Here is a 72,089-nt window from a genome sequence, read left to right as displayed (position 1 = left end):
CCCTTTTCAAACATTTAATGAGAGTAATCCATTTTCAACCACTTTCTTAATACTGCCTAAATGAGAATAATTCATATCATATCGTTCCTTCTGACCAAGTTACAAAGTGAAAGTCAATTTTCATACTCACATTCATGTCAAAACATTCCATCAAGTACAACAATAATGATGGCTAATCTCCAATAGAATGTTCAATCATATTTATTAGTACTTGGAGATAATCTGCTTTAGTGTACACTTCGAAGATGCCAACACCATCTTTTTGCCTTAGAATTTTCAATGCAAATCTGATGGATAGGTATGCTGACTCACCTGCATCCATCCACAAACATAGCAAGTTAGAACATGCACACTATGAATTGTGGGACTACATGCTTCAATGCCGGCACACAGTTGTTATCCGTGTCACTCGATCTAGATTAGCATAATCAAATCGTGGCATTTTATTATTCAATAGTAATCAGAGGTGGGCAATTAAAGATATGAATAAATGCATATAAAATGTTAGTGAAATCCAAGTGATAAATGGGAATCTCAAGTAAACCATAAATTTGGGTATTCCAACCAAGTCCAAGGGAATTCCCAACCTGGTCCAAAAAATCCAAATATAACCTCAATATACTTATACCTTTCCTCGATCTCCTATTGGCACTTTCCAATTATCAGTATCACAATTAAATTTATACACACATCAAAGTGTGATAAGTTCCTTGAGAATGTCAAAATTGAAGGGCAGACTCCATGCTACATGGCCTTTTCACCATGTCACACTTAAAATCATGCTAAATTCTTAACTTCTATTAATAATTACACCATGAATGTTTCTTATTTCAGTAGATAGGAAATCTCTCCATAATATCACAATTAAATTTATACACACATCAAAGTGTGATAAGTTCCTTGAGAATGTCAAAATTGAAGGGCAGACTCCATGCTACATGACCTTTTCACCATGTCACACTTAAAATCATGCTAAATTCTTAACTTCTATTAATAATTACACCATGAATGTTTCTTATTTCAGTAGATAGGAAATCTCTCCATAATATAACTAATAAGATAAAAGAATACTCTGATGGTAATTCTCTCCCCAAACACATTAGGAGAAGTTCTCAAGAAATGCAACACAATGTAAAAAACAACTAGCAAGTTACCGACTCATGACAAATGATGGCCTTTTCCATTTATCAAAGTATAAATTGTAAGTGCAACATATCAAAGTATAAAGTGTAAAATGTAACCCAATACCATCCTAAGGGTAAAATATTGCCCAATTGTGCCAGACCCTACTACTATGATGAAATTCAAGTCACCAATAAACCAAGCCTTAGGGATCTTCAAATAGACCAAGGTTTAATCTAATCCAATGATCATAGAATAATTTCAAACAGTAAATAGCAAAAAACTCCCTACATAGTCCTTGAAAAGGAAGTCTAGGAAAAACCCCTTATTATAGGCAGTCTAGGAACCATAATAGGCCTGGAACACAAACCCAAATTGATGCATAGAAACCATCGTATAGAACCAAAGGGTAAAACATATCTTCATTCCTATCCCATCCAAGACAATCCTATGCTTCACTTAAATAATCTTCAAAGTATCCCCAGTATTAAACAATCATTAATGTCTCATTAAGTGCTAGTAATGGATCTACTCTCACAACTCTCCAATTGTCAAAATGTCATATGCCCAAATGGAATAGGGGAACCCCAGATTTAGAGGGTCCTAGTCTAGGACTGTTACTTGTTTCTTCCATGGCCATATAAGTACCACACCTTGTCCATAAATCATTAATGGCTCCTAACTAAGTCTCTCCAAAGGAAAGGAAGCTAGGCGGGAGAAGGCTGAAGGTAGCAACGTGGAGGATACTAGTTTTTCATGAGATAAGTGAGCAACTAAGTATAGTTCTCCGAGTGGAGACACTTCACAAGACAAGGGCTTTCTTCTTGCTACAAGTTGTCATCAATAGTGCCATGAAAATATCGATCGTTGAATATTTTCTGAGTAGAGACGCTATTGATTGTGGGAAAATAGTTATTGAGTGGGAAAACATGGAATGAGCAACAAGAAAGCCCTTCATGTGAGCGGCTATCAATCTCACGATACGCAAACGATCAATGAAGGGACTCACTTGTATGATCTCCTTGCTAATGGATTCATAGCCTGTAGATTTCATAGAGCATTCGGGCCTTGAGCATTGTAAGACTGGCCCTTCCAGCAATGTACGCCTCCTTAGTGTATACAAGACTGATGTAAAATGGAAGTATTGCTTGTGAGTGGACACAAGGGGCTCCCATGGTCTAAAGCGAACTAGTAAGGTGTTGGGAAGAAGGTTTCATCTCCTCTCTCAGAAGGTTGCTTGAGACTCCAGCTATCATTAAATTTCTTGGCTTTATCTATGTGGTGTCATAATGCACTATGCCTTATAGACTGTCCTCCATTACTCATTTCGCTTTCCAAATCCTCCTCTAAGTCACATGCAAAATGTGGCCTAAGGTCTTCAATGCAGGCCTCCATCATCTTCCATTGATGGATACAATTTGTAATGGAAATGTGGTCCCTGTACCACACTTTTAATGGGCAAGGAAGGCATTCATATACCCAAGTACTATATATCCTTGGACATTATTAATGATCTACAAGGAAATTATTAATGATCTATCCTTACACATAGGATTTTCTTCCGAAAATCATGTATTCCTCATGAATTTAAAAGCTAGGAGATTCTAACTCCATTGGTGAATTAGAGGCATAATAAAAATTTCCTAACCCACCACATGCTCAATGTTTAATATCACCATTATTGGATCCCAATTCAAACTTGGGAAAAATTAGTTGCGATGCTCCATCCAAAAACATCAGTATGCCCTCCATATTCTCTAATGTCATAGATGGATGCCAGTATATGGGCAATTAGTATGTTGACAAACCTATTGTATACAAGGGTCCCCAAGGTTACCAATTATCATAGTAATACTCAAAGTAATGAAAGGCTGACCACACTCTTTTCCATGTTTTTCTTTCTCTGATTTCCTACTTTCATGATCCAAAATGATTTCCTACTATCATGGTCCATCAGTATGTTGACAAGCCTGAACCACACAAGGGTCCTTGAAGGGATGTGTGTGTGTGTGTGTGTGTGTGTGTGTGTGTGTCTCTCTCTCTCTCTCTCTCTCTCTCTCTCTCTCTCTCTCTCTCTCTCCTCTCTCTCTCTCTCTCTCTCTCTCTCTCTCTCTCTCTCTCTCATTGCCCTCATCCCCCCTCTCCATGTCTCAGCCCTCAAGCATCCCTCATTCCCCCCTTGCTACCTCTCAACCTTCTTCGTGCCCTACTCACGAGCTCTTTCATCTGCCCTCCATCGTGCCATTATCTATCCCTTCATCCTCTTCTTCATCTACTCCTCATCTGCCTTAACCTACACGTCCACTATCCATTATGCTTGCGATCTAATTGTCCCCCCACATGCTACTCATCTCGCCCTTCTCTACCTTTCCTGGACCTGTGCCATCTCCCTACCTACTCGTAAGATCTTCTACCCAAAATGCTACCCCATTGGAAACCCTTGCATTGATATTGGTCCCCCCACCTTATAGTCCAAGGTGCAAGGCAAACCCCATACTGAAGGGGGACACACACCTCCCCTCCTCTTTGGGTTATTTTCACACACTCACACGAAGCTATTACCCCCCCTGCTCTAATTCCTCTCATCCAGGACCCTAGGAGGGGTCACCCCTAGGCTTATGTGCCTTCCTACAAGCACACAAACAACCAATAAACTAGATTTACAATGTAGATGGGGAAAGGAGAGAAAAAGAATGTCAATTAGAGGCACAAGAGAGAATAAAAATCAAAATCAAAATCAAAACCAAAGGTATTTAAATCTGAAAATTTCAATAAACGCTCAACCATAGAGGCCTAGAGTGGAGAGAATAGCATTAAACAAGGGCTCTACATTAGTGGAGTGAATATTGCATCTACATCTACATCAAGGGCCTCAACTTCGACCTTGCCTCAACTTCAACCTTCCCTCCTGCTAGTATGGACTCAACTCCAATCTGATCAACCATGTCACCATCATCAGGGATGATATACACAAGTTGTAGTAATCTTCATCCTTTGTCTCAATCCTCCCTCTTAGCTAGACACCCTTCTAGCCCTCAATTGGAATTACCTCACCACTAGTTCGGACATCTCCACACTCTATCCAACTTACATAGTAAACTCCTACTATTCGTCCACATCCACCTACATTTGTGCTAGGTCCTTTCTAGTTTTGAATCCCATGGGGACTAGACTTCCCACAAGCTATTTTGCCTTATGTAGGAGGTTGGTGGATCCCTTGTCTAGCCAGTCATATTCTGATTCGTTATCTTGTGTAGTAGTCAAATATAATAGTTGGCAAGCCACTACTTTCGATTTTGTCCCAACAATGATGTTGTTTGGGCCGACTATTATTATTAGACTTTTGTAATGTTGCTTGCCTAGTTCAAGAAGGATGTTCTTGTGGTTTCCCAAACAGAGAATGAATGAGAAGTTTTGTGTGCAGTAGTTGTTGTAGCTTTTGGCTCTCAAAATATGTGTACAATTGATCTTCCATTCTCATTTCTCTTTCTCATTCTGTTCCATTTGTACATTCCATTCTCAAGTTCCTATTGATTTTTGTGCATGATATTATTGCATACCAAGAACAGTAATAAAATCATCATACTCACAAAACAAATCATGCATATTTTCTTAGTGATATACATGGGAAATGATTCATGATGTATGTATGCATATGGAAGTGCTCTTAATTATATAGAAACAAAAAAATTATCATCATTTCCACCTTAAGATAACAATTCAACACATGGCTTACCATAAGGAAAGAGTCCATAAATGGAATCAAATTGCAACATAGAAGACAAATAATGTAACATATGCAACAAGATAAATGTTCATGGTGCAAAATATGGGGCCCAAATGAGGAGACTACACCTGAAGGGACTTTATTTACTTACCAAGAAGTGCTTTTAATTACAAAGAAACCAAAAAATTATCATCATTTCCACATTAAGATAACAATTTAACACGTCTTACCATGTTCATAAGGAAAGAGTTCGTATGGAATCAAATTGCAATATAGAAGGAAATAAATGCAACAAGATAAATGTTCATGGTGCATGATATGGGGCTCAAATGAGGAGACTACACCTGAAGGGACTTTATTCACTTACCAAGGATGCATCCACTTAAAGCCATTGATCAACCATCAAGGCGCCATTGAGTCTTTCATTTTTAGCAACATATCCCATGAATCCCTCATGATCTTGCAGGATTTCTTATTGCATCATCCATGTCTCATGCTTTCTACAATCCAAGGAAGAAGTACACCATGGGAGGCTATTTGCATGAAAACATAAGGAAAGACCTTTATCCTTTATTAAAGGTCTCATCTTAATCTGCCTAAAAGAGAGTAAAAGAGCCTCAACACAAAGAAATCACAAGGGAATTCATTCTTCAGCAAGCTCTTCATCACAAAATAACTTACAACACATAATATAGAGTATAAATGCAAGAAAGCATATGACAAACCATCGTATCTTGATGAATATGCCATCCAAGAGTAATGCTCATGCATTTTTAATGCTCAAGGCATGGAAATAATATATTAAGAAGAGGTTTAAATTTGAGGAAGGTGCTTTCCTTGACTTCATCACTTTCTAAGCTGCAAAATCATCATCATCATCATCCTGTTTTATAGTGAAAGAAGGGTTGCCCATAAGAGGTTGTGGAGAGCATAGGGGCTTATGTCACTTCATGGAAATGTTCTAGGAAGGGGAATCCACAAGTAAGGAATAGGAGAAAAGTTATAGGTTCCCTTTTTGGTGGCATATGGATGCAATAGCATGGGTGGCATGTCTGCCAATTCAATGGCAATGCCTTCTTTTATAGGTGAACGGTTGGAAACTAGCTTGGCTCCTTGGAGCCCACAAAATTTGGTGACATGGTTTAACTAACCATTCTTTGAGAACATGGGCTTTTAAAACCATGGTTTTTGGATAGCCAAATCGACATAGTTACATATTAACTAGTAGTTAGCCTTATCTAGTTACATACCAATTAGTAGTTAGTCTTATCAAAGTGGATGATTCATAAGTTGTGGCACACCAATTCATCCAATGAGTTAGTTCATCTTATCTACTTAGCTATAATTTAATTGCCCATACATTGTTGGTCAAAACCATTTCCTCCTATGGTTTGGTGGGAAAAGTCATAGTTTTGGCTGATGGTTTGATGAAGCCATGACGGTTTTGGTTCACGGTCTTGGTATGCCATGGTTTGGGTAAAAAGATTTGTCAATCCATGGTTTTTGAAGTAATTGAATCGGATGGACTTAGTTCCAATGTACCCAAATTAAATGAACATAGTCCATGTAACCGAAATTGATAAAGTTAGTACCAATCCAACAAAACTAGGTGAACTAGGTCTAGTTTTCCCCAATTTAAGGATTTTCATTCAAGTACAACTTTCCTTGGATTATCCACTTACATGTAATTATTTGAATTATCAATGGTTCCCATTTCTCATAAGTGTGTGAACTAGCGAGCTAGGCTAGTGGTGTCTCCCAAAGCCTTGGCACATTCAATGTAGCATTAAAAACCTTTCCTTCTAGCCTTCGGCTAGCATTTGGATTAATAGCCTTCATGAGCATATAGCTCTTTAATATCAATTATTTGCCCTTACTAGGGCATTATCTAGCCTTGCTTGAGACATGGTCATTGCATGTCCTAACATGGATCATGCCTTACTTATGCAATAAATTAATTAAATCTTGTTGATATTTGGACATGACAGGCATTATCTAGTGGATCTATGTACTGAGGGTGCCCCTATCCTTAGCCACCTAGACACTTCTAAAAGCCTCATCCCCAAAAGGGTGGATTCGAGGTGTTGAGGTCTTCTACCACCAAGGCTTTATATGCCTTGACATTGGGCTACCTATTCTATATGTGGGATTAAGCCCTTGTACATGTGCCACATGCCATTCCAAGGTGAGGTTCCATTTAGCCCTCTCTATATTAGCACTTGCACTTCATGCACTTATGATTGTGCACATTCCAATAGCCCCCTCAATCATGAGTCAGTTTCCACCTGCCATTGAATTCCTGGCGTGCTTCCTTTGCAATCTATGGGCTCTAATTTCTCATCAGCTTCATGCTACAATTTGTCATCTTCATGCTGCATGGCTCTTGCCTTTCACATGGTCTATGTTCTAAGGCATGTGACCTTTCATAGCTTTCAATCAATGTGTGTGAATCTTCCTTGATTGCATGTGTATTAATGGGCATTAGATTCTTGGAGATTTCACGATTCATTTTCTTGTGTGTGTTCACCTCAAGAAGGGGCCTTTAAAAGGGCCACATTTGCCTTCCCTTGAAGCTCTATCCATCCATACCTTTTTACCATGTGTTCTTGCATGGTTGTTGTGAGCTTTGTCTTATTGTCCATGTAAACTACTTGGGTCTATCAGTCTATGCCAATCTAGTCTACTGTTAAGCATCAACTTTTGTATTAATTGGCATTATCTTCTTGGAGATTTCAAGATTCATTTTCTTGTGTGTGTTCACCTCAAGAAGAGGCCTTCAAAAGGGCCACATTTGCCTTCCCTTGAAACTTTGTCCATCCATACCTTTTTACCACGTGTTCTTGCGTGGTTGTTCTGAGCTTTGTCGTATTGTCCATGTAAACTACTTGGGTCTATCAATCTATGCCAATCTAGTCTACTATCAAGCATCAACTTTTTGCTATGTTGAGCCAGTCTTCTTTTTTCTCTGTTGCATTCTTTGCCAAAGCTTTATGCTAGCTTTTTTCATCTCTATCAATTTTCTCACTTCAAGAAATCTACTCCTCCCTTGCATTTTTCCTATTGCATCTAATTCTTTGCAAGTTTGTTGGTTTTCTTCTGGCTGCACAACAGTCCAATGCATCAACCTAGTTATTGTGCTTGCATGGCTTTTATTGTCCATGTATTATTGTAGGTAGCGTTCTTCTAGATTTTGCTTTCCAATTCTACACTTGTGTCTACATGCAAGAATGCTCTACTTCTCCTTGGCTTCTTGCTTTGTTTGTTGGTATGTGCTTGTCACAGCAGTCCTTGACAGAGTTAATTATTCCACCACGTGTCGCGTCTGGTCATTAGAGCAATCTGTAGATTTGCTGGTCCATTTGCCAACGCTTGGATGCTGCTTGTGTGTGCTAGGTCCATCTTGTCTATTGCAATCAGCTAACTTGGTTAGTCATGCCTTTATGCTAGAACTCTTTGTTGCATCAGGCACTTGTAATGAGAGCTTTTTACTATAGCTTGTTTATTGTTGTGCCACATTGCACTATGCCATTGATTTGTGCCTCAGATGTACTTGTGAATGTTTCTTCAAGTACCATTTTCTTGCATTGCTAGAGAAGAAATACCTTAGGGACAAAGAGAAATGTACCTTCGAGCAAGGAGGTCCAAAAAGGCTAGGGAAAGGATTGCTAAAATGCAAAGTGGCAGCCATGGATGATTTTTTCAAGTTACTTTCATTAAGAAGCTAAACTTTTATATTGGCATCGAAGGTTTGTATGTCCTAATAAAAATAAATGTTTGAAACATTCGCCATGATTTGAAACTTTTATGCAAAAAAATTTAAACTTTCGCTAGGATTCGCATTTTTTCCTTCAAAATTCAAAAGAAAATATATAAACAAGTACTACATTATTCTACTAATATTGTGAAACTAAAAATTTTATCTTGAAAACTTTCGCCAAGATTTTATATTAATATATAAGCATAGCTTCGATAAAAACATCCCTGGTGGCAGCATAGAGGACTTGGTAGTTGGTATGATGGTCATTGTGCTAGCAAGAGATGATCCTAGTAGATTTCCTTTCTGGATTGCTAAAGTTGTAAAAATACTAAAGGGAGAATCAAAGACACACACATGTACACACACACACACGTGTGTGTGTGTGTGTGTGTGTGCGTGTGTGTGTGTGTGTGTACGTATATACATGGATGCATCCATTCCTACATATGCATGCATGCATGTGTAAATTTGTATGTACATAAAAACTCACGGGCCAAATAACTCCAAGATGGTGGTAACAACATAAAAAGGGAAGAAGGGGAGATAGTAACTATCCGAGGCTTTAGACATTGGAGCTAGATGCGGTAGATAATTTGGTACATGCATTTTAGTTAATACAAGTGGGGCAATTGCTACAAGGGTCACAAGACATAATTTGCCAAAGGATTCCAATAAATTTATTAGATACATTGAACAACCTATCAAGCTAAGACACATCATATACGAAAGGGGTGGTAGCTTATCTTGCTTGGTTTGACTCAGAGACTATTCTAGTGGATAGCTTGGAGGAGGAAGACTCTATACCTTCTACCCATAAAGCCTTGGCTCTAGTGCATTTGAAGGTGTTGGATGGCAGGATGAGTACTGGTCTTTGTAGAATCTCTAGCATGTATAATTATTGAAGCTTTCACTCTAATGCATTTAAAGGTGCATTTGAATAAAAGGATAGATAATTGGAAATAAAGAGAGACAAAAAGTCAGAGAGAACAAGAGACTCTCAAGAGAGAAGTGTTGTGTGTGTGTGTGTGTGTGTGTGTGGTTGCCCTATGGTCTCTCTAACTTCTGTCTCACCTGGAATGGCATGGTCGACAGTCTCTGATGGGTGACTCTTTACGGGTTGAAAGCATTTACTGATCAAAAGTTTCTCAGCCTCCACTTACTTTACAGGTACCTCGCCGTTCTTACTTTATTTCTTTTAAAGGGATCTATACTGTTGCTGATGTTATTCATAATGATGGCTCTATGCTTCCCTTTTCTCTTGCAGCGACACAGGATGGTTTGGGTTCTCATTATAGTACTTTATGGTAGCAAATCACTTGTATGCTTTCCCCTTTGATTCTGATTCCCCCTTTGGAACTCCAGGATCGATTAGAGGATTGGACATTGACTTCCCTTGGGTCCTCCTCTCGTCCTTTGAGGCTATCTCAGATTACTATGCCTGCATTATACAAAATCCTTTTGCCTCAACCCTGGGTTTCAGAAATAGGTAATTCTATTTGGCGAATGCATCGGCCAATTAAGTGGTGGAGAAAAAGACAACGGCAACTTTAGGCATATAAGGTTCCACTTCGACAACAGGTTTTTCTATGGCGAGTGCTTCTGGGAATTTTTCCATCTGGACAGTTGCTGGCCCGTAGGCACATTGCTCCTTCTTTATGTCATCGGTGTCTGATTTCTCAGGAGAATGTGTCTCATTTATTCCGACATTGCCTGTCTTCTCGACAGTTTCTAGATTCTCTTCGATAGAGGCTATGAGCGAGATTCCTGACTCTTCTCTTTGGGAATTTTTCCTAGCTCTTTGGTTTTCATCCACAGCGACCGAAGTTTCATCTTTTCTTTGTTTGGGCTCGTTTTTGGGCACTTGGGACTTTATGGACAGACCGCAATTGAAAAGTCTTTAGTGATCCCAATTTTCCTTTATTTTCTTTCTTTAAGCGTTCTCTGTAGCAATCTTTCTTTGATTGCTTACAGACATGCCAGATGGATTAGGATGTATATTTGGCTTATACTAAGATCTTCAGTTGATGTATTTTCTAGCGCCTCTTTTTTGGGGTGACTATTCTTGTAATATAATCAATCAAAGCTTTCACTATTAAGAAAAAAGTGTGTATGTATGTATGTATGTGTGTGTGTGTGTGTGTGTGTGTGTGTGTGTGTGTGTGTAGGATACTAAAAAACAAGAAATAAAAATAGATGATCAAAAAAGAAAGTTAAAACTATAACTACGAATGAGAGAAGAGAGAGAGAGAGAGACTAAAAAACAATAGATAAAAATAGATGATCAAAAAAGAAACCGAAAAGAGAGAAGAAGAAGAAGAAGAAAATATTATCGTCCTCTGAAGACCAAAACCGGCCTATGGGACCTGAGCAATACAATATCACAAGTACATGAAAGCTCCTCCCGAAGATGGGAGGGTGGAAAGAGAAACCACCTTCTAGGATTCAGGTGGATTCCTATGCTTGAAGAGCTTATACACAAATGTTCCTAAAGCTGAAGGTGACCCTTTATGCAGCAAATCAGCCAGTTTGTTATGCCCCTCAAGGAGGTGATTGAACTCTTCCCTAATGTGTGCATAGTGAGGGCATATCATTACCATGTGTTCTTCTGTTTCAACCATACCTTGATCACATAGTTGGCATATTCTACATGATGGAAGAATTGAGGCAGCAACAATTCGGAGGTCTACATCAAACTTTGGTCCATTGAATAAAGAGATAGGAAGGTCCGGCGATTTCAAATATTCAATTTCTATCCACTAGCCAATATTATACTCAATTTTATTCACCTTATCCTTCCCATGTCACCAAACCAAGGGCTCTCTTACAGGCCCCCTTTTTTAGTTCAAAATTTGTGCAATAAAACCGAGGAAACTCAAGATTATCTTAAGCAGGGGAGCCACTGGCATTGAAATCACGTCTTGCGGTGTCAAATGCATTATTGTTTTTGATGGAAGGTGCATGATGACGCTTGGAGAGGAGAACTGGAGAACACAGACTATCCCATCTGACTCCACCTCCATCTCCTCCTCCATAAGCATCAAATTTGATGCTCAATAATTATCATAATACATCTAAGCACATTTCCATGTGTGTAGTGATCAAGTCATACCAAGTCAATAAGTCTGATAGCTACGTTGTTATAGACTTTACACTTTAACTCTCCTTTCACTTCTACTCTCATAGGAAGCAAATGTTTGCTACGTGTCTCTATCATACAATGTAACTAATGACCAATTTGAGCAAGGTTTGACAGATTCATTCAGAAAAGAGTGCAGGTACTTGGCCCAAAAAAATATAAGAAAGAGACCTGCATTTTGTCATTCCGAGTTGCAATTGTGTGTATCTCTAAAAACATTGCCCTTTGTGCACGGGTAAACCCACTACGAGGAAACATAATAAGACTGGCAGAAATTACATCTGCAATGTGATTAATTAACGAACCTACCTCCATAGCTCCTATGAGTACGTTCCTGAATAATACTTTTGTCGGTATCAGAATATCATAACCATCACATAAAGAAAATGTGTATTATGTGTTACCATAACAAAGCACCGTACCATTGGAAATAATTATCAAGAGATCATGTCATTAATTCCTCTTGCAATAACTGGATTTTTATTAAATAATTATCAACATCCATCAAACACTCTGAAGCTGTCTTCAAAGAGCAAAAAATTTTGGGGACAGCTCCTCCATACCCAAATTCCCACCAAGGTACTGCAGGTAACAGAGTAACCTTGAGGTAGAGACCACAATAGCTTCTTGCTTCATAATACTAAGGATGCAGATTTTCTCCGGACACGAAGATAATTTCTTGCCTCATCATGATCTTGCTAAATTACACAAGAATGAAAAGAATTGTGATTTGAGGTGATGCATCTCTTAAAGGATATAGATGGGCAACTCAATCAATTACTCGCTCTCCAGTGGCAAAGAAGTTCCAAAAGAATGAGCTGATAACATACAAGATTGCTGTCAGGGCCAGAAAAGCTTGGAAAGATCCTAAGCATTGTATGAAGAACCCTGTTCCAATAGTACTCATGATAGCTGCCACAGTCCCTGCAGTGTTTGCAATTCCTGTGCACAAACAAAGCTACAATTTAAAAAAAGAACTTTTGTCTGCACAATGTTTAAAATTTTCTTTAATACCTCCTTCAATAGATCCCTTTACCAAATGATAGTACAAAAAGGTAAGTGAGCTTTGTTTCATAATATTTTGATGAAGAGTTGATCCTGATACTTGAAATGGCCACAAAGCAAGACTTGTGTTGAACAGTGCTTACCATGAAGTACTCCGGCATATCTTGGTGCTACTTCCTGTGATTTGCCACATGCAAACTCAATTATGAGTGTACATCACATAAACAGAGCAACCACTTAGTTAAGAAGGAAACATTTAAATAATCTGAGCAAATTTTGAAGAATTGAGAGTAGGAAAAAACCTGAAAATTTACAAGAAAGCCTGCTTGGCTGAAGGCACTTAGGCCCACAGCAGCAGTGAGCCATGCAGTAGCTATGCCTGCGCTTGGTGCAGCACACACTCCAAGAAGCGCAAATGCTGGTCCGAGGAAACCAATTGACTGCGATAATTGATATTAAAGTTCATCAAGAAAAGTTCTTTGATGCTTCACAAATGCACAATCAGTATAGCTAACCCACACCCTCTCCTTGTCACTTCAAAAATTAACCCGAGAGTTTTAGATGGGTAAATTTATGTTGATTCAAGACTTCTGAGTTGTATTGCTTGGCTGTAAGTATTGATAAATAGTATGCAGCTATGCAAATATTGTGTTAAGCCATACCAAAAGTGCATTAAAACTACAATTTAATTACTGAGTGTGGAGAGTAAAATAAGGCCAAATAACATATATTTATTGGGCTTTAATGGTTATGCCTGCTTAGGTGAATCCAATAACAAGCTCCACCTCATTATGCATGAGCAAAACAAACCATGAATCTCATAATTGTCTCAACTACCATGTATGGTAAGACCTAACTGCTACAAGACCACATCTGCAACAGTCAACCATAGTGTCTCCTTGCATAAACATACGGTCTCACTCATGCATGCATATTCACCAGCTCACTTACATCCACATTGGGTTACATTTATATAAAGAACCTTGTACTGAGATTCAGAATATAGACTTGACTTTCGCCATTTCAAATTATCTATTTCATGTTATTTCTTGACTTCCATAACTTGATGTGTCTTGCTGATGGTATCAAAGCATGGTCTTACGCTTTTTGGGAGAGAGAACGGATTTCGAGGTTTCCAATTTGGTTATTTTGAAAGATTGAACAAGATCCAAATTTGAATCTTGGTCGCATGATGAAATTACTTAAAAAAAAGTCAAAAGGTGTCAAGGCTTCGTAGTCACAAAATGAGATACTGAATCAAACAAATGGAAGACTACGAGCCACCACTGAAAAACATAGCTCATTTTCAGGGATGCAACAGTCCTACTGTGGATAATCCAGCAAACATCAAAGTTTACGGGACCAACCCCTTGTGGATGAATACTGACGTGAACACAGCAATAGTATTGTCATCTTATGGTTGTTATATTATTTTGCTGCAGAATTGTGTTATGCCTACTTTACCTCTCTATTTTTTCTCATTTATTAAATATTTGTGCACATGCTTACTGATCGCACATGTGACTGTTTTGTGCGAATTGATGTTTCCAGACTTCACACACCCCTTGTCGTGGTGGCTACTTTTATGAGGGTAGCCATAGCTAACACTTCTTACTGGGAGGGAAGCGAATGGAGGCTGCGGGTGCGCCCCAATCAGATGTGGAACAGCGAGAGCTGGTCTACCGCTTGGCGCGGGGCGCTGGTCAGCACGGGCCGGTGCGATGGGACAAGAGCGGGCTTTTGATGGCCTGCCTATGCCGTCGTGCCAGCTGAGGCACGAAGCGCACGCCACTCGTGGTGGGCTTTACACGCCTGCGCGCTCGAGGCGTTCGCATTCTGGGCTTTCCATCTGACCCGTCTTGAAACACAGACCAAGGAGTCTAACATGTATGCGAGCCGGTGGGTGGCAAACCCATGGAGGCGCAAGGAACCTAAGAGGTGGGATCCCCCCCGCGGGGTGCACCATCGACCATGATCTTCTGTGAAAGGTTTGAGTGGAGTGTACCTGCTGGGACCCAAAAGATGGTGAACTATGCTTGAGCAGAGCAAAGCCAGAGGAAACTCTGGTGGAGATGATGTGATATGATTATATTAAAGTCTCTTGAGGCCCTTCAAGATCTATAGGATTGGTGCTCACTATCAACAAATAGTGATCTTTTACATTAGGTGAAAGAAAATATTGTAGACTTGGTATGTAGATAGTACTTGTTGAGCTAGTTTGCTCAATGCTTTATAGGGAATCATTTGTCTGAGTTTTGGACTCTGGGACAGTCAATCACACAGGGATGCCCTCTCAGTGCTTTGCTCTATGCTATTGCTTCTCATCCTTTGCTTCTTTATATGGATCATTTGGTTGATACTGGACAGCTTGTGGGGCTACAGATTCCTAGCTCACGGCCTTTTATTGCACAGGCTTATGCAAATGATTCTTTCTTCATGCCAAAGAATTGTCCTCTGGAGCTTCGCTTATTGATGGATACCCTTTCTGATTTTGGGTTGGCAGCTGGTCTAAATATTAATTTTCAGAAATCAAAACTCTTGCCTCTCAAGATTTGTGACTGGCATGCTCTTCTTTGGCCAGGTCAAATTATTCATCCTGAGCACATAGTAAGGCATTTGGGTTATCCAATTGGCTGGAAAATCAGCAATAAGCAGCAAATGTCTTGGGTATTCAACAAAATTCAAGACAAATTAGAATATTGGAAGATCTCCACTTGGCCTTTGCATGTTTGGCTTCGAATTTTCCAGTCCATTGTTTTGGCTTATGTCTAGTTTTAATTGCCTTTACTACATTCATCATCTCGAGATCTCTCTTCTTTTATGTCTCAAGACATGGAGATTTTTTGGAAAACTAAACTTCATAAAAAAGCTTTGAGGTTGCTCAAAATGGACCTGCTTTGTTCTACAAAGATGCCTGGAGGTTTGAATATTCTAAACATCAAATTTCATGTGTTGGCAAGAAAGGTCACTATGCTCAGGACTTTTTTTCAGCAAGAGCAGCCATGGTCTATTATGTTGGCAATTTTGTGTGGCCATATGCGCACAAATGCTTACGGGCATTGGCTCACTGATCCATGGGAAGTAGTACTTAGCAAGTTTCAAGGCAAAATACCTGGCTGTCCATTTTCTACTGCCTTGATTCAGGATTGGAAGCAGGTGCTCTCTCACATCAAATGGTCTCCCCATCCTTCGTCTATAGCTTCATCTCTTCGACTGAAAAGCCTTCATTGGAGTGCTGTTTTTTACTCTCCTCTTGCTGTACAACAACCAATCAGAGCTTACAATCTCATGAAGTTGGGCATTCGGTTCATTGATGATGTAGTAGATATTTAGGGGCATATTCTCTCTTTTCCAGCAGCTTGTCAACAATACAATCTTGGGATGCATCATAGACCCATATGGAAAGTTATTGTAGATCTCTTACTCCCTTTTTTCCCAATTCCACCATTGGCAGTAAGAGACAGGCTTCAAGATAGGCATCTTCAATCTTCAAGTCCAAGCTTATCCTCTCAACCTTTGCATTTACTGACTTCCATACAGGCTTATAGATTGATTTTACCTCCTCCATGGATTGCTCATCATGCCAATTCTCTTTGGCATCTGAATAAGTCTTTATCTTGGTGGAAAGAAAACTTGAAATTAATATGGAAGCTGAAAATGCCATTAAAGCAGAGACTCTTTTTTTTGGAGATGCATTGTTGGTATTTTTCCAGTGGGAGTGAAATTGGCTCAAAGAAGGATTGCCTCTCCTCTTTGTCCAAGATGTCACCATGCTCCTGAGAGTATTTAGCACTTATTGTGGTTTTGTTCATATTCCAGAGACCTTCTGGACAAAATCACCTATCTTTTATCTCTTAGATTTCCGACACACAAGTTTTCGAGGTTTTTCTGGATGTTTGGCAGATTACCAGCTCCTTTGTCCCAATACAATACCCTCTTTTCTTCCATTGGATCAGATATTGGGCATTGTGGACTCTCTGGCTTCAACGAAATCATACATTCTTGAATTCATCTCTTCAGCACCCTTATGAGTTCTTCCAGGCCTCATTGCGGCAATCCTTATATGATGCCTTGCATGAGGAGGATTTGGATGTCTATTGCATTGAGCTTTCTTTTACTGTTTCTGATGGATAGGGCATTGGCTCTTTTCTGGAGCACTACCCTGTTGTAAAATGGATGTTTCATAATATAATGTTCTTAGTTTCACACACAAAAAAAGTGTGTGTGCGCGCGCTGAACTCTCTATACTGAAAGAAATTTTGTGTTAGATGGATAGCTTGAGGGATCAGCCTAACAATTTGTTTCCCATTTAGCCAGAAATCAGATATCACCTCATTACCAAGTATTGTTAAAGGGATACTATTACATAAAGACTACGAAAGACTCTACTTGTCTTCAAGTGTGAGAAGCACAGGGATTGGTGTTCCGATGTATTTCACAAGCTGTTAAACGAAGGCTCAATTTTCTCTTGTTGTGTGATACAGAATTCATTAGTCAGTACAGAAACTGATTGTTCTATTTTGATCTTAAGGGACACAAACTGAACAGAATGTATCCAATTTTATGGCCCACAACTCTTTAAAACAAACAGACTCCCTTCCAATTTACAGGGACCCGTTTGTGCCTGAAATAAACAGAATGATGAACGCATTGTACAGCCTGAAATCCTCACCTGCATTACTTTCCGCACTGTGGTGACACTTAGACCAGAAACAATGAGAAAATCTGAACAGGTTCCTGCAATAAAGCCAAGGGCTGCCATCATTGCCCAGGGTAAGGCACTAAACCATGCCGCTTCCTTCAAGTTCACACCATATACCTACATAAGGGTACCAAAATTGACATCAGCATATCACACTATTAGAACATACTTTTTGTGTTCCTCATAAAATTGCCGGAAGACTCTAGCCAATTCACTCACATGACTACATTGAATACTTACTGTGTTGAAATAAATGGGCATCCATGAGAGGAGAACGAAATATCCCTGCAAAAAGAAACAAATATGTGGAGTGATTGTAAACAGGGCTGACAAACAAGAAGAAATGTCAAATGATGCAAGGAATCTAAAAATAAAATAAAGCATGATACACAAAAACAGACGGACAATAGGAGAGTTCCGCATACTGATGAAAGATGCATAAAAGAGTACCCAATTATTTATTACATGCATACAGAGCAGAGTCTGTCAGATTCAAGCTGACCCATTGATTGTGAGAAACATAAACGTTCCATAACATCTAAGATGGACAAAATACCACATTATCATGTGTATCTTCCTTTCCTTGGTCCAAGATATTGGGGTGATGGGAAAGACTACTTCATAGTTCATCAATACTTTGGACAGTATGCATGAAGTGAGCACCTCCTCACCAATGGACTTCCCAGAGGGGCTTGACTTGGGGCTGTTTAGACCTTGGCCTGGTCTCCCCATGTTCATATTACCAATTACATGACACCAACACATCCATGATGGATAGTATCCATGCTGGCACATGGCCAGGCTCCCTGCGACAACTCATTCCAAGTTCTATATGTCTACATTTCAAATTAAAGGCTTGGAGTAGATCTGCCAACTGTGAGTTTAAGGTCATGCCTAGGTTCAAAATCCGCAAGTTGCCATCAAGCCTTGAGAGGGAGCACCAGGTTCCATGGCATGCTGGCTCCGGGGTTTTCAAACCATACTCACAAGTGAAGAAGGAAATCTTGTAGATAAAATGGAACAAGAGACCACATAACACAAAAAGAATCACAAATCTGAAAGTACAAAGCTGAATCAACCCACCAAGAGGACCAACAACTATAGCCCAAGAACTATAGGACTAAGGTTCCTTGCTGTAGGTGAACTTCCTATGTGTTATTTCTCCACCGAACTGCTCCTTTGAGTGCACAATGCTAAGTGGACAAGTGCAATCCAAAAAGGTGGAGGCCTGCTTATAGGCCCCAAGCCCTAAAGGTGCTGACTCTACACTTGGCAAGCTCAAAAGCCCCTTGGGGAACCTTTCTGGGCGACCATGTGTGTTACCTCAGGTTGGCATTCGTATGGATTGACATGTGTCGCATGCAGAGTGGCACACTTATGGGCTGCCATATGGCATCTATAGACATCCTGACTAGGACACCAACGCACAATTTAGAGCATCTAATAATCTCTTGGCTATGGTATCCGATCGGTATGCCAACTGGTGCAGCCAATCACGAGAGCAAGAGTTATGCTTTGTCATGAACAGAATCTTAACAGCCCTCTGTGATCTCATAGCTGTCTCACAGAGTATTCTAGTATCTACTACATGGTAGGCTATGGTCTCTAATTGATAACATGGTCCACAATGCTTCCTACACTTATGCACCTACAAAGACCAAGGTAGCCTGTAACACACTGCACTTAGGCATGTCCATGTTATTGTACAGATGAATGTAAATGTATTTTTCATGTATGTATGTATATACAGACATATGTATGTACATACATTATACAGATACAAACACGTAGATGGATCTAGGAATACACCCAAACTTATCATGTAAAATGATGTACTCTTTGACCTAATGAAGTTCCCACATGGTTTGAAACCATTGATTCCATCATAATAGCACAGCATACATTTCTACCATCGGTGATTTTGAGTTTAAGTCAAAGTTCAGAGGTGAAGTGCAATGTTGGTAATTCATCATTCTGAAGTAGTGCTAGCACTTCAAGGAGAAAACTTATTAAAAAAGCAGTCATCTCTTGATCCAAGCTACACCTACTTGTGAAGACCAGGAAATTTTATTTAGTCTCTCCCAAACAAACACTTCTAGGCAAACAAGTCTACAAAATGAGCTGGTAGGGCAACACACCACTATAAAATGAGCTGAGAGGGCAACACACCACTAAGATATTAAGTGTGATCAGAACTTGTTTCAGATACAAATACTGTAATTTAGAGCTTGGCTAATCACAGAAACATCCTTGTTAGACACACTTCAGCAATTTAAAAACTTGGTAAGGCGACAAAAATTAATCTCTGGTGTTTTCGTGTTAACTGGTGTTCTCTTACCCAATTATTCATGGAATTCGCAATGATAATTGCCCAGCAGGGTAGCTTTTTGAAAAGTAGACCAAAAGGTGGCAAACTCCCTCTGCGATTTTCTGTTGGCCCAATGCTGGGTTTTGTGAAGGCCTTGTTTTCTTGCTGTATGTACTGCAATTCATCTTTACCTATGCTTGGATGGCTTTGTGGATCTTTTGAGATGAAGAAAAACCACATAAGGAGCCAACCAATACCACTGAGCCCAAATGCCGTGAAGGGCATGTAGACACCAAATGCAGCCATAAGAACTGGTGTAGCCAACAAGCCTATCACACTGCCTAGGTGAAAGCCTGCCATAGACAGGCCTACTGCTGTAGCTCTTTCAGAGCGAGGGAACCACCTGGCAACAATTAGTTTGTCTTATTTAGAGCCCAAGGAGCCACATCCTATGAAGACATGCAAAGTGTGTAATGCAGACTCTCTCTCTCTCTCTCTCTCTCTCTCTCTCTCTCTCTGTGTCTCTCTGTGAATACACGCTGGTGTGCCTTTAAATCATCCAGCCAAGAAGATTGTCAGAGATTTAGAATAGCAGCAGGACTACAATGAAATCTCCAATGACCTCACTCAAGGAAAAGCTTCGATATTTGAAGCACATTCGATGACATGCAATAAATTCAGAAGAATTGCAATTTCATCTAGCTGAACATGCTTCTAATAACTCCTGCATCTAGGTTACCATACATCTCTCCCTCTCTCTCACTCACGGGAAATCAACCTGATGGACAGCTATGCAATGCAGAAATATCTTGGGGAGGACATCTCAATATTCAAAAGGAATTTAATATGCAAAATAAGGACCAGCTCACATGCTCTAGAAGTGGACAAGGGTAGATGGATACGACCCAAGATCCCAAGGGAGGACAAGATATGCAAAATCTGCCCTACAGGGGAGGTAGAAGACGAGCAGCACATACTCCTAAAATGTCGAGCATATGCACACATAAGGGAGAACCATGGCAACAATAGTTGTAATCTGAAGAATTATTGGAACAGCCAGCCCACAAGTTTGGAAGCTACTTAAAAGGAACCTTGGAACATCGCAGCCAAATTCTTGGACTAGCACAGAAAATAGCCCAGCGAATACTCACAATGTAGAAAGATTTGGGAGACTATTGCAATGGACCACTATTTAATTTAATAGTGGTCACAAATCCCATGGATCCTAAGGGTCTCAAAAGGACTTTAATACAGTCATATCATATCATCTCTCTCTCTCTCTCTCTCTCTCTCTCTCATTCACACATGCACACACACACAGAGCCAGCCACGCAAACATCCATCTTAAGGAATTACGGACGCTACAGTAACAGTGTCATGATGAAGGAGGTCGAATTTACATGGCTGCGGCCCTGGAACTACAGCCATACAGCTAATCAATCACGTAAAAAATCTGAAAGTGTCAATGTCAGTAAGAACTCTGTCATGTAAGAAATCTGCAAGAGCAGGGAATCTGAAAGAGCAGCACCATGAGTTCCAGCAACAAGTCCAACAGCACTGGGGAGGAGGAGTACGCTTCCCAAGCCTCACCACCACAAAATCCTGCAAAGGCCCTAATGTCAGTTTCTGCCATGATGGCTATGTTGTAGACTATGATGCAAATGCAACAACAACAGTCAAAGGGTCTCTTTACCCGCATGGTTTAGCTCCAAGAGATGCGGGATCATGGAGATCAAGAGGCCCAAGAAACTAAGGAGCACAGAGATCATGAGCAAGCCCCCAAGGACGCTAAGGCTCAGGAAGCCAAGGAGCTCAAACAGTGTGTGAGGCTAAGGAAGCCAAGGAGCTCAAGGCCCAAGAAGCCAAGGAATTCAGAGAGACCGAGGCTCGAGAAGCTAGGGAGAAGGAAGAACGGGACCGGCAACTTCTGATTTCTCTACTCTAGCCACTTGGAGGTGAAGGAAGAGTATTTTCCACAACCCTAATGGCATGAAGTACTCGGCTATAAATCTCCTCGTCTCGGATGATGATTTAGAGACTATATGGGATTGTAGTAAAAATGCTCCTAAACATGGGAGATGGTCCCTTACACGGTGTTATAATGAAGCCGTGAAAGAGATTGCACAGTGCATCTGGGAGATGATTTTTGCTAGGAAATTTTGCTCTGAAATTCCCAAATACTTTGCAAAGATGCTATATGCAAAGTTTGTGCTTGGGCATGAAGTGGACTTTGCCTCAGTCACTCGAGTACGCGAGGATCCACGTACGCCAAGCGCCAGACCCGTGGTAGTCGAGCCTCCACAAAGTGTCGGCAGTCCAGTCTCAGGTGAATATAATATTTAAATATGTCGATCATTTACTTTCAGGGTTTTTTGAAGAATTCCAACCCAACATCAATTGATAAGTTTGTATGTGACTTTATTGAATGTGTAGCCTCTGTCACAAGTGAAGATCTCTATATGAATATCAAAGAGGGAGCTAGACAGGGAGCACATGTCGAGCGAGATGTCACATTTATGGTTGCCACTGTACGAGATGCAATAGCAGAGCATCGACGAGTGTTGCAAGAACTTGAGCAGGTGAGAAGCGACAATGAAAGATTCATGCACTATTATCCCAAACCGGCCAGCGGCTTGATATCGACAATGCATACACAGAGATGTGCATAATAGCAAGCAATTAGCCCGTGAAAGCTTCTTTTCCTGGGAAGCTGTAGCGAGAGATAGACTATCCTCAATCTCTCTCCTGCTCAACACTAACTGTAACTGACAAATGATGCACTCGATGTGAGTGAGAGAATCTAAGGGAGAGAAATGTAGTGGACCTCCGAAGAGGAATACAAAACTGAAATGTATGAATGCCCAAAGGGATCAATACAACTGTATGGAGGGGCTGAAACCCTCACTGCAAAACTGGAAAGAAACTAGACTACCTAGAAGAGGCGAATCCTCACGAGATCCTTGTAGAGGCTGAGGCACCCTGTGGACTGCTGCGAGGAGACTAGCTACTGCTGCACTAAAGGCTTGAAGGCCAGAGGTGGGGATGAGAAATGAAGGCCAAGGGGGCTGCTTTTATAGGCTCCCTTGGGTCTCAAATTGACCGACCAGCAGCTTGCCGCCCACCAACCAGTCTACTCCCTGTTCACCGACCTTCTGCTGCTGCTCACACGACAACCGACCCTGCTACATGGCACTTGCTGACGTTGCTGATGTGGCGCTTGCTCTGTATGGTCTGCTGAGCTGGCTACTGCTTGCGTGATAGTCCACGTAGCAGCTGGCTGACATGGTAATCCACGTTGCCATGTGTTGTGTGGACAACCCACGTGGTAGTCCAGCATGCCACGGGCTGAGGATGCTCGTAACATCCCCTTTTGCTGGAACTCAAACTAAGGCAGAGAAAAAGCCACCTTGTACGCTGCAAGGAGGTCTAGATACTTCGTGAATAGATCTTCTTCCACCCAGTGTGCTTCATGGGATCCCCTATGCTTGAATTTGACTGCACACAAGCATTGTCGATTGCTTGTTCCTCTTTTGAACCAATGAAGTAAAACCTGATCCAGTTCCACAATATTGGCCTCATCAACTATTTCAGATTGCTCCACATTTGGTACTGTCGTTAGTGCCGGACCCACATATGGTTTGAGCCAAGACACATGAAATAATGGACCCAAGAGTCTTCCAATGTCCGTAGGTACCATTGGGGCAACCTCTTCTACTTCTCAGTGGGAGGAGGAACTGGAACTGCTTCTGGAACATCCTGCTCTTCCTCAGTATCTTGTGGAACATCAGCTTCCGATTTCGCCACCTCTTGGATGGTCACCCTAGGGCGGGGTGGATTCGGGGGTTGAACAATCTCCTCCTCCTCAATCTGAGGCTCCTCCTGGGGTTCAGATCCCTTTTCCTCGAAGACAACATCCCGACTGATAAGGATCTGCTTCTTTACTGGGTCGAAGAATCGATAGACCTTGGATTCTTCGCTATACCCAACAAAGATACATTTTCTGCTCCGGGAATCAAGCTTGGTCCTCTTCCTTGTGCACATGCACCCATGCGTTAGAACCAAAAATGCGAAGATGAGTGATAGAGGGCTTCTTACCATAAAATGCCTCATATGGAGTCTTGTCCTTGACGGCCTTCGTCTTGGTCCTGCTGAGAATGTGTACGGCTGTATTGATAGCTTCACTCCAATAGGCTTTAGAAAGGTTCCTACCTCGGAGCATAGCAAGCCCTGTCTCCGTGGTGGTTCTATGCTTCCTCTCAGCTACCCCGTTTTGCTGAGAATTATGTGCTGTGGTGAGTTGTCGCTTAATCCCATGCTTGCGACAAAATGTGTTGAACTCATTTGAGGTGAATTCTCCCCCCCTGTCTGTACGGAACGTCTTGACATCCTCCCCTATCTCCTTTTCAAATCTGGCCTTCCAGTCCTTGAACTTCTCGAAAGCCTGTGACTTTTTGGCCAAGCAATACACCCAGGTCATTCTACTGAAATCATCCACAAAGAGAAGTGAGTACTTGGATCCTGCCCACGATGCTGTAGACATTGGGCCACAAATGTCGGCATGAACCAACTCAAGAGGTTTGCTGGCCCGAAACGAGGCCTCTTGTGGGAACTTGTCCCTGTGCTGCTTGCCTTCTAGACACGCCCTATAGACACCATCCTTGCCTATAATTGGTGGAAGTGCATCCACCATCTTCGACTTTGACGTTTTTTTTGTCCATCTGACTTACAGACAGTAAGTTCTTGCAAAGGTTGGGTACATAAAGTACTCCAGAGATATCCTTCTCCTTACCTGCGGTTGTAATGAAAGGAATGCTACCGATGCCCTTCACAGGACATGTCCGGCTATCCCCGACAGAAACTTTGGAATCTGGGTGTGTACTTTCCATGGTTTTGAACTAAGTCTTTCTGTTAGACATGTGCTTTGACGCACCACTGTCAACATACCAACCCTCTTTCCTTCACTGACTACATACGCTGAACAATGTTCACTGATTAAAAACAACTGTCCGGTCGTCACATTGGCAGAATCATTCTTAGGCTCTTCTTTGTTCCTAGCTTCTCTCTTCCGCTTCTGATCCGCCTTCTTCTTTCTTCCGCTTCTGATCCGCCTTCTTCTTTCGGCATTCTTTGATGGAGTGGCCAAGCTTTTTCACAGTAATAGCACTTCATTTTCTTCTTTCGGTCAACGTCCTCTGACTTCTTGAACTCCTTTGGCTTGCCTTTTCTAGGCTTGTCTCTGGCCACTAATGCCTTCTCGTCGGTTTGCGTAAAGAGTTTCTCCCGAGCCTCCTCCTGAAGCAGGAGTGGGCCAAGCTCTTCAAAGGTGATTGGCTTAGTCCGTTGACCCGCAGTGACCATAGCCACAAAACTTTTAAAACTCCGTGGCAACTTGTGGAGTGTGAGCAACGCCAATTGACTCGAGTCCACCTTCTGACCAACCGCTGCGAGCTGGTCCCGCACGACTTTCACCTTTGCCAGATGGTCATGCACACTATCACCCTCATTCATATCAAGATTATAAAGCTGATGCTGAAGAGTAATGATACGGGCTGTATTATCGGTTTCATACAGCTCCTTTAGTATGGCCCACACCTCTGAAGACGTCTCTGCCAACTGGATATGAGGAATCACAGCATCTGCTGTCGTGCCAATTAGCATTGCTAAGGCTTGAGTATCCCTCTCCTCCCACACATTGAGTTCATCCGCATCTGCTTCAAATAAAACTTCACCTCTTTTGTCCACAATGTCCTCCGGCTTCTCCTCGGTCCCAATCACTATCTTCCACAGCTTCCGTGCCAACAGATGGCTTCGGATCTTGACTTTTCAGATTGAATAGTTCGTCCCATCGAGCTTTCCAGCTTCACCAAAATTGGGAATAAATGAAGAAGGAAGATGACTGGAGAAGGAGGAAGGACGAGCAGTGGGTGTAGAGGCTTCTGAATGCTGATCCATCTCGGTGAATAGCAAACTGAAAAACTGAAGCAAAAAAGCTATACTGACCTCCCGTGCTAGCCTGAGCTGAAAACAGAATCGCCTTTCTGCCAAGGGACTCCTTCCTTCAAAGAGTGCTTTGATGAAGAAGAGTTGAGAGCCTATGGCTCTGATACCATGTTAGAAAACAAGAGGGAATGAATCACTCAAACCTCCACCCAAGATCTCTCCAACTCTTACACACACTCAACTCAGATAGATGATCACAGATGCAACAAACACTCTCTCAGAAATAAATATGGACGGAGAGAGAAAGAGAGTATATTCATCCACCAAATGGTGGGCACAAAAATAGCTCCAAGGGAGCAATACAAAACACAGCAAAGTGCTAGAGAATATTGATGGACTCTCTCTCTCTCACCAACTGCTCCAGATCTGAGTGTTGAACACAGCCTTGGAGAGGGGCTTTCAGTCTTGCACTGGATGCTGGAATGAATGGAGGAGTAGGCCTTTTATAGGCACTGCCTAGGCCCCTTGAGTTGACCGACCAGCAGGGTCGGTACCCTATCTGGTGGCCGACCACATGGGCCCTAGAAAACCGACCAAGGTTGGCCCTAGAAAACCGACCAAGATTGGCCCTGGTCGGTGGCCCTGGTTGGGCCGACTTGGCTAGCCACAGGCCCTTATTTTAGGGCGCCCTGGGCGGCCAGTCAATGCTGCTCCTGGTGCCTCTGTGTGAGGCCTAGAGCCCCTTTATTCCTGCTCTTGCAGATTGCAACCAGCCCGTGTGCTGGTTGCCTATGATGCCGGCCTGAGTCTCTCTCTCTCCCCAGCCCTCCTACCTCTCACTGCCCCTTGTCCCCTCAAATCGGGGGCTCATAGGTGGGCACAGTGAGTTTCTAACAAGATCCCCTATTTGGGACTACTTTGTGTAATATAAAAACAAAGGGATTTCACCCCCAAAAAAGTGTGTGTGTGTGTGTGTGTGTGTGTGTGTGTTGGCAATTTTGTGTGGACAGATGAGCACTAATGCTTATGGAGACTGGCTAGTTGATCCATCGGAAGTAGTGCTTGGTAAATTGCAAGGTAAAATCCCTAGTTGTCCATTTTCTAATTCCTTGATTCAGGACTGGAAGCAAGTACTCTCTCACATAAAATGGTCTCCCCATCCTGCTTCTTTAGCTTCCTCACTCAGAATGGAAAGTATTCATTGGAGTGCTGTGTTTTCCTCTCCGCTTACTGTTCAACAACCCATCAGAGCTTACAATCTTATGAAAATGGGTATCCGGTTCATTGATGACGTAGTAGATATGCAAGGAAATATTCTCACTTTTCCAGTAGCATGTCGACAATACAATCTGGGGATGCATCATAGACCCATTTGGAAAGCTATTACTGATCTCTTACTCCCTCTGATTCCGATTCCGACATTGAATGTCAGAGACAGGCTTCAAGATTGGCACCTTTGGTCTTCAAATACAAGCATATCCTCTAGGCCTTTGAATTTATTGACTTCTATACAGGCTTATCGATTGATATTACCTCCTCCCTGGATTGCCCATCATGCTAATTCTCTATGGCATTTGAACAAGTCATTAGCCTGGTGGAAAGGAAGATTGCAATTGTTATGGAAGTTGAAAATGCCTTTGAAGCAACGACTCTTTCTATGGCGATGTATTGTTGGTATTTTTCCAGTAGGGGTGAAATTGGCTCAAAGAAGGATAGCTTCGCCCCTTTGTCCAAGATGTCATCTTACATCTGAGAGTATTCCGCATTTACTGTGGTTTTGTTCATATTCCAGAGACCTTCTAGACAGAATCTCCTATTTCTTATCTCTCAGATTCCCAGCTCACAGGTTCTATAGGTTTTTCTGGATATATGGCAAACTATCAGCTTCTTTGTCACAGTATTCTCTTTTCTTCCACTGGATCAGATACTGGGCCTTATGGACCCTCTAGTTACAGCGCAATCAAGCATATTTGAATTCTCCACTTCAGCAGCCATATGAGTTCTTCTGAGCCTCATTGCGGCAGTCTTTATATGATGCCTTACATGAGGAAGATTTTGGATGTTTCTTGTATTCAGATTTTCTTTCACTGCTTTTGATGAATAGGGCTTTGGCCCTCTTTTCAGCTCTGCCCAGATGTAAATGAATGTTTCATAATCTAAGTATCTTGGTTTTACAAAAAAAAAAGTGTGTGTGTATGTTGGTGTGTGTGTAGTGTGTGTGTGTGTAGAGCTTCTAGAGCGTGAGAGAGGAGGTCGACGCAGAGCCAGGTCCCCGTACAGCTCCCCTTTCCGTCCGTACTTCTGTACGGACGCCGTACGGTTGTATGGCATTGTACGCACAGTTTCGGCCCATCCCTGCGAAGCCTCGTCTGAACCCGCTGCTGTTCATCTCGTCGTCGAATTTTTCCTTCTGAACTTCCCTCCGTTCGTCCGTACCTCCTTGCCTCTTCCGTACAGTATCGCCCCTTCGTGTCCCGTCAGCCTCTTTTTTCCGTACATTTCTATCTATCTTCTCTGTGTCAGTATACCATAAGGTTCAGTCATCTTTTCCGTATCTCCGTACAGGGCCTCCGTACGTCTGTACATCCCTAGCTCCTCCGTACAGCTTAGCCCCATCGTGTCCCCTCAGCGCCTCTGTTCCGTACAGTTCTGTCAGCTCCTCCGTGTCAATATTCCGTACACTTTTGTTGCTTCTCCGTACATCGCCTCCATGGCAGAAGCAAACAAGTATTATGTCAAGAGAGCACTCTCTCCTAAACCCAAACGACAATCAAGGGAAACCTCTCCCCCCATAGCTCCTTCATCTGAAGATGCTTCCTATGTGTTTGATATGTTGAATGAGGATTTTCAACAAAGTAGAAGGGAATGGATTCAACCTGCTCCGGAACTCACTTACAAAATGAAGTTGCCTTCTCTTATGCATCCTTTGAAAAAGCTCTCTCAAACTGCAATGATCATCTTTTTCCCAGGCAAAATTCCCTCTACTAATGATGTGGGACAATGGGTGAACTCTCTCCTAGGTGGATGCTATGTAGAAGGAGTCTATTTTGCCTCCAGAGGATTTTATGAAGTACATCTTTTGGATGCCTTAACAAAACAAAAGATGTTGGAAATGTCTCCTTTATTTTTTGGTCGACAAATGGTGCATATCATGCCCTGGTCCCCTAATAAGGACTATCAGAACCTCATCAAGCATCATTGCCCTGTATGGGTTGAAGTGGTTGATTTTCCAGATTACATGAGAACAGAGCTTCCAGGTTTAGCTATGACATTGGGACAAGTGATCTGTCCTCCTCGTCCCACAGGTAATAAAAATTGTTTTTGCATCTTGTGGGATACTGATAGACCAACCCCCTCCTCTATTGCAGTTGAGATTGAGGGTGTTAATTTGGGAAAGAAATATTTCACTTTAAAATGGGGCATTTTTGCTGGAGCTTGTTTTTCTTGTCACAAGTTTGGGCATCTTGCTTCAGAGTGTCCCTCTATCCTTCATCCACGTCCTCCAGTAGCTATTCCTCTGCCATCTAATAAAGGAGGTCAGAAGACATATGTGGAAAAGATTGAAGCTAAAGGAGCAAAGCCTTCAGTTCATACAGGGAGCCAGGCCAATTCAGCTCAAAATAAGGATAAAGGAAAAAGCAAGTTAGGGGAAAATAACCCATCTTCTCATGAGGGATGGCAGACTGCAAAGAAGACGGTGCCCCTCAAACAAAGACCTCTCCAATCTCGTAATTATGATGCCTCTGCTCCTTCTCCAGGACAATCTTCTACCTCTCCAAGCAACCCCATCTCAAAGGCATGGGTTAATGCAGTCAAGAAGGGCCTTCCCCTTTGTGAAGAAGATGATATTATCATGGAATTGGATGCTGAGGGTCAGCAAGACCCTGTGGCAATGGCAGAGGCTTGAGGCCTCCTGTTCTTTTTGAGGACCGAACATCTCTTGTATATATTTTCATGCGTGCTTCTCTTAAATGTTTTTCCTATAATATACAGGGCCTCTGCAACCAGAATAAATGGAGGCTTTTATGGCATTATATAAATACAACTCATCCGGATGTTGTGTGTCTACAAGAGCATAATCAGCATTTTTTGGCTGGCCAGCATGGGTTTTTTTCTGGATATGATATATTTTATTCAGGATCTGAACAATTCTCTGGGCTGTGCATTTTAGCCAGACATGATCTGCAACCCTGGATAGCATATAATGATCTTGGTGGACGATGGATGATTATCCAATGTATGATTAATGGAGAGATTTTTGAAATAGGATCTTTGTATGCTTCTCAAAATTCAGCTTCAAGAGCTCAAATGTGGAACTCCATCAAGCAATATCCTTGGTCTTCAAAAGCACTACTTTGTGGTGATTTCAACAATTCTCCTCACTGGAAGGACAACACTACACATAAATCCCATATGCTGCCCTCTGAAATCCAGCAATGGGAACATATGACATCATCTCTTCAATTTGCAGATTTATGGACAGCAACTCACCCATCAGTTATGGGATTTACATATCATCATAATGCTTTCACAGAATATTGGGCCAGGCTTGATAGATATTATCTCATTCATGCTCAGCAATATGATGAATATACATGTCAAATGCGGACTGATTATTCACAGCAATTATCTGATCATACTCCACTATGGCTCATCCTTTCTTTTGGTATGCCTCTGGATGACTTGCAGCTCTCTTCAGTCAGAAATTTACAGGTCAATCAATTATATCTCTCTCATGAAAATTTCCAGCATATGATCAGATTGGCTTGTAGGCCATTGCTTTCCCATGCTCAGGAGGATCTGGACTTTGCTTGGACCTCTTTCATACATCGTATTCAAAATGTCATTAAGGAATATGGAAGATGGTACATGGCAGAAACCAGACAGCATATCCAGTGGGCAAAATCATACAAGCAGTATTTGGTACAGACTAGTCATCAAAGATCTCTATCTGATTCTGAGCAGCATTTATTGTCTTGCGCTTCCTCCATTATTGATGCCAATGATAAACGCACGTTGTCCAAATGGCAGATCCGGGCCAGAGCTAAACCTATGCTAGATAAGGGCTGTTCCTCGAAATCTTTTTTTCGGAACTTACATGCACATAGACAAAGCCAATCTATCATGAGGGTCAAGAAACCAGACGGCCTTTGGACCCAGACTCTATCTCAGCTAGAAAAACAATGTTTGGATCATTTTCAGCTTCTCTTTTCTCAGCCATCTTCTTCTACACCTCAGGTTATTTCAGCCCGTAACAGATTTACTGAGTTTGTTTCTCCTATTGTCTCCTTGCAAAAAGCCTCAATGCTGGAAATGTCTTTTTCAGATGTTGAATTGGATGACGCTCTTAGGCATTTGGGTAAACATAAATCCCCTGGCTGGGATGGTTTGACGGTTGAATTTTTTGAAGCCTTTTGGCCTGAACTGAAGGGTCCAATTCTGCACTTTATAAATGTAGCCTGGCAGCATCAACATCTTCCCTCAGCTTGGAAGCATGGTCTGGTTAAGCTTGTGCCCAAAAAACCTCTATGTGAGACTATGGATGACTGGAGGCCCATCGCTTTGATGCCGGTTATATACAAACTGATTGCCAAAATGTTGGTACATCGGATAAAGGATATCCTTCATGAAGGCCTTCATCCCAGGCAATATGGTTTTGTTCCTAGAAAGGCACATACATGACAATATCTCTAACACTATCATTGCAATGGAATATGCAAAATATTCAAATCAAGATGTGTTGGTCATGCAGGTGGATGTGGCGAAGGCTTTTGATATAGTACACTGGGATTATGTTTCTCAAATCATGTTAAAACTTGGTTTTGGGCCAAAGCTAGTTAATGTCCTATATTGGCTTTACTAAGATTCCACTGCACAATGCTTTATAGGGAATCAATTGTCTGAGTCTTGGACTCTCGAACGCTCAGTTCGACAGGGATGCCCTCTCAGTGCTTTGCTTTATGCCATTGCTTCACATCCTTTGCTACTTTATATGGATCACATGGTTGATACTGGACAGCTAGAGGGGCTTCAGATTTCTGGTTCACGGCCCTTCATTGCACAGGCCTATGCAGATGATTCATTCTTCATGCCAAAGAATAGTCCTTTGGAGATTCACCTCTTGATGGATACCCTTTCAGAATTTGGGTTAGCAGCTGGTCTTAAAATTAATTTTCAGAAATCAAAACTCTTGCCTCTCAAGCATTGTGACTGGCATGCTATCTTGTGGCCAGGCCAGATTGTTTATCCGGAAAACATAGTAAGACATTTGGGCTATCCAATTGAGAGTACTTGCTTCCAGTCCTGAATCAAGGAATTAGAAAATGGACAACTAGGGATTTTACCTTGCAATTTGCCAAGCACTACTTCCGATGGATCAACTAGCCAGTGTCCATAAGCATTAGTGCTCATCTGTCCACACAAAATTGCCAACATGATAGACCAAGGCTGCTCTTGTTCAAAAAATGTCTTGAGCATAGTGATCTTTCTTGCCAACACATGAAATTTGATGTTTATTATATTCAAACCACCATGCATTCTTGATGAGCAGAGCAAGTCCATTTTGAGCAGCCGTAAAGCTTTTTTATGAAGCTTTGTTTTCCAAAAAATCTCCATGGCTTGAGACATAAAGGAAGTGAGATCTCGAGATGACCAATGTAATAGAGGAAGATAGAACTGGACATAAGCTCTAGAACAATAGACTGGACAATTCGAAGCCGTACATGCAGAGGCCAAGTGGAGATCTTCCAATATTCTAATTTGTTCTGAATTTTGTTTGCCACCCAGGACATTTGTTGCTTATTCACATAGAATGGTCTCCCCATCCTGCTTCTTTAGCTTCCTCACTCAGAATGGAAAGTATTCATTGGAGTGCTGTGTTTTCCTCTCCGCTTGCTGTTCAACAACCCATCACAGCTTACAATCTTATGAAAATGGGTATCCGGTTCATTGATGACGTAGTAGATATGCAAGGAAATATTCTCACTTTTCCAGTAGCATGTCGACAATACAATCTGGGGATGCATCATAGACCCATTTGGAAAGCTATTGCTGATCTCTTACTCCCTCTGATTCTGATTCCGACATTGAATATCAGAGACAGGCTTCAAGATTGGCACCTTTGGTCTTCAAATACAAGCATATCCTCTAGGCCTTTGAATTTATTGACTTCTATACAGGCTTATCGATTGATATTACCTCCTCCCTGGATTGCCCATCATGCTAATTCTCTATGGCATTTGAACAAGTCATTAGCCTGGTGGAAAGGAAGATTGCAATTGTTATGGAAGTTGAAAATGCCTTTGAAGCAACGACTCTTTCTATGGCGATGTATTGTTGGTATTTTTCCAGTAGGGGTGAAATTGGCTCAAAGAAGGATAGCTTCGCCCCTTTGTCCAAGATGTCATCTTACATCTGAGAGTATTCCGCATTTACTGTGGTTTTGTTCATATTCCAGAGACCTTCTAGACAGAATCTCCTATTTCTTATCTCTCAGATTCCCAGCTCACAGGTTCTGCACGTTTTTCTGGATATATGGCAAACTATCAGCTTCTTTGTCACAGTATTCTCTTTTCTTCCACTGGATCAGATAATGGGCCTTATGGACCCTCTGGTTACAGTGCAATCAAGCATATCTATATTCTCCACTTCAGCAGCCATATGAGTTCTTCCGAGCCTCATTGCGGCAGTCTTTATATGATGCCTTACATGAGGAAGATTTGGATGTTTCTTATATTCAGCTTTTCTTTTACTGCTTTTGATGGATAGGGCTTTGGCTCTCTTTTGAGCTCTGCCCAGATGTAAATGAATGTTTCATAATCTAAGTATCTTGGTTTTACAAAAAAAAAAAAAGTGTGTGTACAGTCACACAAGAGAGGAGTGTGTGATGGAGCTCGACGTCTCTCCCTCGTCTGCACCTCCCGCCGTACCGCCTATTCCTGCATACCTTCATCCACCCAATTTGTTCATGCTGCTCTTTTAGTTCACGCTGTTCACGCCGCTCAATCTATTCACGTCAAGCCTTCGTCATCCATTTCACTTCTGCATTCATCTGCTTCAGTTCTGTCCCGCTGCCCTTACCGTTGACTGTTACCTCGTTCCCAGATTCGGTGCCGTTTGCCCCTCCTTCCGAGAATGTCCCTGTTACATATTTCCTTTTGGTAGCGCCACCCGTACTCTTTAATTCCACAAGTACATCCTCCACCCCTTCTTCATCGACTCTAGACTCGGCTGTTCGTTTTCACAGCCGGAAAAGACATGGATCCTCTCCAGCTTATGCCCCTCTAGACAAATCTCCAAAGTGCTCTTTTTCGGCTTTTCTATCTTCGACTTCTTAGAAAGATCTCCTTGATCGTTTATGTGCAGAGTCTTTTCAATTAAATCCTTCTTCGGGATCTCATCTTTCTCGTGCCCTATCCCCCCAACCTATTCTTTCCAGCGTCTGTCAGGCTCAGCAGTTGGGGGTTTGTTTATATTTTATGGGTAGAGTGATGTCAGTTGCAGCCCTGCAGGCTTGGTCTTCTTCTGTAGTTGGTGCTAGTAAAATCACTTCATTTATATTTTTGGGAAAAGGATTTTACTTTTCTCACTGTACAGATATAGAGACAGTTTTTCAGTTGGTGGGCATGGGAGGAGTTCGTGGTGCAGGACACTTTGCGATGGTAATGCACTGGGATCCTCTTTTCGATCTTGCACAGTCTCTGGTCCCACCACTGCCCAGTGTGGGTCTCTATCAAGGACTTGCCAGCTCCTTTTCTTCCACATATTCACTCCCTGGCGGCCCTTCTTGGTAGAGTGCTTTTTATTCCTAAAAGCGATTTTTTGCTCACTAGCAGAGATGTTCGGGTTTGTGTGATGTGGGATATGGAGCAGTCTATTCCTGCTTTCTTAGATGTGGCACAGCCTTTTCGGATATGTCTACAATTTGCTTCTTTTTCGAATGCTTGTTATAAATGCAGACAACTTGGTCATTTTGGGAGGGACTGCCCTTCAATTGCAGCTAAAGATTTTTCAGTTTCTCCTCCTGCAGTTCCAGCAACTTCTATTTCTCCTTCTAAGCTACAGTAAGCCAGGCAATCTTCCAAACCAACTAAGGTTTGGAAACGGGTTGAAGAAGCTTCAACATCAGTTTGCCCTCAGGTTAATCCCTATGCTGTTGTTTTAGAAGTTCAGGATCAGCCTACTGTTGAGCAGGATCAGATCTCTTCTCTTCATGATATGGATTCCCTTGCTAGGGAGGGCATCACTCAGGATGATGCACATGTTCCATCAAAGGTTGATGCACAGGGTGAAGCTGTCATGATGTGTCATGATTTATCAGATACAACTCCCATGTCTGAGATTGTGGATGCAGATCAAATACCAGTAAAGGAAAATTTAAAGTCTATTTCTACTCAGACTGCAGATGCTACTTTCACTTTGGACTCTTTTCATCCTTGGTTGAGACAGGTTTTTGATACTGTGGTTCAAAAATTCAGGTTGCCAGCTTATATTAAGAAAATCATAAGGGGAAAAAACAGCTTTGTTTTATTGTGATGTCACTCCGTTACATTACTTTTTGCAAGTCAATAATCTGAAACTAGAGGATGTTTTGTTAGATCCTCCTCCAACTAATATGTAAATTTTATCTTGGTCGCCTCATGAGTTTTTCTCTTTGAGGCTTGCTTGTAAATTTTATCTTTGTACTTATTGATGGGTTTTCACCTTGTTGTGAGGTTTCCCACGTAGAAATATAAGATTTCACTAAAATGTGTGTGTGTGTGTGCGCGTGCGCGCGCACGCGTGTGTGTTTGTGTATGCGTCCTATATCTTATCCCAGATCCTGTCTGATCCAGCTTGCCCACTGCCATGCAGCTTGAATTGTGAGCAAGTCCCTCTGCAAGGCTTTGATACCAATTGGTAGGTCCAAAGGGCCAATAAATACACATGCTAGTCAACATGATTAGAGATGCCCAAACCTCTTGCCTAGGCGCCCAATGAACCCCTCATACCCCACCAAAACATGGACATGGAGATAGAAGGTTCTCCTCCTACTACCCACACATTAGAGTTGTACACAATGGCTAGCACTTAGCTGAGAGTCACAGCCCCTGATTTTAGGCCTCAAGGACGTGAGGCCTATGCCTATACACAAAAGGCACACATAATGCCACATGGGCCTCTGATTAAGAAGGTTCAATACTTAGCCACATGTTGCTGCACGAGCAACACGGCTCTGATATCACACAAAGGGGTAGCACCACCCACTAGGGAAAGCCCACTCCCTAGGCCTCGCCGTACAAGCACAAGAAGCCCTAAAAATTTGTTATGGGCATGCTAAAGGCCCATGGATGTGTGCCTATACTTCACTGAAGTTAAGGCATGTCATGTCAGGGCAGCTACAAGCGCTTCCATACAAAGCCCAAGAGCAGGATGACATGTAGATCTAGATCATGGAAAGGAAAATCGGGCAGATTTAGAGAAAGGGGAATTGCACAGATTTAGAACATCATTGGGAGTGTTTCTATCTGGACAGCTATTGGCTCATCGACACATTGCTCCTGCACTTTGTCGCAGATGTTCTGCGTCTTCGGAGACTGTGCCTCACTTGTTTTGGCATTGTCCGTGCTCTCGTGAGTTTTTTTATCTACTTCGACAGCGCCTGCAAGCAAGATTCCCATCTATTCCGTTTGGGAAGTTCTTTTGGCTATTTGGGTTTCATCCATCCAGACTGGAGTTTCATCTTTTCTTCGTTTGGGTTCGCTACTGAGCACTATGGACGTTTGGGAAGTTCTTTTGGCTATTTGGGTTTCATCCATCCAGACTGGAGTTTCATCTTTTCTTCGTTTGGGTTCGCTACTGAGCACTATGGACTTTATGGACATATAGGAATTGTAAAGTCTTTGGTGATCCTACTTTCTCTCTGTTTGGCTTTTTCAGGCATTCTCTGCAGCAATCTTTCTTTGATTGCTTGCAGACCCACTGCATCGATCATGAGGTCTTTTGGCATATACTGAAATTTTCAGTTGATGTAATTGTAGCACCTTGTTTTGAGGTTGCTACCCATGTAATATAATCAATCAAAGATTTCACCCCCCCAAAAAAAAAGTGTGTTTTCTACGACAATTTTTGACAACGAAAAAGGCATTGGCATATAATACCACCCAGCAATAGAAATTTCAGAGGTATCTCATAATTAGTACGCTAAAATACGCATGCAACTCGGTTTGAACATTCCAAAAACCTTGGGCCTAGGGTGAAAAGGAGCTTTTTGTCTGTCACATAATGGACAATAATTGAGCATATGTGTGCGCGCGCCCTAGGACGGGTATGAATGTAAATGATCCTTTCTCAATGCAAAATGTTTTTCTTTTAAAAAAAAGTGTGTGTGTGTGTGTGTGTGTATCAATGTTCACAGAAAACATTTTTCTCAAAAAATCACAAAGCTTGGGGGTTTCAAAATTTTCAAGGTTTTTCTCGAGAATTTGCAGGTTTTTTAGCTATAATATAACTAAATTGCCTGAAATTTTGCAGATTTTACAAAATTGAGAGAGTCTTTTACAAGTGAAAATTAAAATATTACAGGTTTTCATAGTGTGTGTGTGTGTGTGTCCTCAGTCAGTTGCCCAGTGGACCTGGTTCCTCAGACAGCATACAGAGGACTGCCACAGTGATACCACATTGCAGATCTTCCTCTCTTCCCATGGGTTCAGATATTTAGTTTTTCGTATTTGTCTTGGGTGCGGATACATGCTTAGTGGCTCTACCCATTCAGCTCATTGTATCTAGTTTTTTCAGTCTCATAGACTATTCAATCTTTCGAAGATTTCAATACTCTCTCTCTCTCTCTCTCTCTCTCTCTCTCTCTCTCTCCACAGTGGAAGGAGTGAACATGCCAGACCAATAAAATATAGAAATAGGACAGCAGGGTTTTTCACACGCTACATAAAAGGTTGAGCAAAAATCCATGCCTAAAACTGAGATCAGTACCTCAGGACTTTTGCTACACCAGACAATTGACACGCCATCTGTTCCCTTTTCTTTGAAGTACTTCAACTTGGTGAATGACGTGCGTGGAGACAAAGGAGATCTCTCTCTCTCTCTCTCTCTCTCTCTCTCTCACACACACACACACAGACATAAATCAGAGTGAATTTTGTATGGTAATGTGTTTCAAAAGCTTTGTTGCACAACCACTCACACTCACTTGCACCTCCTGACCAAGCCCCTGCTCTAAGCTGCTTGGTTCTAAGTTTCATATTGTTTTGGGGGAGAGTGTTTTCTCTCTCAGCCCAGCATCATATTCATCCTCTGTGTGGGTTGTGCATGTGCGTGTGAGTGCTATATGTTGATAAGATCCCAGGCAATAATTAGCGAGTCTAAAGCAGCATACTTGAGCCATTTCATAAAACTTTTGCGATAGAAGCTTGCCTGGTTAGCATATTGTTCATGCAAGGCATGGCAACTCCTTCAGCAATTCCCATGAGTACCCTTACTGCAAAGAGCATTCCTAAGGAGTGATTACACGCCCACGGGGTCAAAAATGTTGCCAAGGACCACACTCCAACACCAATACCCATCACTGTCTTGCCTCCATATCGATCTACTAGAGCTCCTCCAATGATAGGAGAAAGCACATATCCCCATAAGAAAGATGACTGCAAGCCCCAAAAGAAAAAAAACGAATCATTCAATAAGTGGAGGCGTTTCCTAAGCATAAATCGATTTTTCAAGATAGAGCACATTAAAGCAAAGAGGACCCCAAAATTTCCATGCAAGCTGCTGGTCTGGAAGTGACTTGGCTTCTAACTGCGGCAAAACAGGGAAGAGGTTTCACATAAGATAGGAAATTGAGAATCTTTTCCATTCGCATTTAATGAAACAATGATCTATCCCTTGGGCGATGGCGCCAGCGGTAGAGAATTGATTCTTCGATGCCACTGCCAGGTTCGGATCTGCATGGTTGTCCTAGTGACAGCCCATGCGTTCCAGGGGATATTAACTCTTGTGCATTCATAAAACGTTGTCTTGCCCCCGATTGCGGCCACTGGGTCGTAGTAAGCTCAGGTGCGTCCCTCAATTCTCTCTTCTTAACTCTGATCTTTAGGATTTCGCACTTCGCTACAGTGATAACTATCCATCAACATTATACGAACACTCGTAAACTATCCTCGTCATCCCCCTTCTGCCCAAGATACGTTTCGTAGAGAATGAGGTTATTATGCCCAAGATATGCTTGGTAACCTGAGAACCTTGCTTCCAGCCATAAGTACTAATGAAAACTGTACCGCTTCAACAATTCCAGTAGTAAAAATTCCTTCTTGAGTACTTTGTCATGCCAAATTTGGTTATCTCCGACACCCATGTTACTCTCCCTTCGCTAGCTCTAACTGCTACTCTTACCGTCCTACAACCTCGCGGTCCTCACCCGAGTCGCTAACGATTACTGCTACGCTTCCTGTTCTACAACGTCATCCGTCTCCCACTCGATGGCGCCCCACTTTCAGACTGCTACAGCAGAGCACTCAAAGGCCTTCACAACCTGAGCTGCGCGAAGAAGCTCTTGTCGTGAGAAGGACCATTTGAGCTCCCATTTTGAATGTGCAACGAATCGGAGTGAATTTATCGAAGGATCTGAAGAGGTGGAACACTTACTTGTACTATTCCTGCAAAACTCGTGCTCCAATTAAACATCGACGCCAAGCGAACAATGGCGACGGACATAACCACCCTGTCAGCATTACACAGGGCCATCGCTAGCGCCACCATTCCTACAACTTTCATTCTCTCTGACGTAAGAAAGGAGACGCCAGTAGAAATACTTTTCTCCGGAAACTCGATATTCGTTCCCAGAGGTATACTGGCGTCTGAGGCTGCTTGCACTCGAGGTCGTTCATGCAACCTCTGTTCGTAGATTCTGGGTGCGGGGATTGCCAAATCCGCCGAGTCAACATTCGAGCCAGAAAGTGGATGGTGAGGCAAGTTGGAAGAATTCACTGAGACGAGTGTTTGTCTGTGATGCACTAGTGGTTTTAAATAATTCGGGGAACTAGGCCAAGCGACTTCTTTTGGAATCGTTCTGAGGAAATGCAGAGAGGCATCGTTCGCCAAGCGTGGAGTGGCAATTCTAGAAGCCACTGGCGATGGAAAACGGGTGCAAGGCAGCATCGACATGCTGAGCTACGGGTCACAAGGCGGGGAGCTGCGGGGGGGAGGTGCTGCGGAGGGGGAAGTGCATTTGATGAGCGAGATGGATTGTGAGATGGAGCAATTGGAAAGGAGCAGATTGGGAGGAAAATGGGCCGAGAGATGCAATGTGAGCGAAGGAGTGGAGGGAATGCAATCAAATTGAAATCGAAGAGGAGCTATGGCGGAGAGGGGGGACTGGAGAAAGCAATGGGAGGGTGGAAAGGGGGAGCTATGGAGCGAATGGAGGCGATGGAGAAGAGAGCTATGGCGAGAAAATTCAAGGAGATGAAGAAGAAGATGAAGAGGAAGAAAAAGAAGATCACGCAAGCTTGTATTTTAAATACAACTAAGAGGCCATTTTGCACACCTTGTTTTGTTGGCCTCCTCTTGACCAGTCTTCTCTTATGCAGCTTGCCTCTTCTCCAACCCCCCCAAAAAAAAAAAGAGCTTGGTTTTTCAATGGCAATCACAGAAATTTGCTTTTTGGGGCAAAAAACTGTTGGATGGCAATCCCACTGGCAAATTTGAAGTTTCAATCAGACAATACAACTAAAAGAGTCTGAAATGCTACCCAACATGCAATACAACTAAAGAGTCTGAAATGCTACCCAACATGCAACCCACTCCCAATCCAGCTCAATGCTAAGCTAAGGCTCTCTTTTTGCTTTGCACCCAGCTCCCATGCAAAGTCACCTTCTTTATGTTTCCCCTCTTGGTACCTTAGTTGACCATTTCCACTCATGTTCGGCCTTGGGTAGACATCTTGTGGATCATTGCAATGGACAACTTTATTTACAGGAATGTGAGAGCCCTCATATTGCATTCCTCAAGTGTCTCACTTTGGCCATCAGGCTTGGGAAGCTACTCGAAGGCTTCTGGTTACTACCATTCACCTCCACCTCATGAATTCACCTCCCTCTAGTACCACTAAACTCGTGTGTGAGGACTAAACAACCAGATCAAAAGGGTTACAAAGTTATTAACGGAGCTACTATTAATAGCCATCAAATCTCAGAGAAGGTGAAAAAGGCATTGGTGCATTTTATTTGAAATGGCATGCCTCCTATCAAGGAAGGGATATTTGCCATTAAAACTTTGTTGGTTTCAAGGGGAAAAAACATTCTCTACATTCCTAGAAGCCTAAGAGGCATAAGAGCTCTCCTCTTATGTGCATTTGCCCTCTCACTCCTCGCCAATGTTCACCTATTGACAGCTCACCTTTGTCAATAGCTCATCTTTGAGGCATAAGAGCTCTCCTCTTATGTGCATTTGCCCTTTCCCTTCTCTCCAATGTTCACCTTTTGATAGCTCACCCTTCACCAACCATCAAAAATTTCTCAAAATCCCAAAACCCATTCCATTCTTATCCAACAACCCTTCCCTGTCAAAATCAAAAGATAGCTGCAAAGTCATCAAAATAAAGCCCTTAGCTTGGCACCCAACCACCTCCCCCTCCTTCTCCCACGTCATAATCACCTCCTTCCTCCGTCACCCATCTTCCCCCACCTCATTTGACCTTCCCATTGTATCCAACCTCATAAACATTGACACCCTTCCATTGAAGACTCGTCACAATGCACACAACTCGCATTAGCGTGCACCCACCACTAAACACACATACCCCACACATGCCCACTAATGTCTTGTGGGGACCAATAATATTTTGTGTGTGCCTATATTATTCCTTATGGGAAACCAACAATAGATTATTTAGCTCTTCACATGCTTTCCACATCAACTTGGATGTCCTGTGAACTCTTCATCATACCACTTTTAATTTGCTATTAGCCCTTCCCATGCTCTCCACACCTATGTTTCTCTATTGTAAGCTATTCCCATGCTCTCCACACCCATTTCCTTTGTCACAAGCTCTTCCCATGCTCTTCTCACTCATGATATTATCTATTACAAACTCTTCTCATGACCACCACATTGAATTTCTTCACGTACACATGACAATGTGTGTACTTTTATGAGCATATAGGCATGTCTCTTGCTTCCTTTCAAAGTAGATGCATTCATGGATGTATATTCATTCATTCATGATGAATAAAACACGTAAGTCCAGCGATAAAGTGTACATTTGCATCTCTCCATGGAATCTACCTATGTAAGGATGAGTAGGAAGGAGAGAGAGAGAGAGAGATTGAACACAAGAAATAAAGATGATGCTTGTTAATGTATTTTTAATTTTGTGCTACATGGTCTTTTGTAACACAATATCTCAAAAAAAATAAAAATCATGCATGAGTTAAGCGCACTTGGGCCAGAACAGAGATGGGTGACCTCCCAGGAAGTCCTGGTGCTGCACACTTTTTGCTGCTTCTTTGCCACATGGAAAGAAAGCATTGCCATGTAAATGGGTCTACAAGATGAAGGTCATAGGTGATGATGTGGTACAAGGCATGCTAAAGGGTTCAAGCAAGACAAGGGTGTGGACTTTGATGAGATCTTCTCTCCAGTTGCGAGGATGACCACACTTAACAAAAGTTCTATAATATGAAAAAGGTAGAACACTAGCTAGCCAAATGGAATAGAGACAGGATTTTATATCTTTTTAAAGAAGGCTAACATACATAAATCTTTTTTTATCATAACTCTCATTTTCTCTCCATTGTTGTAACCTATTATTTATATTTCTTCTCAAAGGCAAGTTCTAGAGGCAAAAGATATTGTTTTATGCCCATATTTTATTTTACCACAACTCACTAGCAGTTTTACAATTAAAGTGTCAACCTTGAAAAGAACATACATGTGCAAGTCAACATTTTTATAACATTGGAGATGCTTGCCAAATAGACTTGTATTGTATGCAATTCAACTTTGTTAAAAGGAGTGCTTTGAAGAGCATTGCTCATGAAAATTTGAGAATATGGTCACATAACGTCCATGACTCTCCCCAAAGGCCTGTTTTTAATAAGATAGAAGTAGCTACCTAGCATGAATATGAGTTTTAACCATCCTTGCATTCCAACAAGTTTGTCAAGAGATTCCTAATAAGCCCCTAATAAGTCATATTGGATAGCTTTATAGTTTGCATGTTAACAAGCTGGTCATATTTCATAATCAATTTATTCAAGACCAAGTGTCATTGAAACATCATGTTTCACACACACACACACACATGTTAAGATCAAAATCAAAAAGACATGGCAGGATATTACTAACTCCGAAATGGTATGCAAAAAAAATGTGGAGATTGCAAAATGCAATTACAACCGAGTGTGTGTGTCATTGAGTGTGAAGGATCAGACTCCACCCTATGAAATCCTGCTTACTACGTGAATGACAAATAATTTTCACATGACATCAGTTGGGAACATTTATATTGCTCCAGAAACGTATTTCATATACATATTATTATCCCATTTTTTGATACACAGATATTGGACTTGATTGTCATTGTGCTTGTTTATTATCTTAATTCAGTAGAGGCATTTAGTTTTGTTTTGGGGACAATCTGCTAATGTTTGAAGTGTGGGTGCTTTCTTGCTTATTGTCTTTTTACCATGAGAAAAGTGAAGGATGTGGTATTATTCATCCCATTATAGTCTTGAATTTTTATTGTATGAATTTCATTTTCATCTTACGAGAACTCCTAGCTTGAATCGTTGAGCTTATAGAAGAGGGGTGTGTGGTCTCTTGTAGTGAAGGTATAATTTGCTTAGTTTCAATGTTAATTATGCATTGTTTTGTCAAGATATTATTTTTATTCTATTTTGAGTTAGATAGTTGGGTTGCGTTTAGGTGTTTGAACTTAATTAGGTAGCAAGGAATGCTTATGAGGGTTGTTCTTAGTGTGATAGGTTTAGTCAATAAAAGAAATAATTTAATAGGTTAGTAGAGTTGTGACAATTTCCTTTGTTGGCTAGTCTCGGTGGGTAGGTCTCTTTAATATAAGATAAAGGTTTGTTAAGGATTTTGAGAGAGCTCTATCTTTGTCTCATTCTGAGCTCACAAGCGTAATGCTTAAAGTTTTTGCTTGTCTAAAGTTAGTGCATAGATGAGATTGTTGCCAAACTAAACTCTAGGTGGAACAATTCTGATAATGAAAGAAAATGGGCTATCATATTTGAGCTGATTTGGGACAGAAGAATCCCTAAGAAAATGTCCACACTTTTACGGTTAACTTTACATAAGGCTGGACCAATTGTAGAAGTTTCAGCATTGGTAAGGGAGATGGCACATGCAAACATTGTGTGGGCACTAAGGAAGACATCTTCCATCTCTTCATAGATAATCTCTCTCTCTCTCTCTCTCTCTCTCTCTCTCTCTCTCTCTCTCTCTGTGCCTTGCTCAACCTCCCCTCCACTTAGAGTTGCTTCCAGTTGGTGTTTTCCCCCGTCTCACAACCTCCCTTGGCATTCAAAATTCTCTTAATCTGCTCACACCTCCACTTGCTATCCCCAATCTCTAAACCTACTTCTCAATTCTTTTTGGTAGGGGTCCTATTTAGCCATGGGGGCTCGTCTCAAGTAGCATATGAGGTCCTTGATCCCCCTTTACATTTAGATGTGAGGGTGGAGGGGGGTTTTTTCATATAATCCCATTCTTTGGATTGGGCTGATCTCCCAACCCAATCTAGGGGTTAAAAGGGTACACTAGCAAAAGGAGCACAAATGAGCAATGGTAATGATACATTCAAAGACCAAGATGCTAAGATTTAGGAATGGAGGCATCAAACATGTCTCATAGATTCATACAACCACAATGTGAGTGTTTTTGAACCCATCTTTGGAATTAAACATGTCTCGTAGATTCATACAACCATAATGTGAGTGTTTTTGAACCATAAGAAATTTGAGGAACTCAAGGAACATATTTAAAATATGGGAAGAAATATTTGATCAAGAAAGTATGATGAGCAAGATACAAATTGTTAATGACACAATGTTGGAGTAGATTTCTTCCCGAGTAACATAATTTACATCTAAATGATCAATACACATCTTCGTTTACAACCGAGAAGGATGGCTGATTTGGTACATAACAAAAGTAGTTCAAGCGGCAATCAAATTTTCCTTTTGTTTTTCCCATGATTAGCACCTTCTGGGTTCTTTGCTGCTTTTATTTCAAGCATTAATAGAAGTTCAGGATGCCTGAAAACAGTCCAAAGCACGATATCTTGTGTTTCATGTCTGCGATCATGGAGCTTTTCATAGCCGTCAGGTTGTTCGCCAGGAGGTTTGCATATTCTAAACATTTATTCGAACATTTCGGCACATAAGGGGAAGATGTGCTGCAGTTTATGCACGGGAGGCATACTTTCATTCTCTCTGACGTAAGAAACGAGACGCCAGTAGACATACTTTTCTCCCAGAGATATACTGGCGTCTGATGCTCGAGGTCGTTCATGCAACCTCTGTTCGTAGATTCTGGGTGCGGAGATTGCGAAATGCGCGGAGTCAACATTGGAGCCAGAAAGTGGATGGTGAGGCATGTTGCAAGAATTCACTGAAAAGAGTGTTTGTCTGTGATGCACTAGTGGTTTTAAATAATTCGGTGAACTAGGGCGAGCGACATCTTTTGGAATCGTTCTAAGGGAATGTAGAGAGGCATCGTTCGCCAAGCGTGGAGTGGCTATTCTAGAAGCCACTGGTGATGAAAAACGGTTGCAAGGCAGCATGCAACTGCGGGGAGCTGCGGGGGAGAGATGCTGCGGAGGCGGAAGTGCATTTGATGAGCGAGATGGATTGTCATGAGCGGAGCAATTGGAAAGGCGCAGATTGGGAGGAGAGCGAGGCGGGAGAGATCCAATGTGAGCGGAGTGGAGGTAATGCAATCCAATTGCAATCGAAGCGGAGCTATGGCGGAGAGAGGGGACTGGAGATAGCAATGGGAGGGTGGAAGCGAGCTATGGCGAGAAAATTCAAGGAGATGACATGAAGAAGAAGAGCATGAAGAAGATGAAGAAAAGAGCACGCAAGCTTGTATTTTAAGTAGAACTAAGAGGCCTTGTTTTGTTGGCCTACGCCTTGACGAGAAAAAAAGGAAAACACGGTTGGTTTTCTATTGAATGGCAATCACACCGGCAAACTTCAAAATCACACCGGCAAATTTGAAGTTTCAACTAGAAATCGACTCTCAATACTACTAAGAGTCTGAAATGTTACCCAACAAGGCTAAGGCTCCCAGCTCCCAAGTCACCTTCTTTATGTTCCGCCTCTACCTTAGTTGACCATTTCCACTCACATTCGATCCTTGCGTCGATGTCTCATGAGTCATTGCCATGGACAACTGGAATGTGAGAGCCCTCATATTGCGTTCCTTGAAAAATGCAAGTGTCTTACTTTGGCCATCACGCTTGGGAAACTACTCGAAGACATAATCATAGAGTCAAAGGCTTCATTCACCTTCACCTCATGAATTTGCCTCCCTCTACTACCACTATACTGGTGTGTGAGGATTTAACAACCATTGAGATCCCAATGCTTGTCAAAAGGGTTACGAAGTTATTAAAGGAGCTATTATTATTAGCCATCAAGTCTGGAAGAAGGCAAAAAAGGCATTGGTGAATTTTATTTGAAATGGCATGCCTCCTATGAAGGACAGGATATTTGCCCTTAAAAACTTTGTTGGTTTCTAGGGGAAAAAACATTCTCTACATTCCTAAAACCCTAAGAGGCATAGGAGCTCTCCTCTTATGTGCATTTGCCCTTCCACTCCTTTACAATGTTCACTTTTTTATAACTCACCCTTCACCAACCATAAAAAATTCCTCAATATTCCAAACCCCATTCTTATCCAACAACCCTTCCTTGTCAAAATCAAAGTTTAGCATCAAAGTCATCAAAATAAATTCCTTACCTTGGCACCCAACCCCCTCCCCCTCCTTCTCCCACATCATACTCACCCCTCACCCATCTTCCCCACCTCATTTGATCTTCCCATTGTACCCAACCTCATAAACACTAACACCCTACCCCATAAAAGACAGTTGCATGGACAATGCATGCAACACGCATTAGCATGCACCCACCAGTAAACACACATACCCCACACATGCCCACTAATGTCTTGTGGGGACTAATAATATTTTGTGTGTGCCTATCTTCATCCTTATGGGAATCCAACAAAAGATTAACTATCTCTTCACATGCTCTCCACATCAATGTGGATGTCCTTTGAACTCTTCATCGTACCACTTTTAATTTGCTACTAGCCCTTCCCATGCTCTCCACACCTATGTTTCTCTATTGCAAGCTTTTCCCATGCTCCCCACACCCATTTCCTTCGTCACAAGCTCTTCCCATGCTCTTCGTACTCATGATATTTTCTACCTGTACATTTTGGTAGAAACTCTTCTCATGCACTCCACATTCAATTTCTTCACATACACATGGCAATGTGTATACTTCTGTGAGCATATAGGCATGTGTCTGCTTCCTTTCAAACTATATGCAATCATGGGCGTATATTCATTTGCGTATGATGAATAAAACATGTAAGTCCAGCTATAAAGTGTACATTCGCATCTCTCCATGTAATCTACCTATGTAAGGATGAGTAGGAGAAAGAAAGAGAGATAGAGAGAGAGATGGAACACAAGAGATAAAGATGATGCTTGTCAATGTATTTTTAATGTTGTGCTCCATGGTCTTTTGTAAACAATATCTTGGAAATTTTTAAAATTATGCGTGAACATGCATCATTAACAAAAGTTCTATAATATGAAAAAGGTAGAACACTAGCCGGCCAAATGGAATAGAGATAAGATCTTATGTCTTTTTAAAGAAGGCCAACATCCTTCACAAAATGAAATCTTTTTTTATCCACAACTCTCATTTTCTCTCCTTTGTTGTAACCTATTATTTATATGTCCTCTTAAAGGCAAGTTCTAGAGGGAAAAGATGTTGTTTTACGCCCATATTTTATTTTACCACAACTCACTAGTAGTTTAAAAATTAAAACGTATATGTGCAAATCAAAATTTTTATAACATTCTAGATGCTTGTCAGATAGACTTTTATTGTATGCAATTCAACTTTGTCAAAAGGAGTGCTTTGAAGAGCATATAAATGCTATTTTAATGCTGATGAGAATTTGAGAATAGGGTCACATAAAATCCATGAATCTCCTCAAAGGCATCTTTCAATAAGATAGAAGTAGCAACCTAACATGAATATGAGTTTTGACCATCCTTGCATTGCATCATGTTTGTAAGGAGCTTCCCAATAAGCCCCTAATAAATCATATTGGATATCTTCATAGTTTGCATGTTGACAAGCTGGTCATATGCCATAATCAACTTATTCAAGACAAGTCTTGTTGAAACATCATGTTTTGCGCATGCATCTATGCAAACACATACATAGGGGGGGGAGTGTATATATGGAGGGGAAGGAGGAGAGGGAGGGGGGGGGGATATTGGGAATTCTCAAACAAGTGTCACTCATTATATATAAACGTAGCATGGGGGTTTAATAAAAGGTCTTTTTAAATAGGAAAAATGAACATTTAAAAAACTATTAAATGTCTTTTAAAATAGGAAAAATGAACATTAAAAAAAAACATGAATAAACTTGTAGAAGGGGTTTTTGGATTGGACTATTGAGAAAAAACATGTAATTTGTATAGAAAAAGGGGTTCATTATTATTGCCTTGGGATTTATAGATAAGGGAGTTTAACAATATCCTTTGAATGCACGTGATCTATAGGGTTTTCAATAAATGGCCCCCCAAAGATAAGAAGAAGGAGAAGGAGGAGGACAAGGAGAAGGAAAAGGAGAAGGAGGAGAAAACTCGTGTTCCCTCCATGTCCCACTTTCTAATAAGGGGCTAGGGTTTGACCATGTGGCTAAACCTTAACCCCTTAGTAAAAGTGGGACTTGGAAGATTCCCTAATATTATGCTTATGGTGAATTCAACTTTCAAGTAAGGCATTAATATTTGACCATGTGGTCAAATCTTAACCATATTGGGAATTCCTAAATTCCCTAACATAGCATTAGGAGGATGAGGAAGTCTAGTAACAAAAGTAGAAAAGAATGAGAAGAAGAAGAAGAAGAAGAAGAAGAAGAAGAAGCTAAACAAGAGCAACAATAAGGAAAGAAGAAGAAGAAAGCGCATATAAGGCTCCTTTAGATACCATATCCCTCAATCATGTGTGGTAATAGAGAAAACAAATAAGATTCATGATTCACTTCTCTTGAGGTCATTATTAGCCAGCAAGTGTTGTAGCTTCAAGTTAATTAGATGAAGCATTAGAGCTTGCTATCACAATAAATGCCATGATATGAGAAAGCCCAAGATGGCTCCTATATATATCAGGAAAATAAGAGCTCCACCATGTCTATTTCATTAATTCGTATATTTTGAATAGGTCCCCCAAATTACATGTAGATGGTTCACAGGCCTAGGACTTCATATGGATAGGATACCACCATTTCATTATATATTCTAATTAATTCATATATTTGAAAGAGGTCCACCAAATTACATGTAGATGGTTTGCAGGACTAGGACTCCATATGGATAGACAACCACAGCCTTGAGGCCACATCCATTCTGTTCACCAACCACACATTAAAGAGGATATCCTACAACTCTACACATATATGACTTGGCTACTACTACCTCACAAGATTTTGGTACAACTCAAATTTTATAGAGATCACTGCTTGCAGATCTCAGATGAGGGTTTTATCAATCCTTCTAGCTATACAATAAGTCACTTGCCTTGAGGATCTTGATTTGGCAGTTCTTAGTGTCATCTCACTGGTCATATATTGAGACAAGAATGGCAGAGGGAATCCATTGTGAGAGATGTATTTGCAATTCATGTTACTACAAGAGGTTGAGTAAGAGGAGCACTTGCATTTATATGCCTTATGTACTATGAGATACGTGGATGGCATTACTATCTACTCAACAATGGATTTGGAGCACTCTCTAATTTCTTGGCCTATTCTAATTAGTGGCACACGCCGACCTTCCTATTCAATGACATAGAGACCGACTACTTTGATTACAAAGATGATACGAGGAGGACCCACTAGATTCTAGCCAAAGGATGATCACAAACTTATTCCACTTAAGTGATCCACCACACGAGATACAATTTAGTTGGGATCTGGAGAGCATTACATCACTCTCACCTTTACTCACACGTGAGAGCCATAGATATCTCCTTTTTATTCTTCAATTTGGGGAGATTGATAGTTGGAGCAATGGTGGCACTCATCAAACAAGGAGCTACCTCCTGGCGACTACGAAGGAGGAAAGTGGTATAGATAGGATAATTAAGTTGAGCTTTAGCAACATTCTATCACTGACTTTCGTTCTCGATGATGCCAACCCTCATTAGAGCCAGTTAGGTTAGAGTGACTGAATTGAGTGTCAGTTACTCTCCCTAAGTTAGACTTAAAGCACATTCACACCAAAATTTTGACCAAGGGAACCCCCCCCCCCAACACACAAAAGGGCACATTTAACCTGTACTTTAACCCATCATAACTTGGCAGCCAAAATGGACCCCATTTGAACCACGGTTTCACACATGGAAACATCACGCTACAAGGCTTTTTTCCAGCCCATTGCATGCTATTTTGGCATCCCTAGCACTCGTTAATCTCAACACAACTGATTGATTGGCTCAGTAATGGGGATTCCCCACTCCTCATTTTTTGGCTCTCATGTGGATAGTCATGCTAGGTTATGTGTACTCTTCCATAAAGACATCATAGTCTCTTTCTTTGCTATAGTCTCATAGACCCTTCAATCTTGCAAAGACTCTCTCTCTCTCTCTCTCTCTCTCTCTCTCTCTCTCTCAGCCTTGCTCAACCTTCCCTCCACTTAGAGCTGCTTCCACTCGGTCTTTCCCCCCATCTGATAACCTCCCTTGTTGGCATTCGAAATTCTCTTAATCGGCTCACACATCCACTTGCTACCCCAATCTCTTAGACCTACTTCTCAACCCTTTTTGGTAGGAGTCGTATGTAGCCCTGGGGGTCCTCTCTAGTTGCATAAGGGGCCCTTGAAACCTTTACACTTCGATGTGAGGGTGGGGGGCATTTTCATAGAAGCCCATTCTTCAGATTGGGCTAATCCCCCACCCACATTAGGGGTTAACCTACATTAGGGATGGTACACTACTAAAAGGAGCACAAATAAGCAATGGAAATGACACATTTAAAGACCAAGATGCTAAGATTTATGCATGGAGGCATCAAACATGAGGGCTCTTGCTTGCAGATTCACATACAATGAAATGTTAGTGTTTTTGAACCCATCTATCAATTGCATACGAAATCTATGGAACTCAACATCTTTAAAATATGGAAGAAATATTTGATCAAGAAAGTATGATGAGCAGATAAAGATTGTTAAATGACACAATGTAGGAATAGATTGCCTCCCCAATAACAAACAATTTACATCTAAATTGGAATGAAATGATCAATGCACATCTTAGTTATTTACAGAGTATGATGAGTGATTTGGTACAACACAAAGTAGTTCAAACTAACATGGATGTAAATGACAAGGGAATTTATGATCACGAGGAGTGGGAAAAGTAAACTTGTGAATGCAAGGGTGGGGGGTATGTAGGAGGTATATATGAAAAGTAAAGCTGTGAATGCAAGGGTGGGAGATATATGGGAGGTATATGAGAAAAGTGAAATTGTGAATGCAAGAGTGGGAGATATATGGGTGGATGTACAGGTGGAAAAATGGTATATGGAGTAAGATTATGACAACCCAAAGTTCATAACATGGTTCTTCTATTGATAAAATCTAAAAACAAGTTTCTTGAAAGTTTAGTTCATGGAGGCATCAAACATGAGGGCTCTCACTCACAGATTCACATACAATGACAATGGGACTGTTTTTGAACCCATCTGTCAATTGCATATGAAATCTATGGAACTCAACATCTTTAAAACATGGAAGAAATATTTGATCAAGAAAGTATGATGAGTGGATAAAAATTGTTAAATGACACAATGTAGGAATAGATTGCCTCCCCAATAACAAACAATTTACATCTAAATTGGAATGAAATGATCAATGCACATCTTAGTTATCTACAATTTATGATGAGTGATTTGGTACAACACAAAGTAGTTCAAACTAACATGGATGTAAATGACAAGGGAATTTATGATCACGAGGAGTGGGAAAAGTAAACTTGTGAATGCAAGGGTGGGGGGTATGTAGGAGGTATATATGAAAAGTAAAGCTGCGAATGCAAGGGTGGGAGATATATGGGAGGTATATGAGAAAAGTAAAATTGTGAATGCAAGAGTGGGAGATATATGGGTGGATGTGGAAAAATGGTATATGGAGTAAGATTATGACACAACCAAAAGTTCATAACATGGTTCTTCTATTAATAAAAACAACTTTCTTAAAAGTTTAGTTCACGAGAGAGGAGGATTAAATTACTTAGCCAAGCCAACAAAGTAGAAAGGTATTAAAGTATGGATCTATTTTTCACTCACCTTATCTCAAATCAAGAATAGAATAGCCCGCTGCCTCTGTGGTTGTTAGCCATTGTTCCAAAGACTCCCTAGGCAATATGCTGGGAACTCAAGAAACAAGTTGGCCCTATTCAGACTGCAATAATTTTCCTTTTCTTTTTCCCACGATCAACACCTTCTTGTTTTTTTGATGATTTGTATGGTGGTTATTTCAAGTATTAATAGAAGTTCAGTTCTTTGTTATTAAAAAAAATCAAGGACGGAAAAGATGCAAGAGGCCAAAAAGGAAGGGAATTGGGCATTATACAAGGAAGACTAAAAACTTATCAAAGATTTTAAGAAAAAACAAAGGATACTCAGCTTATAATGTATGTTAGAAAATTAAACAAAGTGAATGATAAATCTATTAGTGGCCCTAGGACTTCTTTTCACAATACTCACTCATTCATTAAGAAAGAGACCAAAATGTTGGGCTTAGAGCAACCTATGTAGCACAAAGTTCCCACCATTAACGATGTGGAGACATTACTCTACAAGATGAGTAATGGTAAAATAGTTGAACTCCGAAACATATACGAAAAACTAATGAAATAGGTAAACCCAAATAGAACTAAATGGATATGTATCATGTTGGACACATGACAAAAAAAGGATTCCCTGATGCATGGACAAGTAGTTGCATAATACCCATACACAAAAGGGGAGATGTAGGAAATCCAAAAAACTACCAAACCGTCATAGTTGGCTCAAGCTTTGCTATTCTCTATGGCATAGTCCTTGAGAATAAAATTACCAAAGGGACAAATAGATAGTTTCCTTCCAAAAATAACATAGTACAATTGATCATCGAGGAACATTGCAATCAACCTAACCTCAACTTGAATTGACCATTTGTGTTTGGTTTTCCACCACGTCTTCTCCAAACTAGGCTGCATAACCTAACCACATGAAAACAACCTCACCACGCTGACCTAACCTTGGTGATGCTTAGCTAGCATTAGGCTATACTAACCTGTATGATAACCTAATCTAAAACTACCCCTAGGCCCTAACCCACCCCAGGTTAGTACTAACCTAGCTAACTTAATACCAATTATTCTAGAAAGGTGTAGCTGGGTGGATGGAAAACTTTGGTAATGATGGGGAGGTGGTATCAGGTTTGACACCCACTAGTGTGTGCATTGTATAACACACACACGCCCCCGCCCCACACACATGCACATGCTCTCTATAGGCATGACCCTATGCGAAGATAAGCCCTCATACATGACCCCATATATGGGGTGATATATATATATATATAAATATGCACACAGACATGTGTATAATATATATATATATATATATATACTTATTCATGTATATATGTATATATATATGCATGCATGCATGATGCATGCATACATACATAGATACATGCATGCATACATACACACACACACATACATTTATATACATACATTGATAGAAGAAGAATTTAACTCAAGCTCAATGATGAAGGAATTATAGGATTTGGGGAGCACAGATGAAGCTTCCCTTACACCATATAAAAAAGGAAAAGGATTATGTCTTACCCCTTCCTATTAGCCCTAGTTATACAGACAAGTGCTTCTACCTTGTGGAATCTATCGATCAATCAGTTGATATCTTACCCATTCCAAGGGCTTCGAGAGGGATATAAGCCTTTAGACATGACTCTGCACATAGATACATACATGGATATATGTACGAATCAAAGGATATATACATGTGAACATACATATGCAACGTTTATATACAACGTATATGTGTGAATCTACTTATGGATATATGCTTATACCTTACAGACATGTGCCAAGAACCCTCGACTTTCATGTCCAAAAGGAAGACTAAAATTGAGAACTGTGTAGTGAAGGAGCTTACCGAGAATAGTGTAGTGAAGGAGCTCATTGACAATATGGGGAAGGACCATCTATGAGTGACGGACTCAATTAATGTGTAATCAGACCTGTGTAATCAGACCCTGATAGGAGATGGAGGTTGCACAGGTAAGCCAAGGGATAGTATACACTTTCTTTCCATGCTAAGCCTTCAAACTTGAGCACCTACAACCTGAAAGTGTGCATTCTGTGCCCTAGTTCGCTGAGTACTACAATTTGGGTAGTGCAATGAAGGCACACTGGAAGATGATGGAGCAGACTTGAGTCTCATGATCTCCTTGATCCCCAGGAGTTAGCTTGTAGCCCATGGTGCAAAGCTGAGTGCTCAGGAGGGGTGCAAGGGAGCAAACATGGTCCAGACCTATGTGCATGCCTCAACACACTGTGTTGTGACAATGGGCTTGAACAAAACAAGCTCAAATGTTTGAAGTATATGATGGGTTTAGTGTCGCTCATGCTGATCAACCATGCACATGGTTAGAACGATGGACCGAGCTGGTTTATTTTTGAAAACCCCCTGCTGATGCTCAGTTTGTGGGCTCATGATGATCTGCGTTATTCAAGCCCTTACTAGACGTAAAAATGCAAGAAAAAATTATTTATAGTAACTTACATTTTAATACGATGGTCTCTTTGATGTTTCTAGCTCATTCCTTGTCCTCTATTGAACTTGCATTATTCCGCTAAGTGATATGCTCAACTGTGAGATGTGTAGTGCTTCTCAATTAGACAATGGGCTACATGTCTGTGAGTAGATAGTGAGGTTACTAGCACAATGACACCTACATTTCCCCTACACCATTTCTCTTACCCTAAGTTCCACTCTTTCACTATTTGCACATAGTTCTTATGCTAATGGTGGTTGGTTCATGTCGATATAGTTGTTCTAGGATCTCTACATAGGGACGGGTGCTTGGAATCATGATGGCTAACTGATGGTGCAACATAGACACCAAGAGTGATGACTAAGTCTTTGCCATGGGTGATTCTTCAATTTGCATGTAAGCTTTGCCATTGGCTATTCTTTAGTACACATAGCTATGCATTTGCTCAACCTCCATGAGTCCTCCAAGCTCCACACCTCTGTTTAGCTACCAACTCTTGCTTGGTGCTAGCAACATGCCTGCTAGACTCTATTTGAGCTCCAAGTTGATGGGTTGATGGTTTAGTATTTACTATAGTTTATAGTCTACTCATCGACTGCTTCTACCAAGCAGTATGTTTTCACAATAGTCAAACAGTACTCCTTCATTGCATTTTTTGGCCCACGATTTTGCTATTATGAACCGCGACCCTAGGTATGTGACCTTGAAATGGAAAAGTGGTGTAGTGGAGTATTCCTCAGTGAACAAATAAATCTAATATGAGGCCACACGATATGCTTGTGCCTTCATTGCCCTCCCTTGCTGATAGTGCCACCATATACAATAGAAATGGTGCCTAACTACAACTATCTAGACTTAATAGTACCTTTGTTCATTACACCTCTAGCTTGTTCCTTCTCCACCTCATATCTGCTCCACCTCTGACTCATTCTTTTTCTGGGTTGCTTGGGTTTTTGATATGATGGAGCCATTTATGACCAAGTTTGTTGCATCATCACAAAGACTCGCCTTGATTATTTACACTCATAGGCCATGACTGCGTTCAAACCTTCAACATCTCGGTGACCCTATATTGTGGTAAAGATTGACCCTTGAAAGAGTTCTACTCAAATTTTTGCTCGACGGTTATACCATAGTTGCACCATCCTACCTTCTACACTACTCATTATGAAGACCCACACAAGTTGGCCAATTAGCACTGGACCCACTCATCCTATCCTACTTTAGTTTCTTATGGATCTCTTCTCTACGTGCCTTACACAACCCATAGACTTGCAAAGCCCACCTCCACACCACTCCATTTGGGACACACACACAATGGTGGTCTGAAAAAGAAGTGCTCATCTACACATTATTGTGAGCATTGTAATGCATATTCTTTGTAACAAGTGGTCCCTTGAAAACAAGGGCATAGGGTGCCTAGAGTTGAAATTCCATGCAACAGCAAGGGTACAACAAAAATTAGATTTTACTCTAGTGGAGATTTATGAATACAGAGATGTTTCTCATTATGTTTTTGTTCTAACTCGGGGCTTACTTTGTGTAGGTTACTGGCTATTTAATAGCAAATAGACTCCCTCTAGTAAATGGAGTTATCTAGACACTTGAAAAGAAAGTAAATTCCTCATTCTTTTTTTAAAACAAAGGCCTTTAGTTAGTTTTCCTTAATTTTTCTAATCACGTGCATCTTTTGGACAACATGCTTCTGCATATTTCCTATCATTCCAATCACCCAACTTAGGCTTGCATGCCACAAGTGGGCTGAATGTCAATTTATTGCATACCATGAACATCATGATCAGTAGCACCACTCAGATTAAAAGGAAAATCAGCTCCAGTATCGGGAGCCTCATCCGAATCATGTGTTCTTGCCATCTCATCATGAGAGGCATCCAAGGAATATGTGGCCTAAACCAAATCCTCCTCATCAGAGAGTTCAATGATCATGCTAAGCTTGCTGAACCAGAGTTTCTCATCTTACACACATCCCGATGCTCAGGGGTCCATTTCTCCCCACACTTAAAGCACAAGTTGGCTTTCTTCCTACTATCCATAATGGCCCTGGTATACTGCTGAATTGCTTATTTCCAACAGTAGGCTTGGTTCCTGGCTTGGCATATGATGGCCTGTATGACTTAGCATAGGACATCTTACTCCCTAAAACAGTAGGAAACCATGGAATTGTGAAATTGTTGTATTTTTAATGTTATAATGTAATCATGGCCTTGAGCAAAAAATGGATATAAAAAAAAGGGGCTTCATATCTTGTGTTATCTTATTTTACTAAAAGGGAAGTGACAAAAGGGTAGAGGAGAAGTTTGCAAATTGTAGATAATAGGCAACACATACACTTGTAGATTCAATGTGGATGTCAGAGATCCTGACTTATCTTATTGGCATGTTTCTCTCCCTTAGGCCACTTCTTAGATTGAGGATCTAACCAAGCTTGATTACAAGGATTCCCTACCAGCCCCTTCAACAACTTGCCAGGCCATCTTGACCATGTTCACAATCAAAACATCCATGAAGTCATAATTGACTTGGACCAAAAGGAATTTTGTAGCCACCTAGGGTCAGGGGCTACTTATCATGCAACTTTCATTTAATGATGACTGGTGCAAAGTATTGGTCCTGGGAAAGGGAAAAGTCGAGGAAACAATCACCTTAATCAATCCGCTAAAAAAGAATTTGGATCAAATTATTGAGCAGGATAACAAGGCTTTGCTGAGAATTATGAGAAATCTCTTTGTGAGTCACAACCTTACTCTCCTAGTCAATCATGTGCATAGTAGTAGAGAATATGGGTTTAAAATGCTGTAACCCTCCACAAATTTTTGCATCCACCCCCCAACACAGTTTTTGCAACTTGGAGAGACTTTCCCTAGATAATTAGGGGAAATTTAGATTTGATGGTTACCCCCATAAGCAACACAAGGAAAATTGCTGGCCCCACCTATGCAAACCCTTTCTTTTCGCCTACAATGTTGGAAGCAGAGCTACTGGCACATGACAGCAAAGTGTGGGACTTGCATGACATGAACACTTGCACCCTCTCATTTCGACACATGTCTCTTCTTAATGGAGATGGTGTACGCTTCAAAGATAATATAGACCGAGGCAAAAAGGACTGTGTAGGAATTCAATGTCCCCATCATGTACAGCCATGCATTAGTAGTAGCTTTCCCCTCGATGTCATTGTTTTCCTTGGGTAGATGCCCATCACCCATGGGAGTATTCAAAAGATGCAAGAGCAAGATAGCTGAGACAGAAAACGGACCCCAAAATACATCAATGACATCTTCAACATTGGCAAGCCATATGTTAAATGCCGATGCAATGAAGAGAAATTTGAATGTAAGGCCCAACCACTATAGTTTGACCATGCAGTTTGGTACATAGTGAATGATTTAACTTCCTTCTTCTTGGGCAAAACAACCAAAGCTATAGGAAAGAGCCCTTTTATGCCTGTACTCCCCATCAGAGCCCTTCTATGCCTCTACTCCCCATCCCTCCCTCGGGGTATGCTCGTATGGAGAGAGAATAATTAGGGGACATGATTTCAGCAACAACAATAGGGGTGCTCGGATCTTCAAGGAGAGGGGCAGATTTCAGTCAATAAGAGGAGGCTTTGGAAGAAGCAAGAATTTATAGCTAGCACACTCCCCACCCCTAAGGAGAATTGAATGGAAACCTTCTTCCAATAATTTGGTCCACTTGGACAGTCCACTTGGACACGGGTGAAACTCAGGTGAGACCTTCCAAGATCTTTAGAGGTGGCAAGACTGTTTCTATTGCTCAAAGCACAAATAGCAAGACGATGTTCAAGACCTACTCTATGATGACATGGGCTGATTGGTCACAAGTATGTTCCACCCCCTTTTTCAGAGGTATTGCAACCCTCCCTCATGGAAACTTAACCATGATAAATCAACGACCTAAGGAAAGGAAAAAGTTTATGATTTTGAAGTTTGATAACCCCCTTATGGATTGTTTTTCAATAAGAAATGCTTAGTTGCTTCCTCCTTGAAAATGAACTCCCCAATGTGAGCTCCATGCTGAAAGATATCGCTATTAGTTGGACTTTTAAGAATAATATTGGGGCATTATTGACAAAACCTTGGCTCACTTTTAGGGAAAAAGTGGACCTTCCATGTCATTTTTTAGAACTGTGTTGCGGCTTGCTACAACATAGAGAAAACATAAAGGAGGGAGGAGAAGGTTGAAGAACCGTTGCATTGCTTACTTGCTAGAAGAAGAGACCAGCCCCCAAGAAAGATACAAGTCTCAAGACGATACTCCCAAAGGCTATATGTACCCAATCTCCAAGGTGCCCCACAACCCATGAGTATTGTAACTTCCTCCACTACTCCACTAGTGCTAGGACCTTTGACCAAGACTGCAATCATACTCTATGTCTGTCCTAAGTGTGGTGCCTAAAATCACCTTAACAAATCAAAACCAACCCACTTTGTCAACAAAACGTGAAAACATATTGCATCGTTGGACACAAATTTGATTCAAAATGCACAATTAAGAAATGAGATACAAAAAGGCTTGAACCACATCCCTAAGGAATGAGCCAATATTAAAGGATCACTTGACATTATCATGGATGCTTGGCATCAATTGCCAATGTTTATAGAGAGACAAGACATAAAACACCTTGGTTATCTTACAATACCATTTGGGAACATGCAAGGGCATTCTTGAAATACTTGATTGATTCCAAGTTCACTAAACAAGGGACACCCTTTAACCTTTTATCACTCTTACGATATAATGAGCATATTGAATGGCTTAGTGCCAATCGCTTTATCACTTCTACAAACAAATTGGCCTCTACCCCAGCCTTCATTTGAAAAAAAATGATATTTTCTTTAGCAAAAGAGAGGTTGAATAGCATTGACTTTGCACAAGTCTAGGAGGGCAATATCCTGGACCCGCCGACTGACCAACGAAATACTGGATTTCCAAGTATCTCCACAAATCAACAAATACTCACTACCCTATTTGATGTGCACATAAAAAGCACATAAGAACTCTTTTAGGTGGATAACAAATGACCATGCATGTGTCTCCTTGGAGATACCAACATTTATTGATTCAACCCTCCAAGCCTACATGGAACCATTGATGAGAGCCAGTAATGGAGTGTAGGATTCTATCATCGAGGACTCAGGAGTACCCTCCAAAGCATTCTGGATTTTGAAGTCTATTTATGACACAAAAATAAACTTGCCATAACAAATAAGCTCAGTATTACGACAGATATTTGTAAATGATTTGAAAGCATCCCCTTAGAAGGGGAAGGCAGATTGATCAATGTCAAGCGACAAGTGATTTCATTGGCCTTCTCCCATGCTTGTAGGAAGTTTATTGAATCATGAGGCCTATTGGCACAATCAGAAAACATGTAGCAACCCCTCAGTTTCAGAGTAGGACTTGGTAAGAATCAACACCTTGCTACACTCTAATATGAACTTGACCCTAGGGGGAGTAGTGTACAAACAAGTTTATGGTGTAACCTATATCTCTTCTTATTAGAATATAACACTTGGAATAGGGTGGTACAAGGAATAGGGTTGGCCATCTCTTCAAAAGGTGACTTATATAAAAGGCCAAGTAGTTGACTTTGGTCTTCATTGTTGTATGCAACCTTTGAGAAATACAAGCTCTCTTCTTGCTCATGTGTTGAGATTAAGGTTTCCTAGCTCTCCTTGTTTGCCTTTGGTGTTTGCTACAATTCCCCTTCACCTTCATCTCCTTCTCCATCCCCTTCCCTTCTTCCCTCCCCCTCCTCTCTCTCTTTCTCACCTCCTTCTTCTCAGTGGAAACCCTATTGCAATGATCCGGTAGGCACTCGAGGGAGACGAGGTGAAGGGTTCACTATGAAAGGCACTCACAAGGAGTAGGATGGGAGTGAGGAGCTCTGTTGGTCATGTAAGCCCACCAGGTAAAGGAAAGGGGGCTAGGTACATCATCTTGGCTACCCATTATTTCACCAAATGGATGGAGGGCTGAGCCACAAAGAAGGTTGATGCACGGTCCACAACTAAGTTTTTATATGAACAAGTAATCACGCAGTTTGGATGTCCCTAAGAACTATTCAATGATTGAGGTACTCATTTCCTCAATGAAACAATAGCGATCCTTATTACTGGTGAATTCATGATTGTACATAGGAAATCTATGCTATATTATCCTAGATCAAATAGCCTAGCCAAAAGCTCAAACAAAACATGATGCATAATTATAATTTGTACAGTCAAAGCTAGTCATACTCACTGGGAGCAGAAGCTCATTACAGTAATGTGGGCCTACCGAATGTCTTTCAACGTGGTGGACGAACTGCGCCCCCTTTAGCTTAGCCTTCGAGGTGGAGGCAATTATGCTAATGGAGTGTGTAGTGCCCAGCCTTCACATCACAGTTAAGGAAAGAATCACCAAAAATGCCTTAGCCAAGTGCCTAATTGATCTTGAATAGCTAGATGAGACAAGGTTGCACGTAGCGTATTTCCTTCAAGTGAAGAAGGCAAGGCGTAAAAAATGGTTTGACCACAACCTCAAGAACAAGGACCTCAAAGAGGGGGACCTCGCAATCCTCTATAGCATCCGCAACCCCAAGTGCAACCTTAAATATAGGGACATGGGACCCTACCACGTAGTGGAGATTACTCCGCAAGGTGCATGCCAAATAGCCACCCTAGATGTCGAGATGGATGGCTACCTCAATGGTATCAAACTGAAAAGATATTATGGTCACTCACTCTACAGATCACTCTACAGACCCTCCAAGCCATACACTAAGAAAAGGAGCTCAAGGTTGAGGTAGCCCGGATGAAACACTAGGCCATCAAAGAAGCCAAGATACGTAATGCCAAAATCAGACAAAGGAAACAAATGGCTTTGTTTAAGGCTATAGTAGAGCACCTATGCCTGACTATTGAACTAACGGTAGATCCGGCTAGGTTGAGTGTCCAATTGCAAGGCCTGAGTACAAGTGTCAAGGCACTCGTGGATCTAGGAGCAAGCCATAACTTCATCTCCTACTCCTGCGAGGTATGGGAAGTGCTAAAGGTACCCCTAAACCTTAACGTTGCTTTAGTTTGGGTTATTGACGAGATCAAATCTTAAGTACACTGGGGTATGTGGACTTGAAACTAACCGTTGTCCACCAGGTGGTAGAGACTTGTTTTTATGTTCTTCCCATAGAGATGATCGATGAATAGATGATCCTAGGGAGGACTTGGTGCTATGCTGTAAATTGCCAAGTTGACTAGATAGTCGAACTACCACTCTCGCGTACGGTGGAAAAACCTCAATAATTTTGCTCTATAAAGACCATTCTGCTCCCCCTATAGTGCGACCACCTTCAAGAGGCAAGGAAGTTTTAAAGGAAGGTTAATCTCTAGAGACCTCCCACGCCCCCTAGTCTGGTCCTCAAAAGGAGATCCATCCAAGTTCAAGCCCTAATCACAATAAAGGCAAACCTTCACCACAAACTCTTGCCTCTACTTCCCATGCCCATTGCCATGAGCAAGACCCAGAGATTCGACAAACAATGGGTGCGCAAGTCCGTCCTTTGTGCACAATGCTACAATGAACGAGGACAATAACCTTGAATGCCCAAAGATGTGGAAGGGTTTTTGACCCCTCCTCATCCCACGCCAACATGGGAGGCTCCATAAAAAAGCAGTGTCTGATGACATCAATTGCCTCGCCCCAGCAAGAAAAAATTCCAATATCCATGAGAAGATGATTCACAAGCATTGGGTTGCAACAAAGATCCTAAAAGCCCAAGGCTACTATCAAGGTGATAGATATGTTTGGGTCCCAAAGGTTTCCAACAACATAGAATACACAAACTCACACCATTGGGATTTGAAAGTAGTAAAACAAGAACCTGCATCAACTCCTGAGGCAATCCCACAAGAACCTAGCCTCAAGCCCAACACAATGGACCATTCTAAGAGCCCAAGGAATATCATGATCCCACACATAGTGCAAATCAAAGAGAAAGTTGCCAAGGTCATCAAGGGAGCAACACAAGACCAGGGTCATCGAGGAAGCAACACAAGGGCCTTCCTCCAATCCCATGTGAACACCATCGGTCACCGCACTAAGCATGGCACATGTAGTGTTGCCCGAACCTACTTCTCCTATCAAGTCAGTTCGCGATACCACAAGAACCTACCCAACTTAGGATACAACCACACAAGAACCCACGTGCCTTATTCCGAAGGAGGCCCATCAACATGAACGCAACAACGCCAGCCACACTTGACAACTAGGATGATGAACAAAATCAGCACATGCTTTACCTGGCTGATAACGAGGTATGTTGCTATTGGAAATTCAACTCCACTACATTCCACATAATCAATCCTTCATCAGGTGCACGGTCATCAAGTCTAGCTCTAAGTCTATATGATAGGCATATCACCCACATGCACCAGTAGCTCACAAATCCTTGGTAACCACAATATACCCACCCAAATGCATGGTCAACATTAGGTAAATACGGTCAATACATTTTTGCATTTTTTGCATCCTTGCATGCTGACCTCGCAAGTCTATGCATTGCAAATTCTGTCTGCCCCGTTCTCTCTTTTGGGCAACACCCTCTGCATGCAATAGCCCCCTCCACAACTCTAACAACTCCCAAAATTCCCATTTTCAAGCCTCACCAGTACCCCATTTCCTTAGCCTGCCATCTTGCAGGATCGTCACCTTACGCTGCCATCCTGTTGGATCGTCCCCTTAGCCTGCCATCCCACTGGCGGCTAGTTGCCTTACTTCCATCCCACTAGATTGTTGACTTACTTCCATCCATCGAATCGTTGCTCTATCACCAAACCACCAATCGATTTTATGTGAAAATTTTGGAAGTTTTGCCAAGATCTACATATTTTACTTTAAATTTCAAAAGAAAATATACAAAATTGTGCTATATGCTATAAATATTGTGAAACTTAAAAAATTATATCGATAAACTTTCACCATGATTTTATATATATATATATATATATATATATATATACATACATACTGTCGATAAAGACATCCATGGTTTGAGTCGCAAATAGCTTTGGCCTCAGAGGTACGAGACTAACACAAGTGCTATTTGGTGCTCTTATATGGCTAATACAAGTGCTATTTCTGACACACAATAGTGGAACAATATAAGAGAGATGGAAAGGATATCAAAGATGCCTTATAAATGTAAAGAAAGAGAGAGTGCTAAAAGGAAAAGGCTTGGCCCTCCCTCCAAAACGTGACTTGTATAAATGGCCAAATGGTTGACTTTGGTCTTAACTATTGTATGCACAAGTCTTGAATACAAGCTCCCTCTTCTCTTCAAGAGTGTCTTTGGGTGTTCTCTTGTTCCCTATGTCATGCCTTTGTGTTTGCCACTCCATCCCCCTTCACTCTCCTCTTCCCTTCTCCTTCTCCCTCCCTTCTCCCTTGTCTTCTTCCTTCTCCCCCTTCCCTCTTTCTCTCATGGAAACACATTGCAACAATCCAAGAGCGCTTGAGTGGCACATGCAAATGGCTCATTCCTTGCATTTCTCTCACAAGGAGTAGCTTGGAGTGGAGGCTCCATCAGCATTCCTTCAAGATCCCCATGACACGTGAGTCACCATCAGACTACACATTTTTGGAGCCATTGCCAGGGAGTTCAAGGTATGATTTTGCTTCGCATTTGCCTTCTTTCGTAATCTACCCATTGCACATGGCTTCAAGCTTAACTTGGAGCTTTGTTAGTAGAGTTTTAGGAGAGGAATGAGGGAGGAAGTGTGAGTTGGACAGAAAAGAGACAGAAAACTGTCATTTTATGTTGAAAAGAAGCTTGTTGTTGAGGTTTGTTAGTGTTTTGAAATTATAGGAAGGTAGTTCTCAAATTGCTAAGGAGTGTATGGTGTCAAAACTTAAAAAAAACAACCAAGAATGATGAATCATGTTGAAAATTAAAATGGTTTTGAGTGTTGACAGTCACCTCTCTAAGAAATCTCTCATTTTGCACTCAAATGTTGTTTTTCTTTCTTGTTTTTTGCATTGAGCTAGTAGACTAGTAGTTCAGCATCCCCTCATCACAAAAAACCTTGAACCAAAACTCCAAAACTGTCAAGAATCATAAAAAATCAATCAGTGACATAGTGCAGTCCTATCCCCATGGGTCGGTGTCTTAGCGCTTATCCCCACAACCATCGCCATAGCACTATCCCATCGGTCAAACCTTAGTTGACCCATGGCCATAGTTCGTATCCCCATGACCTAACTTCTAACCACCATCTAACCCGTAACCCTAATTAATGTGTGTCAGAATTAGGTATCCTATCGGACTCATAGTTGTTGACCCTGTTGCCTTAGTGCTATGCCCACGATCATCACCATCATCTTTTTTTTGGGCTAAAAAAAAGTTTGTAATATATTATATCCACAAAGATATGATCAATACATAGTCTTTAGGGTAGAAAAGTGAGCCCCCATGGGGAGAAGTTACATCAGCAAAACAATTTTGACAAAAACTCAAGAACTTGGCAACTTCTGAGTTTGTCACAATAGCAGATTTAAAAGAGGGTTCCTCTGTATCATCTGTGCCATCATCAATAAAGTAGTCAGAGTAACTGGAGACCATGTACAAAGATGCTTTGGGACGGACAACACTACCCTTTCTTAAGCAAATCCAACCTCCTACTATGAAGAATGAATCAATTTCATCGTCACCATCATCTTATCCCCACGCCCGTCGCCATATTCGTAACCCATCGATCTAGATATCCCACCAACTGGTGCCTTTAGCTTATCCCCATGCCTGTCGCCATACCATTATTCCTTCGACCTTATCGTCCCTCTACCCGTAGTCTTGGCTCATCCCCACGACCCTGGGGATACCACCTGTGTCCTATCCTATCATCACGTGGCACTACCCATCCCTACGACCATCGCCTTAGCACTATCCCTGCGACCATCGCCTTGGTGCTACCTCTATGACCCTTGCCATAGTCCTATCCCCATGCCTGTCGAGATACCTCTGTGGTAGTCCAAAATAAATAAATACAAAATTAAAGTTTCAGCCAAAGTATTTCCTTTTAAAGGTCTTATACATGCAACTGGGAGATGCTAAGAAAAGCCTTCATCATAGGGTTTGCCCCCAATGGATATACATGGAACCCAATTAATCAGTTATATGAGGTAACATAGAATGACAAGAAATCCCTTTAAGATTACATAGCTATAATCAAGCACCTCAATTACCACTGTGAACCATACAAGCGGATGAGTGACGAACGAATTTTACCTCGCTTCCTCATCGGATTGGCAGACCCGAAGCTACATGACCATCTGATGGATATGAATCCTACCTCCTTTGAGCTATGCAGCAAGGTAGCTAACCGTATAAGTGATAATATGATGGACAAGGCTAACTCAGATAAAACCCCAACCCCATCAGAAGTATACCATTGGTCAGGTCTTCTAGTGTGGAGACGACCAAGAAGGAGATCAATCAACCCAAGGGCTTGGATATGAGTGAGTTGGCCTCAAATTTGCTGAATCAGCTAGGCCAACCATGGAGGTCAGGGACCTCTAAGGAGGCGCCAAGAAACCCCCACTTGTTTCCATAAAGAGACAACATCTGGTGCGGGATATGTAATGGAAACCATCCCTCCAATGAGTGTCCCTGAGGCCAGCCCTCTATCGCGCACACTATCATAGATGGGGGAACCACGATTCCTCTCTATGCGGATTTTCAAGGTCCCTACCCCAACCTATGTACCAAGTGAGACCCCCATTAGCCCTGACAGCTCTGCCTAATCCTATAAATGCACAAGGTACCCCTTTAGCTAGTCCAAGCTAGTACAGAGCACAACAGGCTCCGCTACTGCCACCCATATTGGGTCCTCAACCTCCCCCACCCCATATAGCTCCTATCAAACAAGTATTGGTAGAGGAAGTGCCCAATGATTGGGAGGAGACGGATTTGAACCATGGACCCCTCGACTACTAACCTTACAAGGAAGTAAGTGGTACCCTAAGTCACTACCTCCTGCAAGAGGATCAACAAGTCCCAGTGTTCCTAACCACCCCCTTGACTGTGTTAGATATGCTCAATGCCCCACCCTCCTGGTAACCAATAGTGGTCCAAGGTGCTCAAGTTGTACGGCCCTTATATGAGGAGAAGCCATGTGTGCGGGACAGTGGATGGATCTTGACTTGCATGTCAGATGAGGTCTATCAATGAGACCATTGGTAGAAAGGTGATTATGTGGGAGCCCCTTATTCTTGCTGGGACCTAGGGGAACAATGGGGGGTCCTAGGGGGGCTAGCGGCCCCCTAGTGGGGGTTCAGGGCCAAGAGCTCCTGAGGCAATGGTATAGGGAATATTCCTTGAATATTCCATGGACGACTAGTCGGTTCCACCAACTAGGTTGACTAGTTGGCTCCACCGACTAGGTTGACTAGTCGGTTCCACCGACTACGTTGATCCGACTACCGCCCTCATAGCTATAAAGAGGTGACCTCCCCAATCCATTGTATCAGATCAGATCAAATCAAATCTTCCAGCTAGTAGCTCTTCACCTAGCATCTGTCTAGATTGCCATCTAAGCTCCACTGTGAGAGTGCACGGGTGGACGGAGCCATCATCTGTACTACATCAGTATTGAAGGAAAATTTTATTCCTCTCCAGTTTGCTGTGTACTCTCTATTCTTTGTTCAGTTTCTATTTCGCTGCATTGTGTAATTTAACATGGTATCAGAGCCCAGGCGACTCTAAGCATCGAAGAATAGAAGAGAGGCGAGGGCTTCAACGGCATGGCTAATGCTAGTGGTAGTGACAACATTACACAGATTGTTGGAGAGAAGTTGGATCAAAATAATTATGCCATTTGGAAGTTTCGGATGGAAAATTTCCTGATTGGAAAAGGGTATTGGGATCTCATTACTGGTGATGAGGCAAAGCCTGACATGCCTGCCAAGAATCCTACTCAAGATCAAATCAAGAGCCACAAGACTTGGCTAGAGAGAGCATGGAAGGTGCTACGCTGGCTTTCTCTTTGTATTTTGGATGCCATGGTCATGTAGATTATGAGTTGCACATCCCCCAAGAATGCCTGGGATATCTGGACGAGGTATTATGGCACCACAACAAGTGCCAGAAAGATACAGTTGAAATAGAAATTTAACAATATATCAAGAAGGGGGAGAACGATACAGGAATATTTGACTGATATCAAAACTATAGCTGATCAATTGGCATCTATTGATGCTTCTGTGGATGATGATGACATGGTTGCAGTCACTCTGAATGGACTTGAGGAAGTGAAGCTTGGGCTGAATACCAATGGCAGTAGCTCAAGGAATAGTGATGCAGTGTTCTGCTCTGATCAGAGAGGCTGTGGTGGGCGCCACAGAGGTTCATTCTGTGGTAGAGGTGATGGCAGGCATGTCCCTAAAACCCCTAGTCAGTCACCTCAAAGAGGAGGTGGAGCCTTTAGAGGTAGGGGGGAGGTGCTTCTCATGGTAGAGGTACTTGGTAGCAACCGCAACAAATAGTGCATAATCCTAATAGTGATAAGACATGTCATTATTGTGGCAAGGTTGGCCATATTGCCAGAGACTGTTTCAAGAAGCAAGCAAATCAAAGAGGAAAGGCAAATCAGCATGGTCATTTTGCCTCTTCTAGTCATGCACATGAGACATCCTCAGATCAGCTATTTTCTATGATGCATGTGCAAGATCATAAGCCTACTGATGGTGGCTTGGATGATATATGGTATATTGATTCAGGAGCATCTAATCACATGACACCACATGGAGAGTGGTTTGATGAGATGACTCCTGGTGTGCATGGTTATGTATGCACAAGAGATGATACACAGCATGACATTACACACAAGGGTGTTGTGCCTCTGTGATGCATGATGGTCAGACCAAGAAGCTGCATGAAGTGTTACATGTGTCTTCGATTACCAAGAACTTGTTGTCTATTGGACAAATGGCTAAGCAAAACTTGCAAGTCCGGTTTAATAAGGATGGATGCTTCATTGAGGAGTTTGGTAATGGATGCAAGTTGATTGTGAAAGGGAAAAGGCAAGGAAGAATGTTTACTTTAGATGCAGGCATGCCGAAACTAAAGGCTGCCATGTTTACCCATGGTACGGGTGTTGTCTCTGATTTGGAAATTCGGCACAAACGCATTGGTCATATTTATATTCAGAAGCTGAAAAATATGCACCATAAAGGCATTGTTGTAGGCCTACCAAAGTTTAAGTATAATGCTTTGGAGCATGTATGTCCTGCATGCCAATTTGGAAAGCAATCCAGGTTGCCATTTACTAGGCATATGCGGGAAAGTAATAGACCCTTGCAGTTGATTCACACTGATGTTTGGGGTCCAGCTCAGACTACCTCGATGGGAGGTTCATCATATTATGTCACATTTATTGATGATTTCAGCCGGTATACATGGCTATATTTTTTGAAGCATAAGGATGAGGTCCTGCCTGCCTTCAAGCATTTCAAGCAACATGTTGAAAAGGAGTTTGGGTCATATATCACATACTTGAGATTAGATAATGGAGGTAAATATCTGTCAAATGAATTTGATGACTTCTTGGCCTATCATGGGATTAGATGATGGGAGCTTACATGCCCATATACACCACAGTAGAATGGAATGGCTGAACGTAAGAATGGGGTGATTGGTTCGTCTAGTAGAGCCATGTTGAATGAAAAGAACTTACCTGATTATTATTGGGCAGAAGCACTTGCAACTGCAGTGTATGTGCTGAATCACACTCCTACTGCTGGCATTCATATACTCACACCATATGAGAAATTGTATCAACAGAAACCTGATGTCAGCCATTTAAAAGTGTTTGGCAGCATGGCATATGTGCATATACCAGATGAAAAGAGACGGAAGTTGGATCCCAAAGCTGAAAGATGTGTGTTTATTGGCTATGCACAGAACCGGAAGAGTTACAAATGCTACAACCCATCGACCAAGAAGACTATGGTGAGTCGAGGTGTTGTTTTTTATGAGTTGGAATTGGTATGGCAAGCCGAAAGTGGCTGTTCCAAATGATGCATTTGCAGGTCATGCATATGATAAAAATCAGCAAATTAGTACATCCATATCTAGGCCTACATCTACTGGTTCCACTATAGTGAATCCTTGGCCTAGCAGGTTACGCAATTCCACTGACACTGCTATGTCAGTGAGGGGGAGAAATAAAGGGAAAGCCAAGGTTGTTGAGGTGCTTTCACAAGCTAAAAATGATATCCCTAGGCCATCAAATTGTGTCTATGATTCGTCATGTAGTGACAGTTTAGATAGTGAGCTGGGTATACCATCTGTGTCTACACCTGGAGTCAAGGGAAGTAGGTACATACCTCCTCATGAATGAGGAGAGTCAGGCACTCCAGTGAGAAGGTCACAGAGCGTCAGGTATCCTATTGACAGGTTAACTTATAGTGGTTATGCTACTCGGCATTATTACATATATGACAAAAGTTATGGGACATAGTGAGCCAACTATCTTTGGTGAGGCTGTGCAACATGGTCATTAGCAAAATGCCATGGATGAGGAGATGGATGCCCTTGCCACTAATAAGAATTGGGATTTGGTGGAGTTGCCTAAAGGCAAGAATCCTATTGGTTGCAAATGGGTCTACAAAGTAAAATGCAAGTCTGATGGATCAGTGGAAAGGTATAAAGCAAGGCTGGTTGCCAAAGGGTATGCACAGCAGTATGGGCTAGATTATGAGGAAACTTTCAGCCCTATTGCCAAGATGGCAACTGTGAGAACTGTCATAGCATTGGCTACTGCAAATGGCTGGAAATTACAGCAAATGGTGTAAGAAAATAATACAATGTTTGTGCTCAACAGATAACAGGATCTCGTACGCAAGAGAGAAAATAAGATAGTATGGAGAATCAAAAATTTGATTACTGTAGAACTGATACAATAGATGGTGCTGCCTCCCAACTGTGCACTCCTGTGAAAGAAGCTTTGATGGCGAACCGAAAACAATAGAAGACGGAGGCTGGATGCTAAGGAATCAGGGTTGCTGTAGCCAGTGATAAAATGGGCTTCATGGGCTTGCTCTTATATAGCCACCAGTCATAGTTGGTTAGGCTCAATTGGGTGACCGACCCAGTCTGCCCAAAACGGTCGACTGGGGCTCGGTCCCGAAATAGGCCACTGACCATAAGATAGAGCCGCTGCGCAAAACAGAGCAACTAACCTATGGTCTTCATTCGGCCCAGAGCCATTCGGGATCATCTGAGGCTCCAAACGGGCCCCACAACCTGAGAGTGGGTTGCCCTGAGAAATGCTCCATCTACCCTCAGTGCGGTCAGTCAAGGGATGCCTTCCCGCACTTGCATGCAGCCTAGTTGGTGGTGTGCCAACTCTATTTGAAGCCATCCAGCCATTAGGCCACACATGGCTCCCATCGGGTGTCCAAACCAGGACCTACCGGATAACCGAGCTACTCAAATGCCTTCTCCTCATATGGGGGGCTTACAAGTAGAGTTAGCTGGTTGCCACGTAGTTACACGAGAGTGGAGCATTGATATCTAACACCCCCCCTCAATGTCCACCCGCAAGTGAACTTACTTTTTTGGCCCAATGCCAAGTCGATGAAGATGCCTCTCCAACAAGTCTCTTCCAAGAGCCTTCGTGAAGATGTCCGCAGCATTCTCTGTAGTCGAACATTACACCAAGTCGAGCTCTCTATCCATGATGAGCTCACGTACAAAGTGATATTGAATCTCAATGTGTTTTGTGCGAGCGTGGAACACTGGGTTCTTTGCAATTGCCATGCAACTTTGATTGTCACATGATAACTGCGTAGGCTTGTTCTGCACTCCACCCATGTCCCCCAAAGTGCTCCTCAACCACACTGCCTCGCAAGAAGCAAAGCATGCAGATTTGTACTTGGCCTCGGTAGAAGAAAGAGCAACTGTGGGTTGCTTCTTGCTGACCCATGACACAACTCCAGATCCAAGTGAGAAACAGTACCCTGTCACTGATCTCCTGCTGTCCATGTCTCCTGCCCAATCCGAGTCATAGAATCCGGTCAAGATGCCCTTGATATAGGTGATGCCATTTAAAGTGTGCCTTTGATGTATTTTAGCACCCGCATCCCTGCCCTCCAATGGTTCTCTCAGGGCTTATTAAAAAACCTGCTTACTACACCAGTCGCAAAACTGATGTCCGACCATGTGTTGCATAGGTAAATCAAGCTGCCCACAAGCCTGTACTTCGC

General features: G+C 41.8%; 2 protein-coding genes across 2 annotated transcripts; one reads left to right on the top strand and one right to left on the bottom strand.

Moving 5' to 3' along the window:
• Positions 1–12,207: 12,207 nt before the first annotated feature.
• On the bottom strand, positions 12,208–40,199 carry LOC147896390 (putative anion transporter 4, chloroplastic). The gene is made up of 8 exons (XM_087382404.1): positions 39,330–40,199; positions 38,106–38,332; positions 19,788–20,160; positions 17,690–17,734; positions 17,420–17,566; positions 13,050–13,187; positions 12,891–12,924; positions 12,208–12,684 (listed from the first exon to the last, which is right to left on the bottom strand). The coding sequence occupies exons 1-8, from the start codon at positions 39,846–39,848 to the stop codon at positions 12,512–12,514; spliced, it is 1,656 nt and encodes a 551-aa protein (XP_087238530.1). The 5' UTR covers positions 39,849–40,199; the 3' UTR covers positions 12,208–12,511.
• LOC147896391 (uncharacterized) lies at positions 26,708–35,231 on the top strand. Its single transcript, XM_087382792.1, has 4 exons — positions 26,708–27,452; positions 34,293–34,421; positions 34,655–34,768; positions 34,861–35,231. The coding sequence occupies exons 1-4, from the start codon at positions 26,708–26,710 to the stop codon at positions 35,229–35,231; spliced, it is 1,359 nt and encodes a 452-aa protein (XP_087238918.1).
• Positions 40,200–72,089: the final 31,890 nt, after the last annotated feature.

Source organism: Dipteris shenzhenensis, chromosome 12 (assembly GCF_047967505.1).
Source record: "Dipteris shenzhenensis isolate YYH24624 ecotype China chromosome 12, Dip_SZ_1.0, whole genome shotgun sequence".
Lineage (NCBI taxonomy): Eukaryota > Viridiplantae > Streptophyta > Polypodiopsida > Gleicheniales > Dipteridaceae > Dipteris > Dipteris shenzhenensis.
Note: the sequence above shows the minus strand (reverse complement) of the source record. Positions and strands in the feature narration are given on the sequence as shown.

Bases quoted from the DNA above. Each gene is read 5' to 3' on its own strand.
- LOC147896391 (XM_087382792.1), top strand. From the start codon at position 26,708: ATGAGCACTAATGCTTATGGAGACTGGCTAGTTGATCCATCGGAAGTA. The intron at 27,453-34,292 runs GTATTCCGCATT...CTCACTGTACAG, and splicing joins ATGTCATCTTACATCTGAGA to ATATAGAGACAGTTTTTCAG. The intron at 34,422-34,654 runs GTCTCTATCAAG...TTATAAATGCAG, and splicing joins CCCACCACTGCCCAGTGTGG to ACAACTTGGTCATTTTGGGA.
- LOC147896390 (XM_087382404.1), bottom strand. From the start codon at position 39,848: ATGTCGATGCTGCCTTGCACCCGTTTTCCATCGCCAGTGGCTTCTAGA. The intron at 38,333-39,329 runs GTAAGTGTTCCA...TGGGGCTTGCAG, and splicing joins GTTTTGCAGGAATAGTACAA to TCATCTTTCTTATGGGGATA. The intron at 12,685-12,890 runs GTAAGCACTGTT...GTTTGTGCACAG, and splicing joins ATATGCCGGAGTACTTCATG to GAATTGCAAACACTGCAGGG.